The following is a 72089-nucleotide window of genomic DNA, read 5'->3' as shown; positions in this document are numbered from 1 at the left end:
ATGGAGTCTGCCCGTTGAACATACGGCTGCTTTACAACAATCTGATTGTGAGGATACGAACATTAGCTCACATTTCTTTAATGACAACGTGATGCTGCACCAGGAAATTTTCTTTTCCATCTCTTGTTGTGATTGTGGTTTCATGCGTTACTTATCTTATCAATGTCTTTTCTAGCGGATCAAATTATGCTTTGTCATATTGATGTTAGTTTTGCTATTGTCAAACAGGTTATTATTGATGGAATTGGCATCTTTTCTATGTGCCTTGGGGAAGATTTTTCTTCGTCCGGATTTCTTCATACATCTCTTTATATGTTGCTTCACAATCTTAGTTGCTCTCACTTCCAAATCAGAAGTGCATCTGATGCTGTATTACGCATTGTTGCTGCTATGCATGACTATCCAACAGTAAGCAGCAGCTATGGATTTCTTTCTTGTTGTGTCTTTGAAGGTTACTGGCACTAATTATAAAACTTCTTGCAGGTTGGACACTTGGTTATAGCAAATTCAGATTATATAATTGATTCAATATGCAGGCAGCTGCGCTCTCTAGAGCTTAACCCTGATGTACCAAATGTACTTGCTGCCATGCTTTCGTACATAGGAGTGGCACACAGTATATTTCCTCTGTTGGAGGAGCCAGTATGTCTCAACTTTGATATCCTGGAAATTGGAATCAACAAAAAACTTTTTTCTAACTTCTCGTTCTGTTTTGTTGTCTCCAAATGCAACTAGTTTGGAAATGAGGCATATGTTGTTGTAGGTCCTGTCGTCTGTTTTATTATGTCTGCCTCTATGGACATGACCGATAAATATGTATGTGTGTGTGTGTGTGTGTATATATATATATATATGTATATGTATATGTATGTATAGTTTTTAGTTTAAGTTGCAATATGTTCAGAATGAATTTGTGATTTCTGCAGATGCGTGCTGTTTCCATGGAGCTTGAAATTCTTGGCAGGCATCAAAACCCTGGCTTGACCATTCCCTTCTTGAAGGTGATTTCTGACATTTGCTTACTGTACTCTAATTTGAATGCACTTACTGATAGATATAGCTATAGAGGAGAACAATCAGTTCTCTTAGTCATATTCATTGTCTTAAAATTAGAAAGTGCATTTCTCTTTGACTGTTATGTCTTGCCTGGAAAGAAAGCTCACTTAATTCGTGTATCTCTGCATCAGACCTTTTGTTGTGATTTATTGAGCTATCATTAAATTTCTTTAGATTCTGACTATTGGATGCGGTGCTCTTCTCTATTCAGTTGCTTGGTTATAATCTTCCTCCACTCTTTAGGCAATGGCAGAAATAGTTAAGGCATCAAAGCATGAGGCTAGTGCTCTGGTGGATCAAGCAAAGTCATATTATGAGGATGTGGAATCTAGAAAGCTGAACCTGCAGAAGGGGACAGAAAAGATTTTTGATGATTCAGGTTCATATAATGATGACAAAGTTGGCAAGAAGTCGTCTGAATCTGGTATGTATCCATTAAATCATGCGACAATTGAATATATATTTATATTTATATTATATTAAAAGCACGAAGACCCTTAGCGAAATGTTGTTCGTCCTTTTTACCCTTTTATAATAGAGTTCACACTTAACAAAATAGTCATTTAATTAATCTTATAATATTTAGGAGTTTTAAATTAGCTAAAATTAATGTTATAAAATCTTTTCCTATTTGTTTTGTGTAGGAAGTCCTATTATTTAGGATTTTGAGATTCATTAAAACTTTACCTTATATAAATTTTTATTGATTCTACACATCATAACTACAATATCTTTTATGATAATTTTTTAAATATTTATATTATGTTAATTCTAACATAAATAAATAAATTGACCATAACGAAAACTCCTGAACCTTTTTTACCTTATATGCCTATTAATAAATTGACCATAACATAAAGTATACTGAAATAGGAGATAATAAAAGGTTAAAAGTTTGTTGCATCTAGAAAAATATTTTAGAATAATGCTTATTGGAAGGCTTAAACAGTTGCATATATCTGAATAAAATTTAGAGACCATTGTGATAAAGATGCTTTCACAAGTTCCATCTTGGGAGACACTCTTAAAGAGTCACTCATGAAAATACCAATTGCAAGCACTGGCAACATAATAATATTAGAAATTTGTGCTCAACTCCATGATGCTGACATGAAGTATGGTGATATCTTATTCTTGAGTATCAAATTTTCTTTTGGTGTTGAATCATATTTTGAGGAACACTCGTATATAATATTGAAACATCAGGGTCATTTGCCTTTTTTGGAGGTCATGTCTGAATTTACCTGATTGATTGCATTGGCCATCTGATGGTGGTATTCTTCTTTTAATAGGGATGCGGATCTACGCCAATGATGTTCATACGCAAATGGAGTGGGAGACTATGCTGTTCAAAATGAGTGACTTCAGAAGGTTTAGACGAACAGTTGGATCTATTGCAGGTTCATGTTTAACCGCTGCAACTCCATTACTTGCTTCAGCAAAACAAGCAGCATCCCTGGTAGCACTTGATATAGTTGATGTATGGTTTTGAGCTTTATTTTGTGGCAATTAAGTAATTTCACAATGAAATTTAAGTGTTTAAATGCTGAACCTTCTATGCTGATACATAATATATTATATGCATACACAGTTTCACGGGTCTTTGGAAATTCGTAACTTCATTTTGTTCCTGCTCAGTAAAAATAAGTTCATTCCTATTCATGATAGGATGACCTTACTGCCGCAGTCCCTCTTATACCACTTTCCTTTTCTCATGTAAAAACTTGTCTTAGTTGGCCAGTCTTGTTTTTGTAGATACTTTTATATTCTTCTGACAGAAGATCGAAGTTGAGGATTCCTTCTCAAAAAAAAAAAAAAAATCTAAGTCGAGGATCCATCATACACTTTTGTCTCATTTTGCTATGGTTGATCATTTATCCACCCTCATATTTATTAAATGCTGCATATATGCAAATTCCTTGGAAGGAACAAACTTATTTACTTACTGGAATATTGCACATGAAAGTTTCCTTTGATTCATTTATTTTCAAATGTCTTTAGGATGGATTTTTGACAGTTGCCAACGTGGAGGATGCCTACAAGCATGAGAAGGAAATCAAAGAGGCAATTGAACATGTGGCTGAAATGTGTTCATTCTATAGTCTTAAGGATGCTTTAGATGCTGATGCTGATGAATCTACTGAGAACAGACTGCTCCCTGCAGCCAATAAAGTATGGCCTTTTTTGGTTGCTTGTATTCGAAATAAGAGTCCATTGGTGAGTGGCTTTTTAACATTGTTTTTGGAAACCTACTAATCATTTCTGTGGATTGTTTCTTCTTATAAATCTTTTTAAATTTAAATAGATATTTGACTATTTTCAATTTTATGGCAACTGTAATTATGAGATGTGCTAGGGGGAAGCACGATTGGAAACTGATAGAATATAGAAGTTCCTAATTTATGGTTTGGATTCTAGGATGCTGCTAATAAGCAGTTACCGTGAAATAACTGAATCCATAGTGAGCGGGACGAGAACTTGTATGTCCGGTTTGAGCTATCATGCAATAGATTGGACACTGGAAGCAATAGACAAATCTGTGTCCAGTGGGCAGTGGCTAAGATTTCACGAATTTTGGGCCAAAAACATCCCTAAAGTATATTTTATGACTTAAATTACATCCTTGAAGTATCTTTATGAATAAAAAATATCCTTTTAAGTTTTCCAAAGTGAGCAAATTTCATCCTTCTGTTACCCATCGTTACAAAACTAACGGACCCCTACAAAACCACAGGTGACATGACATCTGCCCAAAACATTGCCTGCTTCTCCATGCCTGATCGTTAAGGCGCACTTTTTGTACTGAAGGAAATACTGTTGTATATATGAAATAGTGTTTAGAGTAATTTTCTCATTTCTGTGATATCTCAGATTTTCTTGTTTCTGGAGTTTCTGATTTCTCCATATTCTGGTCTTCTGGAGTTTCAGCATTTTCTGCATTTCTGGTTTCTAAAACTGCATGTTTTTTTTTTAGCATTTTATGCATTTCTAGTTCTGCACTTCTGCTGCACTTTTTCACTTCTGGTGTACCAATTGATTGTTTTTAGGATGGGATCTGGTGGAAGCTTGTTACAGAACTTCCAAAATTCTGTAGTGTTTCTGGTTTAACCGTGAATCTTTATTGGTGAACAATAATGGTGAGACGATGAATTGGGTTTTAACATTTTTTTCCCTTTGATGAGTGGTGAAAAGGATGAAAAAAGATGGAATCCTTTCCTGGTTATGCTACACTTATGCTTCATGTTCTACTTGTACATGTTTAGTGTGGAAAAGGATGATTGGATGGTTCTACAAAACAATTTGAAAAAATAATTCCTTGAAACCTCCTCTTGATCATGCTTCATCTTACAACTCATAACTAGTGATAAGCATCACCCAGAAGCATGTCTAAGTGGATCTACCAGTGTTATGAGTACCGACTTCAAACAACTCTGTTTGTACCATAACGTTTTGTTTTTTACTTCAGGGTTGGGCAAGGGGGTTGTAAAGCAGGGTGTTTGGAGTATATTACATGTGCTGCCCGTGATTTTGAGGGATTCTGTTAGTTCTGTAATCATGAATAACAGAAGAATGAAACCTGCTCATTTCGATAAACTTGAAGGATGTTTAAAATGTGTGCTGAGATATTTTAAGGATGTAGTTAAGTTACAGATATATTTATGTAATTGGCCAAAAACTCATGATTTCACTGTTATCTTTGTTTCATAAGTACTTTTACATTCTTTAATGATTACCATTAGAGTCCTTGAGATATCTGGAGGTGAAACTTGGTTATCATTCTGACAATGAAATCTTTAGTAGGACAAAGTAAAGAGAATTTTGTCTGATTGGGAGGGACTTGAGAAACATCCCTACTATTTCTTTTTCTTGGTTGTACCATTGTTTGGTTTTTGCTTCCCTTGCCCACCCCCACCCATGAAGGAAAAAGAACTTGTCGAGCAAAATTGAAATTGTAAGTTTGTTTCAAAGGTAGTAGTATCGTTGGTAAAGCAGCTTTCTGACTATTGGTTTTTCTGTTCAATAATAAGCAGGCTGTTCGAAGATGTGCGCATACAATTAGTAATATTGTGCAAATATGTGGAGGTGACTTCTTTACTCGGCGTTTCCATACAGATGGGAAACACTTCTGGAGCCTTTTAAGTACTTCACCATTTCAAAAGAGAGCTCCACATTTAGAGGAGGCTCACTTGAGGCTTCCATACCGAGGTGATTCTGCATCTTCAGGAGATCCGGTAGCTGAGATTTCTGATCTAAAAGTCCAGGCTGCAGTGCTCAGCATGCTTGCGGATCTGGCTCGGAATAAACATAGTGCTTCAGCACTGGAAGCAGTTCTGAAGAAGGTCAGCGGTCTCGTTGTTGGGATAGCATGTAGCGGTGTTGTAGGCCTTCGAGATGCATCTGTGAATGCCCTTGCTGGACTTGCTTCAGTCGATCCTGATCTTATTTGGCTCCTTCTAGCTGATGTTTATTACTCGAAGAAGAGAGAGACACCTATGCCTCCTACAACAGTAGAGTTTTTAGAGATACCTCAAATTTTACCTCCACCTTTGTCCTCCAAAGGTTACCTTTATTTGCAGTATGGAGGGAATAGTTATGGTTTTGACATTGATTTTACTTCTGTCGAGACTGTGTTTAGAACACTACATTCCCAGGTTTTCAGTTCACAAATGTACAGTTGAGTTCCAATATCTCTAGTGACTTCTTTCTTGTGGTTGGGGTTGAGGGTGCAAAGGAGCTTATTGAAAAAGAAAAAAACAGTAGTTGCTCTTAAATATGTTTGCTCAGTGCCTTTAATCTATTTGCTAATCATTCAATCCTAGGCAATCTGCACTCTCGAAAGATCCATCGTAACAGGAAGAAGAGTAGCAAAGGGGTGTTTTCAGTCAAGTCATGCTATAGATATCACGAAAAGAATTACACTTGAAGCCTTGGCCCTGGAAGCAGATCTGGAAAACAAAAGCTCCATAAAAAGTGGCATGCTTTTCTTGGATAGTAGCCAAAGAGGCTTGCCAGCTCATGATAATCTTCAGAAGAGAGGAATGAGGTAATGCAGTAGATTTAACCTTTGTGGATTACTGAGGCTCCCAACTACTTGTTTTTGCTCTGCTCTGTCACATCAAATGTGCCAATTGTTATTGAAGTTTGCTGGCACCAAATGGGCCATTCCTGGGACAAACATTGCCCGTTTGAGATGTTGGCAAGGAAAAATGAAGAACTAAGTGGTGGTACACAGCTCCTGCATGCATTCTGGTGGACTGTTTGATGTGAAAGAAATGCTAGATGCTTTGAAGATTAAGTTCAACTCTATCCAAAATATCAAGTTCAAGTGTACTTTGTCCTTTTAGTTTTTGGTGTAAAGAGGAACTTGTAGAAGAAACAGATTCAATACTTGGTTCCATCACTCCATGGTTAGAAGAGAGATATGACTTTGGATTTTGCTCACTCTGTACAGATTTGCAGCGCTTAACTTAGTGCTGCTTTTGTGAATAATATTTGTTACCTTTTCGAGAGCAAAAGAGAGTCATGATGCGTTTTACTTTTAATTTAGTGATACCACTAGTATCTTGCCCATGCCAAGTCAAGGTTCGATGCCCTTTGTTTTAATGAAATTTCATAATTAGCAGAAACGAGTTACTTGAAAGAGATTGAACATTGGAAAAAGATCATAAATAAACCCAACTTATGACTTCTCTTCCTAGCATCTATGTTACTTCTTACTTTAGAATTAGAATGTACAAAAAAATCTTCACTTCAATTTGATGTTAAATGCTTTACTAACTTTATAGAAAAGAAAAAGTCATGATTTAAAAAATTATTAGTTAGTGCAATTTTGCATTGAGATGAACGTAAAGAAAAGTATTTAAAAGATCAACCATTTGACTTGTTCTGTTATATTTCAATATCTATGCATTTGTAACGGATGTGCTAGACACTTTAAACGTTTATTCGGTTCGGAAGATATTACGAGTCAATACGGGTTGGATTGATTCTGTAAGTCAATTTACATAGATTAAGAAAACAACTTCATTTTGGTTAACAGGCACAAGATTCACTTGAATGTTAATTTTAAGGTCCAAACATATACCACGTCAAAAGTTAATTTGACGTAGTGTGCCAAATCAAATTAAAGATTAAACAAAACCCTTCTAAGTGTCCTGTTCACAATGTGAATGTTACTTTATTATGTTTCGGCCAGTGACGAAATCAGAAATTTCCTCAAGGGTGTTTAAACTTGAAAGAAGTGAAAAACAATTCTCGATAAAAAATGTTCAATATATGTTATATACTTCTAAAACTTAATATTTTACCTATATACATTATAATTTTTCGGCAAAGGGTGGTCAATGATAAGCTGTAGCTTCCCCCTGGTTTCGGCGGATGTACATGACAATTAGAGGGCCAATGGAAACATTCTAAATGTTCAAATATGTTCTGGCCAATTAGATACACTCTTTTAAATAATGAATGAAAGAAAGAAAAAATTTGATTGGTTTGGTGACTCCGATAAGCCAATCAAATGAAATAGAAGTAATAATATTAAATAGTGAATTTTTGATCCTACACAACCATTAATGTCATATATGTTGCTAAACAATCCTAGTAATTCACATAGATAAGGGTGGCAAGTGAGCCGGTCCAGGCCCGGGACCGGCCCAGGACCGTGGGCCAAACGGGCCAGACCGTTTGGGCCGGTTTTAGCGGGTCTGGACCGGTCTCGTGGGTCAGTCCTATGATTTGGGCCCGTCAGGCCCGGGACCGTTTAGCCCGTCAGGGTCCGGGACCGTTTAGCCCGGTCCCTTAGCGGGCCAAACGGTCCCAACGGCTATTTTTTTTAAAAAAAATAAAAAATAAAAAAACGGCTATTTTTAAAAAAAAATATAGCCATTGGGCTTGTCAAAAATAGCCGTTGGCTATTTATAAAATAGCCATTTAACCCTCCAACTTTGTTTTAATCCCAAACTTTTTATAATTACACTTTTTCCCTATTTTCAACTATAAATACCCCATCATTCTTTCATTTTTTCTTATAAAATCATCCTATCACAATCTCTCTCTAATTTTCTTCTATAATTGCTACTATTGCTTACTTTATTGTTACAATTTGTGAAACAATTGTGAAGTTGTTGAATTGAAGTCTTCAACGATAATCAATTTCCAACAAGTTATTCGTCAATTCGGTAAACTCGTTCCAACTCTTAAGTTTTAATATTATAATTTTATTTGTTTTATTTATTTTCTATTACTTTATTAATTAAGATGGCTTCCTTAAAAAAAAACTTTTTGGTAAAAATAAGGAAAAATCCAAGAGTGACGAATCTAGTGATCAATCTGTTCCTCCCCCACTGCCCCGGGCTCCCCGAACCAAACTCCATATACGTCCTACACCTGCTATTCTTGATAGCGATAATAGTTTATTACAATTTACTGAAAGTCAATTTTGCCATAATATTATATCTGGTGAACAATTAGACCATGAATTAATGAATGTTCTTTATTCTAATCCAACTATTGATGAAAATGATGACGAGGAAATAGATTTTGATGAAACTCAACCGGATGATGATACACCAACTAGTCCTGCTCCTGATGTTAACCCAACTAGTGGTAACCCTGCTAATCCAAATGATGCCCCATTTGATACTCCTGTTACTAACCCTACTTTTTCTAGACAACCTAGCAAACGGACGAAAACATCTCCCGTTTGATCATTTTTTACTCAACTAATTCCAGAAAATAAGGCTAAGTGTAAAACTTATGGCACGGAGTTAGTTTTTAAATATTTTGGATCGCGGGGGGAGGGGGGAGGGGGGGACGGCTAGTTTTTAATTATTTTGGATCTTCGTCTGAAAGCTTTGGCCGAGGAGAAAAGTCTACCTACTCCTAGTCAGGTTGATCCTAGTATCGGTTCAAATCAATTTCAACCGGGAAGGAACACTGTTATCGGTGGTATTTTATATTATGATCCAAAAAAAGATCGGGAAGAATTGGCAAAAATGGTAACTGTTATGTGTTTACCCTATAGTTTTCCTTTTGACCCTAACTTTGTGCATTATATTAGAAAAAATTTTAATCCTACTTATAAAGGTTTTCCTCGCACAACCATAAAGAGCGATATTTATAAATATAAACATGAATATGAACAATATTTGCGCTATTTATTTACTCATATAAATTGTCGTGTTGCTATTACAACTGATATTGGTAGAAGTGGTAACGACTGTGATTACCTTACTGTTACCAGTAATTGGATCGATAAGGATTGGATAATGCAAAAGCGCATTATTTCTTATAGAATAATTAATTTACGTCACACATGGCAATTTATTGCTAGCACAATTACAGATATTTGTAGATATTTTTGTATTAGTGATAAAATAATGTCAATTTCAATGGATAATGCTACTAGTAACACAAATGCTATAGCCTTGCTTACCACTACGCTAAATCCTACATTTAGTGATATTTTTCATGTTAGATGTATTTGTCATATTTACCATTTAATTGTGGGTGATGGTATGAGAATTTTAAATATTGAAATTGAAAAGGTTAAAATGGCTCTTAACTGGCTTTTATATTCAAACCGTAGAAGTAGACTTAGATAATATTTTAAAAGATGCGATGAATTTGGCCTAAGAGAAAGAAAAGTTCTTAAACCTTGTCCAACTAGATGGAATTACATGTATGAATGTTTGGTTGTTGCATATGAATATAGAAACCCCATAAACTCAACATTTAATGCACATGTAAGTGATGATGATGAGCACCTTACAAATGGGGATTGGGCTAATGTTAAAATACATGTAGAATTTTTAGAAAAATTTCATATTGCTACAAATGAATTTTCTGGGAAATATTATCCTACTATTTCTAACTGTTTAGTTTATATTGCAGAACTTGCAAATTTGTTTGCTCATTTTTCAGAGGATGGAAAAATTTATAAACTTGCTATTGATTATATGAGAAAAAAGTTTAAAAAATATTTTTTTCCTATTCCCCCTATTTATGGTGTTTCTGCTTTGTTAAATCCTTGTATGAAATTAGGAGGTCCTCATTTTTGGTATGAAACTGTTTATAATGGTTTAGCACTTAAAGATGAGGAATTGTCTCAACTTCCGGAAACAATAGCCTCAATTAGAATAAATGCTCAAACTATTTTTAATACTTATCAAGTTGCATTAAATCATGCTAGACCAAATGTTCCAACTCATTCTTCTTCTGATTCTCAATCATCTAAAAGAACTGCGGGAGTAAGAGCACTTAGTGCTTGGGCGGGGTTTAGGGGTTCTCAAGGTTCTAGTAGTAGTAATTTTTCACAACTAAATGAGCTTGAAATTTATTTGTCGCAGGGAATTGAGGAAGTGAATCCCGACGGTTCCTTTAATCTTTTGGAATGGTGGAAGGACAAAGAAAAACACTTTCCTGTTCTTTCAAGGATGACCCGAGATATTTTAACTATTCAAGCTTCAACAGTGGCATCAGAGAGCGCTTTTAGTCAAGCAAGACTTCAACTCGGTGATTATAGGGAGAGTTTGGAAAAATCAGTACTTTTCAGAGATTGGATCCGGTCAGAAAGAAGAAATTTTGGACTTGCTGAATCACAACCAGATGAAGACGAAGCTTACGAAGAAATGCTAACTGAACTTGCGGAGGATGTTGCTTCGCTCGGGAGTGGCGATGACCAAGCAACTTTTCTGCCACCACCAACGGAAATTCCTCCGGACCTCGATAGATTTATGAAGTTTGTAAGAGATACCATGTAACTTGTATGAACAAAAATTAGTATGTATTAGCTCTGATGGTAAGCACCATCCACTTCCAACCAAGAGGTTGTGAGTTCGAGTCACCCCAAGAGCAAGGTGGGGAGTTCTTGGAGGGAAGGATGTCGAGGGTCATTTGGAAACAGCCTCTCTACCCCAGGGTAGGGGTAAGGTCTGCATACACACTACCCTCCCCAGACCCCACTAGTGGGATTATATTGGGTTGTTGTTGTATATTTTGGCACATCTTGATTAGTTTCTTTTTCTTCTCAATAGTGGTATTAGCACCTTGTTGTGCTCATTCCATAGGGGGATGAAGACTAAGAAAGATATTGCCATATTTTTTAATGCTATAATAAAATTACAAAGGCATATCTCTTTACAATATTTTTGTCTTTAGACTTAGATATTATTTTTAACATCCTTTTGTCTTTAGACTAATATATATACTATACTATACTATACTATATATACATCTTATATATAGTATATAAGCTGTATATATAGCTTATCGAATATAACTTTTATATATATACTATACTATACTATATATACATCTTATATATAGTATATAAGATGTATATATAGCATATCGAATATAGCTTATATATAAATATACTATATATACATCTTATATCGATATATATATATATATATATATATATATATATATATATATATATATATATATACTATACTATACTATACTATATATACATATATAGTATATAAGATGTATATATAGCTTATCGAATATAACTTTTATATATATATATATTATACATTTAATATATATTCTATACTATACTATACTATACTATACTATATATACATCTTATATGTAGTATATAAGATGTATAATACATTTAATATATACTATACTATATATACATCTTATATATAGTATATAAGATGTATATATAGCTTATCGAATATAGCTTATATATATATATACTATATATACATTTAATATATATACTATACTATATATACATCTTATATATAGTATATAAGATGTATATATAGCTTATCGAATATAGATATAGCTTATATATATATATACATCTTATATCGATATACTATATATACATCTTATATACTATATATATTCGATATTAAATATTGAATATTAAAATTTAGGATGTTAAATAAAATTTAGGTCACAATTCTATAATAAAATTTACAAAGCATTGCCTTAGATAGTTTTTTAACATTCTTTTGTCTCTAATATCTATTTATTTTTATTTTTTTAAAAATATATGTTGGACCCACTTAGTCCGTTTAGCCCGCGGGCCGGGACCGTTTAGTCCGGGACCAAACGGTCTCAGTTCCGGACCAATCCATACAAAAGCCCGTTTGGCCTGCCCCCATTTAATTTGGAACTGGCCCGGGACCGTTGAACCGGCCCACTTGACCCGTTTAGGTCCGGAATCGGCCCACTTGCCAGCCCTACACATAGAAGATTAAGGAACCCATAGTCTTTCTCAAAATTCTTTAGCAAAGAAGAACGGATGAGGAAAAGTTATTCCTCCAGGTCAACTCAAAAGCTCAACTGCTCAAGTGCAATTTGACTCTTCTTGATGATAAAGTACATCAATAAAAAGGTCAACATCATGTTTTTTTAAAACATATACAGCCTCGTCCCTCGAATTAAAGTAAACAACTTAAGATAAGAATTAGAATATTTTAAGTAATATCATATTTCTTAGTAACAAAATATTTTGTACTTGTAGTTCCTTATTACCCCTTTGAATTTTCATGACCGAATATTTTGTACGCTAAGTTGGACCAATTATGTCCATCATATTTTCTCTCGTAAATTTAAACCATCAAATACTAAAATATTCTGTTGTAAAGGACTTAGCGAAGAAAGATGACATTCCGTATAAAAATGTTGTTGTTGTATTTATTGATCGCCTTTTTATGACTTGATGACTTGTAATATGCTTAAAACTGATGTAGTAGAGTTTCATCTCACGAAGACGCTTGAATCAAGTAAATCTCTACTAATGCTACAAGCTATGTTGTACAATATCACTTTTTATATGCGGCAAAATATTTTAAATGAGATCCAATTTTAATGTGTTTAAGAATTGGATTCTTCTATTCAGTTATGTATAACACTTTTATGACCAACACAATCAATCATGAGCATGCGACTTATGATGATTGCGCTAACTTTTGAGCCATTAATAAAATATGTAAAGGGCTAAAGCTCAAGTCATGAACAAATATGACTCTAGAGTCGACTTATAGCTTCACTTGCCTATTTGGCTTTAAATCGCAATCGTAGGCTCATTAATCACCTAACGATTTTAAACTCGTCAAGTTTATCTAGTTGTACATTATTTAAAAAAAAAACTTTAGTCTTAATAGTCGAAAAAAATTATTGTCAACATACACTGAATGTAATAATGAGTAGTAAATCATTTAATAATTATTTTTTAATCTTTACATATATTTATTGTTACAATACAATACGTTTGTTGTTTATGTCTTAGAAAATAAATAAATCAATTTTAAAGTCCTTGGCATCATCTATCATCACTTGTAAGAGCTGCAGCTGTTTGATCCTGCAATACGATCCCCTTACCAAACAAAAGTTCAGAAAAATCCCCAAAAAGCCGATCCCCTTCCTTTCTTTTTCACTTGGTAATATGTTGTGATATTCCTATGGCTTCAGCCGTTTTATCCAAGAGTCTCTTTGCCTACCGCTTTCTTAAATCCTCCTCCACTTCCTTACTCTGCCCAAAACCCCGATTTTCGCTCTCTGCCTTCACCGTGAGTTCTCCTTATATTCTTTCACTACTTGCTATTTTTTTGCTTCTAGTTGTATATGCAAATCTGGTTCATTTTGATGATGATGCATTTTCTTCAGTTGGTCATTGTTATCATCATAGTTGCTATTTACTAAACCGGCCTTTTGTGAAGATTATCCATTTGATAATCGCGTCTTGCAAATAAGATGTCAGTTAACTTTTTTGCTTCGGGTTCAATAGAATCCATTAGCTTTGTCTCACCCTGTATAGGTGTTAAAGATGTCAGTATTTTTTGTTAGAAGTTTTTTTCTGAAAAAGTACTTTTGGAGAATAGAGTTTGTGTTTGGCTAATCAATTTGAAAAACATTTTTGCTAATATTACAGCATCGATTTGTGATTGGCCAAGGTTCCAAAAGTTCCATTTTTGAAAAGCTGCTTCTGGCTCTGCCACTACACAAAAGCATTTATTTTTTATTAAAAGCTTGGCCAAATATCTCAACTCTCTAAAATAAGCATTTTGTTTTTCAAAAATAACCATTTTCGACTTCCCAGAAGCTTGGCCAAACAGGCTACAAGAGTTATTGGATAATTTTAGTTCTTGGGAAAAGTGTGGTTTCTTTCATGTCATGTGGAAATTTGTTAGCAGCACAACAACTTTCTGGCTCTTATATATTCTTGTATTTATTTGCCATAAAAAGTTGACAACAGTGTTTATCATTTGCTTAATCCTTGCAGAGGAAACCATTTCATTTGCAAGCAGCTCCAATCTACTACTCTAACAAGGTTATTGATTCTTTTACTCGTATGGCTTCCTCAACTGTTGGGGCACAACCATCATTCTCAACACTAGCAATGTCAACCAATGAATCGGTTGTTTCAGTTGACTGGCTCCATGCAAACCTCAGAGAGCCTGACTTAAAGGTGTGTGATTGATGTTTTTAATCTTACTGCAGCGCTTACCAGGCAAACGCTTGGTAAACAATAAAAATGGTGGGTGGAGCCAGGAATTTATACAAGGGGATTCAAAATTGTCACACTTGGGATCTGAACTTATGACCTAAAGCAATTTGTGAACTCTTTTCGCCACTTGTAGAACTTTCCCCTGTGTCAAGGGGATTCAACAACTTATCAATAGCTAGCTAACAAAACTAGTTTTGCCTATTTGCACAGTATAATGTTTCGATGAAGGGGCTTGATAAAAAAATGTTTCGACGAAGGAGATTCAATTGAACCCCCTTCCTTCAAGTATGGCTGTTATTACAACGGTCTAACTACATTTTCTGTTCTACATATTAAACCTAAAGTTATGATATTTTTGCACTCAGCCCAAGCCTTTCAAATGTACAATGATTTCCTTTTTCTTTTCAAATCTATTTAGCAATGCTTTTGCATGTGTTATCTTTCTCTTTCAATTAGTTGGGTGAGGAGTGTGGTGCAGGTTGTATTATGTAAGGCATCTGTCATACAGAACTGAAATGTTGTTTCTTTTTCCTTTTTCCTAAAGGTGTTAGATGCATCTTGGTACTTGCCAGACGAGCAGAGAAATCCACTTCAGGAGTATCAGGTGGTGGCTCCTAAGAAATTTTTGTTTGATGACACTGCTTTATCTTGATTCTTTGATTGCTTTGTAGTAAATATGTTCATAAACAAGCAATTTTCATTTTCTCATTAGTTTCTTTTATGGTAATTTGTTCAACAGTGCCCTTCTTTCTGTTTTTTCTGGTAGAATTTTTCTAACTTTGCTTTGAACAGGTCGCGCACATACCTGGAGCACTGTTCTTTGATGTGGATGGAATATCTGATCGAACTACAAATGTGAGACATCTTCCCTGCTAAATTTTTTTCTCCTCTTCAAAGAATGATTTTGCTCTATGTAAAGGCAAGTTACTAACCTTCTCTGGCTTCAGTATTGTACCATCTTTGTTTCATTTTAGTCCCATCTGTTTCTACACTTGTAGTAGATGCTTTAGCTAGTCATCCGACATGCTTTTGAGATGGATGTCATCACCTTTTATGGTATAAAAAGCTTCATTAATTGGTTGATTTATCAGTTGCCGCATATGTTGCCATCTGAAGAAGCATTTGCAGCTGCTGTATCTGCTCTTGGTATCAAAAACAAAGATGGTGTCGTCGTATACGATGGCAAGGGCATTTTCAGTGCGGCTCGTGTTTGGTGGTGAGTTATTCATTTGATGATAAAAGGCAGATAAGCCCATGTCATCCAAAAGTGACTAATCGATAGCAAAATCGGTAATCAGGATGTTTCGAGCCTTTGGACATGACAAAGTTTGGGTTTTGGATGGTGGCTTGCCAAGATGGCGTGCTTCAGAATATGATGTCGAATCAAGTGCATCTGGTGACGCGATTCTGAAAGCTAGCGCTGCCAGTGAGGCAATAGAGAAAGTATATCAAGGACAAATGGTAAGATAAATACTGTTTCCTATGAGCTTACTGTGCTTGAATATCCTTTAAAAAAACAAGATTTCCACAAAAAAGTTAATTTTTCTTTAACCATTCTAAAGCATAGCACCTTTTGATGCAATACTGTAATAGGACAATATTCTCTGAGATAGGCTGTATTCTTGGACTTTTGCTGCATCATACCAAATTTTGTTTAAGAATTGTCTTTCTTGGTGCTTCCTGAATATCCGGAGGGCTCAATGGACAAGAGGGTGTCTACTTCTGGGTTTCATGTTTAACCTTCGTTATGTAAGGGATGTCAACTTTTGCTTAAAAGTCAAGTCAGACTGTCTTTTTAGATTCTGTTCTCCTTTGCTTTGTGTACAAGAGGTGGACTTAAAAACTCCTACTCTATGCTTAAGGAGTCAATTAAATCCATCATGTTTCCTAGCTCCTTAACTCTATTCACTTTGTTTGAAAAATACAAATAGTGAAGATGACGATACTTTACAAAGGTTATACGTTCGTTTTCTCTTTTAACACCTATGATTCCCTTCTAACCATATAGTCCAGATTATACACAAAAGTATGGAGCACCAAATCTGTTTCTTATTCTTTCCAGTCTTTTGCTCTTGTCAACTGTTGAGAGATTGCTTGAAATCTCTTGGCATGTCCCAAATAAACCCAACTATAGTTACAATCTTTTTCCATATCTGCCAGAATTATCTGCAATGAAGAAAGAGATGATTGACTTATTCTAAGGAATCTTCACACTAAAAGCATCTACTGCACAATGGATATTCTCACTTATGCTATGTTGCACAGACTTTCCAAAATGATGCCGCACCCGTGTCGGATCCTCCAAAAATATACTATTTTTAGAGGATCCGACACTCAACCGGCAACATTTTCGGAGAGTCCGAGCAACATAGCTCTTATGTAATTGTTTTTTCACTACAACAACAACAACAACAACAACCCAGTATAATCCCACTAGTGGGGTCTGGGGAGGGTAGTGTGTACGCAGACCTTACCCCTACCCTGGGGTGGAGAGGCTGTTTCCGATAGACCCTCGGCTCCTTCCCTCCAAGAACTCCCCACCTTGCTCTAGGGGTGACTCGAACTCTTTTTCACTATCTTCTGTAAATTGTGTCGAGTCAAGCGAGCATCATGACTTACAATCCACCCAAAACATGCTACTTTTGTGGGGACTTTAACCTCCAAGGTCGACAAGAGGGGTTGCTCCGATGGTCAGCACTCCCCACCTACAATCCCAGGGTCGTGGGTTCGAGTCACCAAAGGAGCAATAGCTCCAACAAAGGGGGATTAAAAAAAAAAAAAACCTCCAATGTCACTGATTTTCCAGATCTGCCAGACTTGTCTGCAACGTAGAAAGAGATGATGCACTGATTCTAAGGGATCTTCACACGGAAAGCATCTACTGCATAATGGATACTCTCTCTTCTGTAAATGGTCTTGAGACTTCCTCTTCATATTTTGGAATCTTGTCGATACATCTCCAGTTTAGTACACATTGATAAACTTTGCCATGCTAAACATCTATTACATTCTCCCACAGCTATTTCTGCTGTCACGATGTCTCCAGTGCCATTTGAAGAGTAGGATTTTGTTATGATATTTCAAGTTCTTGACTCCTGCTCCACATTTTTTTTCCATGGATACGGTAGACCATATGACTAGATCTTTCTCGTCTTCTCAGAATTGCCTTCCTATAGAAAAATTGCTTCTTATGTTATTCAATTTCTTTCCAACACTGGAAAGTATAGGCAGTAAGGACATCAAGTAGGTAAGGATGTCATCCAAAACGCTATCGGCCAGTGTAAGTCTTTCCCCTAAAGATAAGTATTGCTTCTTACAGGGAGTTGGCTTCTTCTCACATCTATTAATGAAACTTCACCAAGCACCAAGGTCTTTAAATTTTGCTCCCAAATACTGGGGAAGGTAGACAATAGGGAATGTTTCCACTTCGTAACCTAAAATCACTGCCAAATAGTGTATCACCTGATCAGCATCACGGGAAAAATACATGCAAGTCCTGAAACAAGGTTGGAGACGAAATCATGGTCAAACTTAACCGACAACCAAAGCATTAAGAGTCGTGGTCATGTATCATAGCTTAATCGGAAGGTACTAGGAGCCACTGAAGATGGTCAATCTCATATTCGTGTACCCTCTATAAGGTCATCCATGGAATGGAATAGGAGATCTCCAGTTAGGTTAGGGATTTGAAGCCTGAGGGTTGTGAATTCCTTTACATAGTCTTTCGATGGTGTCAGTTTGCTTCGACTCCTTCAACTTCCGCCAAGCCTCATATATGACATTGACAGGATAGGACTGGTTTTTGAGCTCAGTCTTGAACTGGTCCCCAAGTGCCACTGTGACAAAGACCCTTCTCCATGTCAGCTTTCTTTCTGTGCCACGGGGTGACAGTGTTGGTCAGATATAGGATTGCGTTACGTACTTTCCCACATGTTCAATCGCGAAAGCAAACTGTCCAAGTGGTACAGTTAAAACAGCAGTCTTTGTGCTGAATCATTTATAAAATTTACCTTACCTTCCAAACGAAGGCAAACTGTCACAAGTGCTGCAAGCACGCTTAGTTTAAGACCTAGGCTGTGACAAGGTGGTATCAGAGAACCTTGTATTCCTACATTTGCTCTGACCAATAGATTGAGAGCATATATAGTGTTTCTGTAAGACTGTAACATAATGATATCCAACTTTTACGGATTAATTGAATTTTAAAACTCTTGCATTCTATCTCGACATGTAAGTTTAACATCAAGGATTATAAATTGGAGCTTTTGGTAATTTCTTCTGTTTACTGCAGTGCCAAAAGTTTCAACTAACTAATGTTGTTTTCCATAGCATGAAGCTTTTCGAAGTAAATGATATGATATTTGACAATTTTCTATTTTCTTTCAAGCTCTGTCTTCTTGGGGCATGAATATGATGAATCTTTGCAAGTACCTTTTTTCCCGTTGGAATATATGTAAATAGAGTTGAAACATCAGTTTTTCTTGCCTTATAAAAATTGTCGGTACATTTTCACTCTCCCTCTCTTTGTAGCTTCTGAAATTGTGCATTTAATGTATATTGTTTTAATATTTCTCTTAGAAATTTTTTTTGTGCAGGTTGGACCTACTACCTTCGAGACCAAGTTTCAGCCGCATCTTGTCTGGAATCTCGATCAGGTTGGTTTCCTTGTTGTGCTTTCTGCCTACAGCACTTGCTGGGAGCAGCATCTAGCCATGTGTCACCGAAGCTGGTGGTAATGGCAAGGAACTTTTCTGGATTATCAAGACCTAGGCTGTATACAGATTCAAACTACTTATAATTACATTATTTCTTGTTCCAGATACAATTTAGAGCTGATGGATGGTAGGTCTAGAGAAAAGGGACAACATGAACCGAACTAGTAACAGATTGTGATTAGTGGGTATTAAGCAGCTTGTTGATTCATATTTGTGACCCTTAGTGCAACTTTATTCTGCAAAATCCTGCTCCAGTTTCCTTGAGTGACTGTGAGAGCTCCACTGAGTTTCTGAAGAAAATCTAGGATTATGACCTTTATTGGTTGTTTTCTGCTTAGGTCTGTTTCATTGTCTGGAGAAACTGGTTATTGCCGCTCTTTGTGAATATCAACTGTTGGATGACTGTATGATAGTCCAATATGGGAAAAAATGCGAACACAATCTTTGTCCTTATTTTTACATATGTCAACAAGATTGATCTTTCAATATGCTATCCATATTTAACTATATTTGTGATTTTTTGTCATTAATTCTAGCTTAGTTATAGATTTGGAGATATAATTTGTTTATATTCTCAGGTTAAAAGGAACATTGAAGACAAAACATATCAGCATATAGATGCTCGATCCAAAGCTAGGTACTTCATTATGTCTGCAAACTAATTTCTTTATACGTGATAGACTAATATGCTAAGCTATTTGCTCAACAATACATGTACCAAGATGAGAAAGTTATTTATATATTTTATTTTTGTCAGTTAGTTCTTGAAGCAATTATAGCCTTTGTGACCATTAGATTTTACTTCTCCCTCCTAATTTATGTGACACATTAAGTTTCAAAATGTTTCACATGTGCTACGAATAGTAGTGATTTTTTATTGGACCATCCCATACCTCAAAGATTTCAACTTCATTAAAAGCACAAAGTTAACTAATGAGGTGATGCTCTCCTTTTCAACAATTAGTTCAATATGCTAGTCAAATAGTCTTTGTGCCTTGGCAAATATGTCGTATGATTAGAGATGCGGGAGTAATATCTTTTGGCATGTCTTGCTGGATGCTCTACTTTTGAATAATTTCTTCAATATGCTAGTCAAAGAGTCTTTTGCCGTATTATGTTTTATGATTAGAAAGGTCGGAGTAATATATTTTGGCATGTCTTGTCATCTAGATGGCCGTGATCGAATATATGAAAATTTTTCTTTCTTATGATACATTATGTTTAGGACATGAGGGCAGAACCCTACTACTCCTGATGTGACTGTCGGCATAGCCAAATTAAACATTTAGCAATGGCTCCAATTAATGTGCCTTAGCTAGTAGGAAAAATTAGATATTTCAGTGGTTACCCTAGGGAAATGGAATCCTGAAGATGTTGCAAATATATCCTTCTTTGATCTGCTCAAATTCACCATAGTTATAGAGTAAGGATTTATTAGTGTTTTAAGACATCTCACATATCTACTGGTTCATGAATGGACCACTCATTATGTAATGTCTTAAATAGGTAAGGGGTGCTTATATATGTTTTCTTTACAGATTTAGAATATTATAGCAACTTCTTTTTTTAACTGATGTGAAAGGAGCATTCTCACATTGTCCCCACGGGTTACTCACTTGGCAAAGGTTGAGGAAGTTGTGTCTAGGTCACAGGTTGGAGTCCTGTGCCGAGCAAACTAACTTTAGTTTTTAAGTGGAGAAGGGTAGAGGGGCGGACCCATTGTCCCCGAGTTCCGAAGGTTGCAGTTGGCCCAAAGCGTCGGGTCCAAACGTATTTCTCGGTCATAAATAAAGAGGGAGCATTCTCACATTATCTTCTACAGTAGGATTTCTTCCCTTATTGGCGCCATCACTTTGCTTAGAAATAAAAAAATATTGATTTCTGCTGTCTTTTAGGTACTGTATCATGATGGTCTAGGAAAAATCATCTTAAGAATAGTTTTTACAGGTTAGGTCATATCCACATTTCAAGTTGTTTTGGTGAAGTTGCTTTCTTAGTCATTTTTATTTTCAAGAATTATTGTTTCTGCATAGTCATATCATGGAAGCTAGGCGCAGTATTGCTTGTCCAAGAATGAGTAATTGTGCATATCTTCTCTTTTCATTTAGCTATAACACAGATGCTGCTCTCTTCTGTTTTGAGTTTAAAACAAAGCTACATCGATGTGGTACCCAAAGACGTACAAACATAAGATATGTTGGTGTGGAGTAACAGTTTATGTTTTTTTGGATAATTAAAGATAAATGTACCTGACATTAGATTAGGAAATAAGCTTTTATTAAAAGGAGATAATAGAGGCCATAAATTCAAAATCTACTACACTTGACTGAAGCAAGTGGAACTGTTTTAATGTGTAAAATTTTCCAGAATTCATTTTAAGCAAGCTTAATTTTTTCTAGAGTTAATCAATATTTGTTTATTTATCTAGAGTTCTGTTTTGCACCTTTTTAGGTTTGATGGTGTTGCACCAGAGCCTCGAAAAGGAATAAGAAGTGGACATGTACCTGGGAGCAAGTGTATTCCGTTTCCACAGGTGAGGATCTGTGTGTTGAAGAAAAATGGTCTTTTCAGTATTCTGAAGCAGTTATTCTATTTCATCTCTTGTATAAACCATTTCCTGCTTGAAATTGAGATATGGCGAAGTATTTCCACTTGAATAGGTAAATTATTTGTATGCTAGTTCCAAAATGTATTTGATGCTTTGATACCAAAATAATAACAAAGTAAGAAACAACTAATTAAGTTAAACTTAATTATAGACATGAAAATTTCCGTACAAATGGGCTGGCTTCAACATCCAGAGGATGGCTTACCAAGCCACACAAACAGTAAATTTGCTTATAGTCGCAAAAGTTTTTCTACCAATGGGCTGGCTTCAACATCTTGAGGATGGCTTGTCAAGCTACGCAACTCGGAAAACTTTTGTTTTACAACTAAATTTAGCTGTTATAACTTAGAAAATGTTCGTACTACAACTAGCTAACTTTCTTAGATTATTCTTAGTTCATTTTCATATAAGGATCAGCCTTTTCATCTATTTCGAAAGAAAGAACAAAAGAGAAATTTAGAAGGAACTCGTATATAATATATCACAAAAATTTACAATGGTTACTAGATGATCTTCTTAGTACTACATAGCCTCCTTTATATAGGGGATAAAAGGTTATTACAAGACAAACTTATCTACAAGTGGGTTCCCTTCGACATGTGAAAGACTTTAGCTAAAATAACTATTATACATGACAAAGCTTGTGAAAGTATGTGAAAAATGGGTAATATACATGACAAAGCATGTGAAAGCATGTGAAAGAAGGGTGATATATATGACACAGCATGTGGAAACATGTGGAAGCATGTGAAAGTGGGCCCCAGAGAGTATGTAAATATGAGAATTTTTTTGTTGATATGGATAGATGATTTTTAGGGTTTTTTGGCCGGTAATATGGGATTAAGATGAGAATAGCATGAGTTAAGGTTCAAATCCTCATTATCGGTTGGCGTCGATTCTGCACCGTATCTGGCCTTGTCTTCTGGGCTTCTTTTCAATTATCTTGTGTAGTACCGCTTGGTGCTTGATGATCTTGTTCCGCTGTGTTCCTTCTCCTCTGTTGGTAGAATTTGAGATGTAACATCAATTATGTAGTCTCAACCTGGCGACATCATGAGTGATTTTATATCGGATGCTTTCGTAAAGTGTCTGGTGTTCCTGTGCTGCTTCTCGGACCCGTTCCCAATGGGGATGAGTGCTGGTATAATTTCAATTTGCCCATTCCTTTGGCCATATTTCTCTTGGAATATACTTATTTTGCTGGAAAATAATACTTTGTGCTTTGATGTATTCTTCTTCCATGGATAAAATGGAGATGGAGAATTTCCACCAGAATGATATTTTTGCTTCTGCCTGAACCATTCTGTTAATAATCTTCACCAGTCTATGGAACATGAATATCTCCGCTTTGCAGGAATCTTTGAAATATTTCATCCAATACCTATGAGGCTTGAACCATAATAGAAACACTTTAAGAGCAGGTTCAATGTTGTTAAAGTCCTTGAACACATTGCACTTGAATTCCATGAAAATATAATACTGGTGACATAAGTATTAGAAAAATCATGAAAGTTCTTGGGAAATTCTCTGGCTTGTGCTATGAATACGTGACAAAATGGATATTCTGATTGACCCCAGATGGTTTAAGAATGGATCATCCGTGTTGCAGAAAAGTCTAGAGCTCGTAGTAAGTTCTTTCCATTATGATGGAGGGATCAAAGGGATTTATGAGGTTGAATAACTCTGGTGGGTGATATGTCGGTTTTAATAAACTGTTTTCTGAGACATTCGTAAACATAAAGATCTGGCTGGTGGGCTTTTATTTTGACCTCATCTTCTTTGGTGAAAATCTTTTTGAGATTTTCTATCTCGACTAGAAGAATTCTCAAAAAGATTTTCGCCAGAGAAGATGAAGTCAAAACAAAATCCAACCAGCCAGATCTTTATGTTTACAAATGTACCAGGAACCAGTTTATTAAAACCGATAGATCACCCATCAGAGTTATTCAACCTCATAAATCCCTTTGATCCATCCATCATAATGGAAGGAAATTACTACGAGCTCCGGGCTTTTCCGCAACACGGAGGATCCATTTTTAAACCATATGGGGTCAATCCAGAATATTCATTTTGTCACATATTCACAGCACAAGCTAGAGATTTTCCCCAAGAACTTTTATGGTTCTTCTGGTACTTATGTCACCAGTATTATATTTTCATGGAATTCAAGTGCAATTCGTTCAAGGACTTTGACAACATTGAACCTGCTCTTAAAGTGTTTCTATTGTGGTTCAAGCCTCGAAGGTATTGGATGAAATGTTTCAAAGATTCCTACAAAACGAAGATATTCATGTTCCATAGACCGGTGAAGATTATTAACGGAAAGGTCCAGGCACTAGTAGAAATATCATTCTGGTGGAAATATTTCGTCTCTATTTTATCCATGAAAGAAGAATACAAAAAAGCACAAAGAATTATCTTCCAACAAAATAAGTGTATCCAAGAGAGATATGGGCAAGTTGTACCACACTTATCCCCATTGGGAACGGATCCGAGAAGCAGCAAAGGAGTACTAGATGCTTTACGAAGTCATCCGATATAAAATCACCCATGACGTCGCCAGGTTGAGACTATATATTACACCTCACATTCCACCAAGAAAAGAGAAGGAACACGACATGATCGTCAAGCACCAAGTGGTACTACAAAAGATAATTGAAACGAAGCCTAGAAGATAAGGCCAGATACGAAGCAGAATCGACGTCAGCCGATAATGAGGATTTGAATCTTAACCCATGCTATTCTCACCTTAATCCCTGCCAAAAACCCTAAAAATCATCTTCCCATACCAAGACAAATTCTCATATTTTCATACTCCCCGGGCCCCACTTCCACACACTTTGCCATATATATCACCCAACTTTCACATGCTTTGTGATGTATATTACCCCTCTTTCACATGCTTTCACAAGTTGTCTTAGCCCGTTTGTACCTGGCGATAGATGTGCTGACGCGACACATTCAATGGGAAGTGCCATGGTGTATGTTATTTGCAGATGACGATGACGTAGTACTGATTGACGAGAGGCGAGGTAGGGTTAAAGCTATGCTGGAGGTTTGGAGACAGACCCTGGAGTCTAAAGATTTCAAGTTGAGCAGGATCAAAACAAAATACTTGGAGTGCAAGTTCTGTGAGGGGACTTACGAAGTAGATGTGAAGCTTAGTCAAGTCTATCCCCAAGAGAAATAGTTCCAAGTATCTTGAGTTTGTAACCAGGGTAACATGGAGATTGACGAGGATCTCACTTATCGTATTGGAGCCGGGTGGATGAAGTGGAGGTTCACATCTGGTTTTTTGGGGGATACAAATGTGCCATTAAGACTTAAAAAGGGTAACTTTACAGAGTGGTGGTTTGACCGACTATGTTGTATGGGGCTGAATGTTAGCTAGTCAAGAAATCCCATGTCTAGCAGATGGAAGTGGCAGAAATGAGGATGTTGAGATGGATGTGCGGGCATACCAGGAAAGATTAGATTAGGAAGGAAGTTATTCGGGATAAGGTCTGAGTGGCCCCTAAGGACGAAAAGATGTGGGAATCGAGGTTGAAGTGGTTTGGGCATGTGAAGAGGAAGAGGAGAGGCATAGTGGCCCTGTTTAGGAGGTGTGAGAGGTGGACCACGGCGGGTCTGAAAAAGGGTAGAGGTAGGCCCAAGAAGTACGGGAGATTGGTGATTAGGCAGGACATGACATTGTTTCAACTTATCGAGGACATGATACTCGATAGGAAGGTGTGGATGTCGAGAATTATGGTTGAAGGTTGACAGGTAGTCGAGAGTTTCTCCTAGTCTTACCAGTAGTATTACTATAATTTTTGTATTTTCTTATTCATAGATCTCTGTTTCTATCTGCTATATTGTTCGCTTTTGTTATCTTATTTCCTTGTTGTTATTGTTTGTTGCTTCCTTTTCACCGTCCCTTGAGCCAAAGGTCTAGCGAAAACAGTTTCTCTATCTTTACAAGGTAAGGGTAAGGTCTACATACATATTACTCTTCCCAGACCCCACTTATGGGATTACACTAAGTTTACTGCTGTTGTCATGTATAATAGTTTTTTACCTAAGGATCTTTCACATGTCTAACGGGACCCACTTGTAGATAAGTTTGTCTTGTAATAACCTCCTAGCCCCTCTATAAAGGAGGCTATGTAGTACTTGGAAGATCATCTAGTAATCATTGTAAATCTTTGTGGTATATTATATATGAGTTCCTTCTAAATTTCTCTTTTATTCTTTCTTTCGAAATGGATGGAAAGGCCGATGCTTATATGAAAATGGAATAAGAATACTCTAAGAAAGTTAGCTGGTTGTAGTACGAACGTTTTATGAGTTATAACAGCTAACTATGGTTGTAATGCAAAAGTTTTCTGAGTTGCGTAGCTTGGCAAGCCATCCTTTGGATGTTGAAGTCAGTCCATTGGTAGGAAAACTTTTGTGACTACAAGCAAATTTATTGTTTGCGTATCTTGGCAAGTTATCCTCTGGATGTTGAAGCCAGCCCATTTGTAGGAAAACTTTCTTATCTAAAATTAAGTTAACTTAGTTGTTTCTTACTTTGTTATTATTTTGACGGAGTATTGACTTTCAAGCATTGGTATCATCTGGACTATCGGATGCATGACATTGTAGGTTTCTCACATTGACAATAAGGAAAACCATGAGCTTCTTCTAAGTTTGATACATTTTGCTTAAAACCTTTTGAACGGAGTGTTAAAGAAGAAATTTCAATAGTTTGCCTCTCGTGTCAGCCATGAATCATTGTGGGCATATTGGGCTCTTGGATTCTACACTGATGCCCTTGTCTGTCTGCAAAGATTCTTGAAAGATGAGGCCTACCTGTCTCTTTGCCCTGCTAAGGGTGCACCTAGCATTGCACCTAATCCCTGGAAAAGACATTGTGTATAGCTACCTCTTCAATTTTCTTGCTTCTTTTCTTCGATGATTTATGCAAAGACCTATCTAGTTGAAGCTCTGAATCAACCTTGGATAGTCTCCAGCACTATGAGAGTTTGAACCAATGAAATGTGAGCTTCACACTGTTTTTGCTTGTAATTCCTTGTTTCCAAAAGCTTAATCCTAATTAATCCTAGACTAGATCAAGTTCTGTAGCTATATGATAAAATCTATCTGTTTGTGGTGATTCTTTTCAGATGCTGGATGGCTCGCAAACACTCTTATCCCATGAAGAGCTCAAGAAAAAATTTGATCAAGAAGGTAACAATTGGTCTCGTGTTCTTAGCTTAGAGTTTGAGCATGTTTCATTTATGTGGTTTTGCTTTCCTGCTATTTTTAGTCTTGTTGAATATTAGATCTCATAAAAACAGTGAGCCATATGTGAAAGAGTGCGTGCTTGTTTGAGGCGGGTTTAAGACCTGAAGCTACCATGAAGCTCAGGTTGGGTGCTTCAGTGCAAGCTCCTCATTGAAAAGGCTTGCCGCTCATTGCCTATAGGCAGTCCGGCACCTCCTTTAAGAGGGCAACACTACAATAAATATAGTCGGCAAAAATGGAACATTTATTGTTAACAACATTTTCCTTGGTTATTAGAAAAAAGATTTGCAAATTTAGTATATAAAACGTAATATTTACGAAAAGAACTTAACATTTACATGTAAATCAGAAAATATGAAATAGTATGTGAACTTAATTGACTTGACTTTTTCTTCATATATATCTCTTAATTATAGTTTTTTTTAAAAATAATCTGTTCTCCATATAACAACTGCGTGTATATTAGTTATTTTTTCTTGCATTAAATACATTTTTCTTTGTTTTTTAGCAATTTTTTCCCACTAAAACCATGCTTTAATTGCATTTTGTGCTTTAAGCCCCAATATATTTTGGCGCTTTTCTATGCTTTTTGCCTCTGTTAGTTTACATGCCTCTGTTAGTTTACAGCATGTATATAGTGTAGTATTGTTCCACATTGGTAGAAGAGTAGTATGTCCTTGTATAGTATAGCTATAAATAAGGACCTCTTGTATTGTATTGTTCATCCAATATCAATAACATATTTTTTCCCATGCCTTCTCACATGGTATCAGAGCAATTGTGAGAGACTTATCGCTGTGCATAAATTCCAGCGATTCCGGGAAAGAGAAATCGCTGTGCATAAATTCTAGCGATTCCGGGAAAGAGAAATCAGTACTTTTTTAAGGCTGTTTTCTATCTGCTTCATTTCTGTCAGTGTTGTGCAAAATCCAACACTACCACAAGAGTCGTCACTGTCCGGCGACCAAACCCCAGTGAAAAAATCCGGCAGCAGCCTCCTCACGCGCCTCCACGCGCCACCAGAAGCTCACGCGCGTGAGCTCACGCGCCGGCGCGTACGACCACTTCCGGCCATTTTTTGAAAATCTTCCTTCAGAACAGTTGGGTCGCCTGGTAATTCCGATCCTACCCCTACTGTTTTCATTTCATTCCAAAAACTTTGAGTTTTTTTCCGGCAGCTACAGTACTATTCCGACAGCTACAGTACTATTCCGACAGCTACAGTATTTCAGTATTTTGTTTCTGTGTTTCCGTATACTGTTTCAGTGGATTACAGTTGATTCTTTCTCCTATTTGGTAATAATTTGGAACAATGTCTTTGGGATTTGATGCTTTTGGGTCATGAGTTCTGGAAGCTCTAGTGCTATTATTACCTCAGAACCTTTAATGGGAGGTTCAAACTACTTAGCTTGGGCTTCATCTGTCGAGTTATGGTGTAGAGGTCAAGGTGTTCAAGATCATCTAATCAAACAGTTTAGCGATGGAGATGAAAAGGCAATAGCACTTTGGGCAAAAATCGATGCTCAGTTATGTAGCATCTTGTGGCGATCTATTGATTCCAAGTTGATGCCCTTGTTTCGTCCATTCCAGACATGTTATTTGGTTTGGGCAAAGGCACAGACCTTATACACTAATGACATATCTCGCTTCTATGATGTGATATCACGGATGACAAACTTAAAGAAGCAGGAATTGGATATGTCTACTTACTTGGGTCAAGTACAGGCAGTCATGGAGGAATTTGAGAAGTTGATGCCAGTTTCTGCTAGTGTGGAAAAACAACAAGAGCAGCGACAGAAGATGTTTCTCGTTCTTACCCTCGCTGGACTTCCTAATGATCTTGATTCAGTACGCGACCAGATTTTGGCTAGTCCGTCTGTCCCTACAGTTGATGAATTATTCTCTCGATTACTCCGCCTTGCTGCAACACCAAGTCCACCAGTGATCTCATCACAGATACTTGATTCCTCTGTTCTTGCAGCCCAGACAATGGATGTTCGGGCATCTCAAACTATGGAGCATAGACGAGGAGGAGGTCGTTTTGGAAGATCTAGACCCAAGTGTTCTTATTGTCACGAACTTGGACACATTCGTGAAATGTGCTATTCCTTACATGGTCGTCCACCCAAAAATGCTTACATTGCTCAGACCGAGACTCCAGGTAACCAAGGATTTTCTTTATCTAAAGAAGAATATAATGAGCTCCTTCAGTATCGAGCAAGTAAGCAGACATCTCCACAAGTAGCCTCAGTTGCTCAGACTGATACTTCTGTTACTGGTAATTCTTTTGCTTGTGTTTCCCAGTCTAGCACTCTTGGCCCATGGGTCATGGACTCCGGCGCTTCTGATCACATCTCTGGTAATATATTACTTTTGTCAAATATTGTATATTCACAGTCTCTTCCCACTGTTACTTTAGCCAATGGATGTCAAACTAAGGCAAAAGGAGTTGGACAAGCTAATCCCTTGTCTTCTATCACCCTAGATTCTGTTCTTTATGTCCCTGACTGTCCTTTTAGTCTTGCATCTGTTAGTCGTTTGACTCGTGCCCTCCATTGTGGTATATATTTTATTGACGATTCTTTTATTATGCAGGACCGCAGTACGGGACAGACAATTGGTACAAGACGTGAATCAGAAGGCCTTTACTACCTTAACTCACTCAGTCCTTCCACAACATGTCTAGTTACTGATCCTCCAGATCTAATCCACAGACGTTTAGGACAACCGAGTTTATCCAAACTTCAGAAGATGGTGCCTAGTTTATCTAGTTTGTCTACATTAGATTGTGAGTCGTGTCAACTTGGGAAACATACCCGAGCCTCCTTTTCGCGTAGTGTTGAGTGTCATGCAGAGTCTGTCTTCTCCTTAGTTCATTCTGATATATGGGGCCCTAGTAGAGTCGGTTCATCCTTGGGATTTCGTTATTTTGTCAGTTTCATTGATGATTATTCAAGATGTACTTGGCTTTTCTTAATGAAAGATCGTTCTGAGTTGTTTTCTATATTCCAGAGTTTCTGTGCTGAAATCAAAAACCAATTTGGTGTTTCTATTCGCATTTTTCGCAGTGATAATGCCTTAGAATATTTATCTTCTCAATTTCAACAGTTTATGACTTCTCAAGGAATTATTCATCAGATATCTTGTCCTTATACCCCTCAGCAAAATGGGGTTGCTGAGAGAAAGAATAGGCACCTTATTGAGACTGCTCGCACACTTCTAATTGAATCTCGTGTTCCGTTGCGTTTTTGGGGCGATGCAGTTCTCACAACTTGCTATTTGATTAATCGGATGCCTTCATCTCCCATCAAAAATCATATTCCGCATTCAGTATTGTTTCCCCAGTCACCCTTATACTCTCTTCCACCTCCTGTTTTTGGGAGCACATGTTTTGTTCATAACTTAGCCCCTGGGAAAGATAAGTTAGCTCCTCGTGCTCTCAAGTGTGCCTTCCTTGGTTATTCTCGTGTTCAGAAGGGATATCGTTGTTATTCTCCAGATCTTCGTAGGTACCTTATGTCAGCCGACGTCACATTTTTTGAGTCTAAATCTTTCTTTACCTCTGCCGACCACCATGATATATCTGAGGTCTTACCTATACCGACCTTTGAGGAGTTTACTATAGCTCCTCCTCTACCTTCGACCATAGAGGTTTCATCCATACCAACCGTTGAGGAGTCTAGTGTTGTTCCCCTAGTTCCCCAGCCACATGAACACCACTCTTGACTTATCATCGTCGTTTGCGTCTTCCATCAGGCCCAACTGGTTCTCGTCCTGCACCTGACCCTGCTCCTGCTGCGGACCCTGCTCCTAGTACACCGATTGCACTTCGGAAAGGTATACGGACCACACTTAACCCTAATCCTCATTATGTCGGTTTGAGCTATCATCGTCTGTCATCTCCCCATTATGCTTTTATATCTTCTTTGTCCTCGGTTTCCATCCGTAAGTCTACAGGTGAAGCGTTGTCTCATCCAGGATGGCGACAGGCTATGAGTGACGAGATGTCTGCTTTACATACAAGTGGTAATTGGGAGCTTGTTCCTCTTCCCTCAGGTAAATCTACTGTTGGTTGTCGTTGGGTTTATGCAGTCAAAGTTGGTCCCGATGGACAGATTGATCGACTTAAGGCCCGTCTTGTTGCCAAAGGATATACTCAGATATTTGGGCTCGATTACAGTGATACCTTCTCTCCCGTGGCTAAAGTGGCTTCAGTCCGCCTTTTTCTATCCATGGCTGCGGTTCGTCATTGGCCCCTCTATCAGCTGGACATTAAAAATGCCTTTCTTCACGGTGATCTTGCGGATGAGGTTTATGTGGAGCAACCACCTGGTTTTGTTGCTCAGGGGGAGTCTCGTGGCCTTGTATGTCGCTTGCGTCGGTCACTTTATGGTCTAAAGCAGTCTCCTCGAGCATGGTTTGGTAAGTTCAGCACGGTTATCCAGGAGTTTGGCATGATTCGTAGTGAAGCTGATCACTCTGTGTTTTATCGGCATTCTGCTTCAAGTCTCTGTATTTATCTGGTAGTCTATGTTGATGATATTGTTATTACTGGCAATGATCAGGATGGTATTACCTATCTGAAGCAGCATCTCTTCCAGCACTTCCAAACTAAGGATCTAGGCAGATTGAAGTACTTTCTAGGTATTGAGGTTGCCCAGTCTAGCTCAGGTATTGTTATTTCTCAAAGAAAATATGCTTTAGACATTCTTGAGGATACGAGGATGATAGGTTGCAGACCTGTTGACACTCCGATGGATTCGAATTCTAAACTTATGCCAGGACAGGGGGAGCCGCTTAGCGATCCTGCAAGCTATAGGCGGCTGGTTGGAAAATTAAATTATCTCACAGTGACTAGACCCGACATTTCTTATCCTGTGAGTGTTGTAAGTCAGTTTATGAATTCTCCCTGTGATAGTCATTGGGATGCAGTTGTCCGCATTATTCGATATATAAAATCGGCTCCAGGCAAAGGGTTACTCTTTGAGGATCGAGGTCATGAGCAGATCATTGGATACTCAGATGCTGATTGGGCAGGATCACCTTCTGATAGACGTTCTACGTCTGGATATTGTGTTTTAGTAGGAGGAAATTTGGTGTCCTGGAAGAGCAAGAAACAAAATGTAGTTGCTCGATCTAGTGCAGAAGCAGAATATCGAGCAATGGCTATGGCAACATGTGAGCTAGTCTGGACCAAACAATTGCTCAAGGAGTTGAAATTTGGTGAAATCAGTCGGATGGAACTTGTGTGCGATAATCAAGCTGCCCTTCATATTGCATCAAATCCGGTGTTCCATGAGAGAACTAAACACATTGAGATTGATTGTCACTTCGTCAGAGAAAGATACTTTCAAGAGAGATTGCTACAAAGTTTGTGAGGTCGAATGATCAACTTGCAGATATTTTCACCAAGTCTCTCACTGGTCCTCGTATTGGTTATATATGTAACAAGCTCGGTACATATGATTTGTATGCACCTGCTTGAGAGGGAGTGTTAGTTTACAGCATGTATATAGTGTAGTATTGTCCCACATTGGTAGAAGAGTAGTATGTCCTTGTATAGTATAGCTATAAATAAGGACCTTTTGTATTGTATTGTTCATCCAATATCAATAACATATTTTCTCCCATGCCTTCTCACAGCCTCCAACAGTCATGGCAAAAAACAAAGAAGCAAAAGAGCTAGGTTTTCATATTAGGTGTTCTTGAGTTTGTTCATGTTGTTTTCTTCTTCCACTTGTGTTGATGCATTATCTGGCATTGGAGGAGTAAAATGTTATTGCCTTTAATGCAATTATGGCACATTGAAAAGGTTCCCCTTTGAAATGAAGAGTTGGCACTTCTTCATTTGGTAATGTGATTTTTCTTTAATCATGAATTGTATATAATTTGGACGTGTCGTGCCCTTAAGGGCTAACAATACTTCGTTCTTTTGGCAGGTATCTCTTTGGACAAGCCTGTAGGCACTTCTTGTGGCACCGGTGTAACTGCTTGCATACTTGCCTTGGTTAGTTGAACTCCCCCCCCCCCCCCCCAATGTAGAGTCTTCATAATACAAAAGAGGGGTGACCTCAATGTTTGTTCATCTCTTTAGGGCCTCCACCGATTAGGGAAGACTGACGTTCCAGTCTATGATGGTTCGTGGACAGAATGGGGAGCGCATCCAGATACCCCCGTCTCCACATCTTAAGCATGAAGAAAATGCTCTCAAGAGAGGTGTTCGTAAGGTCTGCTTTGTTTTTATTGGTGAACATCGATGACTGTGAATCTTGCTCCCCATTTCTTAATTGTTGGTGTAACAAACAGACACTGTATTGTTGAATGATACTGGGATAAGGATAAGAAATATTCTTGATTATACGAACTACCTTAATTTTACATTGTGTTATATTTTGGAGCTAGTTGTCTCGTATTTGTCCCTGATCTTAATGGAGGTCAAACGTGGATTGGGGAGCTTTGAGCCCGATCAAACTCTTGACAACAGTGGGTTCCATCTTTTTTATTTTTATTTTTACAATAGTTTAAATTAGCCTTCCAGTTTTGTTTTTTAATCATTAAATCTTTTTGGAAAGTTTTGGAATTTTATCTACAAGTGTGAGACTCATGCATCATCTGGTATATGGCAAAGGAGACGACGAGCTTTTGTTCTTAATTTGAATGGTCCCCTATCTAGTTAGACGCTAATTAGTACTTGAGGGGGGAAAGGGATTTTGTCTTCTTCAAATTGAGTAGTCTTGATTTTTTTAATTAATGAATCTTAACTGTTAGGAGTACCATTTTCTATTATGGAGGTGTATATAAGAAACATTATATTGACAAAGAATGTTTCTTTTGAGTTAATGATTGAGTTGAGGAGAATGAGAAGATGATTTTTGGGAACCAATTCCTCAAGAGAGGAGAAGAAGCCAAGAAAAGTAGATGAGGCTGCATGTGATAAGACAGGAGATTCAGGAACTTGGCGATGCTGCCTTCTTGCTTCAAACATAAATGATCTCAAGAACGCTCGAGGACTACAGAGTACATGCCATATAGCTTCTGGCAGTGCAAGATGTTAGCAACCAGTCGGAAGAATATATTGTTATGGGACTTGACAGTGTTGGTTTGGAAGAATATATTGTTACCCACAAGCTAGTCAATATGCTTGATTATAATAAAGTTGATATTTCTATAATTTATTGCCCGACGAAATAATTAATAACAGTAAAGAGAATTTGGATAAACAAGAGTATGCAATTTCATGAATACTCATAAGAAATAATAAGTAAAATGAACACCTGATAATCTGCAGCTTTCCTCTGCATGCCAAAAATTATAAACTTATAAATGTACGTGTAAATTTGGAAAGCCAAGCGTGAAAAAATAAGAAGAAAAAAGTTAAATACATGACAACTAATTGAAAGGTTCCTCTAGAATACATGATACATGTATTGGAATTTCAAAAGTTAATTATAGAATTTGCGAAGAATATACGTCGCCAAGTCCTTTAGAACAACAACAACAACAACAACCCAGTAGAATCCCATTAATGGGGTCTGGGGAGGGTAGTGTGTACGCAGACCTTACCCCTACCCCGAAGGAGTAGAGAGGCTGTTTCCAAAAGACCCTCGGCTCAAAAAAATAAAAAATAAAAAAAAATACCAAAGACAAAAGGACAAAAGGGAGACAATATTAGTATCACAGCAACACTCATAGGATAAATAGCAACACCATGAAATCCAGAAGAAAGATGCAAAGCAAAGGGAGACAATATTAGTAAATATTAGTATCGCCACAACAATCATAAGAAAAATAGGAACACCGTGAAATCTAGAGGAAAGATGCAAAGCAAAAGCGATAGCTAGTAAATAGGACATACACTAAAAAGCGAAATAGTAAGCCACAACATTGCCACTAGCTATCTTAGATAAAACCCCTAAATGTCTAGTCCCACAATGGTACGAAGTAAGGCACGACTCAACTACCTCCTAACCTACAACCCTAATACTCGACCTCCACATCTTCCTATCAAGTGTCATGTCCTCAGAAATCTGGAGCCTCGCCATATCCTGCCTGATCACCTCTCCCCAATACTTCTTAGGCCGCCCTCTACCTCTTCTTGTGCCCTCCACTACCAGCTGCTCACACCTCCGTACCGGAGCATCTGGGCTTCTCCTCTGAACATGTCCGAACCATCTAAGCCTCGCTTCCCGCATCTTGTCATCAATGGGAGCCACATGCACCTTCTCCCGAATATCATCATTCCTAATCTTATCTATCCTAGTATGCCCGCACATCCACCGCAACATCCTCATTTCTGCTACTTTCATCTTCTGGATATGTGAGTTCTTAACGGGCCAACACTCAACCCCATATATCATGGCCGGTCTAACTACCGCTTTATAAAACTTACCTTTGATTATCGGTGGCACTCTCTTGTCACACAAGACTCCAGATGCTAACCTCCACTTCATCCATCCTACCCCAATACGGTGTGTGACATCCTCGTCGATCTCCCCTCCCCCCTGGATAACCGAACCAAGGTACTTGAAGCTGCCTCTACTCGGGATGACCTGCGAATCAAGCCTCACATCCACACCCACTTCCTCTGGCTCAACGCTAAACTTACACTCCAGGTACTCCGTCTTCGTCCTGCTCAACTTGAAACCCTTAGACTCAAGTGCTTGTCTCCAAACCTCCAGCCTCTCGTTAACACCGACTCGCGACTCATCAATCAGAACTATGTCATCGGCGAATAGCATGCACAAGATGTAGAAATGGGAAGATATTGGTTAATATGTACATGACAAATGATCAAGGTAAGAGTCAGCACATGACAAGTATTTCCTGATCAGCTCCAAGTTATCCGGCATCGCTAAGGTCGGAAACCGAAGATCAAGAAGCCTAGCTATCCCGGGATTGTCCGGTCAGAGCCATTTCGAATAGATATCCCTAGATAACATGTGAGAGAGATATTAGGGGAGTTACGATTAGCTTGTACTATGAATATTCCTCTTTCCCATGATTATACCCTATTCACATTCCATTTCTCATATTACTATTATATTGGAGTGATTTTGGCACTTTTCTCTCAATTTCTGGCCAATTATTTCATAATAAGAATTTTTTTACATCATTCTCGAGTTTATTTCGTTACTTTTGTTTATATTGCTAGCATTGCTCTCTTACTATGTACTACCAAAGATTCATCCTCATTGGTTTAATTCGATTGCTTCTAGCCTAACTATATAAATTAAATTGACTAATCTAATAAATAATCAAATTTTAGGTTAAACAGTTTAGCGCGCTCACTGTGGGCCTAAGAAAATCTGTGGCTAATCCAAAATGCTGCTAATCTTTTGTTGATCTTTGCTTTTTAGTATTTGTAAGGAATCATGGCAGAAAATACACCAATTGAAAGCCAAATTGGAAATGTTGGTTGCAGGCAGAATAGCCAACTCTACGCCAGTCTCTAGGGAATTGGCAAAACTCGAGGGAACCTTCACCTCAGAGAACTGCAAATGGAGAAGCTTCAAGAGTATAGCCAGATCAGACAAAATTCTAGCTCAATAGTAGGCTTGAAACCAGCAAATCAACACAATGATATTGTCCTTAGGAGAGAACGCAAATCCAAGATCACCGGCATCTCTGAGACTGAAAATGGCAGAAGTCACCCCAACTGCTGTGTGAAGAAGTTCTGGTGCCAAGGAACTCATGAGTGATAGTTCAGGTACCACTAGTGCTTCAAATATGCATAGTTTAGTTTTATCTTTGTAGGAAGTTTTGATGAAACAGATCAAGGAGTAAAATAAGCGGATTGACCGGATGCTTGGGGCGCTCTGCCCTTGCTCAAAGGAAAGATATTCTTAACAGCCTTGGAAGCCGGAGGTTGCTCCCATGCCTATTCCCAATAAGTTTGGGATGTCAGATCTTGCTAAATATGATGGAACTTTAAATCCTCGAGACTATGTCACGACCTACACTACCAGAACTAAAGGGAATGACCTGATAAAATAGGAGATCAAATCAATGTTGGCCAAAAAGTTTGAAAAAATGTTCACAAAGGGAGCATTAAACTGGTATTCACTTTTATCCGAAAACTCAATAGGTTCTTTTGGAGAATTCACAGATGCCTTCATTAAGGCGCATTACGAAGCTTAGAATGTTAGAAGGAGGATGGAAGATATCTTCAACATTCGACAGGGAGGCACTGAGTTACTCCAGGACTTCGTGGACCGATTTCAAAAGGAACATATACTTCTATTGGAGGTCCTAGATAATTGGGTTGCATTTTTTTTTTTCCTAGCAATCTGAACAAAAAGAGTTCGGAGACTACTAGGAGATTGAAGGACAACATCCGAGAATTTCCCAGGTAACTTGGGACGACATGTATAGCACCAAGCTCCGGGTAGAGGAAGATAAGCCATTAATGTTATTATTCTGTATTGCTATAATAAATAATTAAACTTTCTGAAAAAACAAAAACAGAAAGTTAGTAATAATTATTTAACGAAATAGATTCTGAAAAACAAAAAGAAACAATATAAGAATAAATCGAGCCCACCGAATACACAGTATGTCCTTAAGGAAATTATTCCCCTCAAATACCCGAGGTGCTGGAATATATCCTCCCAGGATAGAACGATTTAACTCACCAGTGTATTGATACCAAAACTCTGATGAACTGCGAACCACTCAATGGTCGTAAAACACACTGAAAAATATTGCGCAGAAGAAGAAGAAGAAGCAGCTCAGAAAATTTCGTAAGGAAAGATTCTGGGATTGAAACTCTATTTATACAGTTGCTCGCATTGTTTCTGAAAAGGTTTGCAACCTTTCAGAAACAGCCATGGCTGTTGGAAAAGGTGTGTTTGAAATATTGCGGGAAATTTAAAATAATCCGGGAAAGAAAACGGGCCTGACCGAACCGGGTCGCGGGTCATGGGTTATTCCGGATTGAATTTTTTTGTTAATTATTTAATTAATTAATTAAATAATTGAAAGAAATTTTGTCCAAAAAGATTAATCAATCAATCGATCTTTGACCAAATTCGAATCCGAAGCCGAAGCCGAAGCCGAGCCGAGCGAGCGACGACGACGACGGCGTGAAGCTTGCCTTTTTCTTAACTCTTTAAGAGCTAGAAGAAGAGCAATTATATATATACCCATCAAAAGCTTTTTCTTCCTCCGATATGGGACAATGTCCCTTTCCCAGGGAAAACTCAAATATTTCATTTTCCCTCCATTTCTCATTCACCTTCTTTAAGCTACACAAGCTTAAAATCCCAACAATCCCCCACATGAATGGGGAATGGCGATAAAATAAAGGAATGCACGGACGCGTGTGTGTTTTACATGCAAGGATTAATTGCATCTGGATAAGTAGGTTTTCCTTTGAACTTTCCGTAGTGAACTTATATCGGATATACTCGGTCAATCGGTAGATTTGATATCTTTGAACCGTCGAGCTTTGTTGTATACCTAGACAACATAAGTCACACAATCAATCCTTAACCATCTATGGTTCTCACGGTTGTGTTCGTTTCAACCATGAACACCGCCTGGTTTCATGAGTGCTTAGAGAATGTGCCTTTACTTTCATTCCCCTTGAAGCGGCTTACACTTCACACTCATATAGGTGATTTCTAAACGTGTAATCCTATAGACACACTATCTGGTCATATCCTGCCAGACTTAGCAAATCATTAAAAAAACCTTTAAGCTTTGTTGACTTATCAAAAAGCCTTAATGCTTTACCTTGATTTCTGAACATTGTCTTCATTACGAGAATGGGTTGAGTTATTTGACAATGTTGAACCGTCATTCATAACTTTGTTTGATCTCTTTGAACCTAGCTCGTGGGATCTCCAGTCTTCTAGGTAGAGTTACCGTCATGATGACTTGTCCTAGACCTTAACCCCATTCCCTTTGATGATCTTTCAACTGCCTCTCTAGATAGGCCTTTTGTAAGTGGATCCGACACGTTATCTCTTGACTTTATGTAGTCAATTGTGATAACACCACTAGAGAGTAGTTGTCTAACTGTATTGTTTCTCCGTCGTATATGACGATATTTTCCGTTATACATAACGCTCCCTGCCCTGCCTATTGCCGCTGGACTATCACAATGTATACAAATAGGTGCCAAAGGTTTGGGCCAAAATGGAATATCTTCCAAGAAATTCCGGAGCCATTCAGCTTCTTCACCGGCCTTATCTAAAGCTATGAATTCAGATTCCATTGTAGAACGGGCGATGCAAGTTTGTTTGGATGATTTCCAAGACACTGCTCCACCCCCAATTGTGAAAATATATCTACTCGTGGATTTAACTTCAGATGATCCAGTGATCCAATTTGCATCACTATATCCCTCGATCACGGAGGGATATTTGTTATAATGCAAAGCGTAATTTTGGGTATGTTTGAGATACCCCAAAATCCGTTTCATTGCCATCCAATGTATGTGATTGGGATTACTTGTAAACCGACTCAGTTTACTAATAGCACATGCTATATCTGGTCGTGTACAATTCATGATATACATCAAACTTCCCAATACTCTTGCATAATCCAATTGTGAGTCACTTTCACCTTCATTCTTTTGAAGTGCATAACTCACGTCAATTGGAGTCTTGGAAATTTTGAAATCCAAATACTTGAACTTGTCAAGTACCTTTTCAATGTAGTGAGACTGTGATAATGTTAGACCTTGTGGAGTCTTGTGAATTCTGATTCCTAAGATCACATCAGCAACTCCTAAGTCTTTCATATCGAATTTGCTAGCCAACATGCGCTTAGTAGCATTTATATCTGCCATGTTTTTGCTCATTATCAACATGTCATCAACATATAAACAAACAATGACTTCATGACCTGGAGTGTTTTTAATGTAAACACATTTGTCGCACTTGTTTGGGTGCTTGTTTAAGTCCATAAAGTGACTTAACAAGTTTGCACACTTTTTTTTCTTTACCAGTTACCATAAAACCCTAAGGTTGTTCCATGTAAATCTCTTCCTCTAATTCTCCATTTAAGAAAGCTGTTTTAACATCCATTTGATAGATTTCAAGACCATACACGACCGCTATTGCCAATAACACCCTAATAGATGTTATCCTCATTACTGGCGAGTAAGTGTCAAAGTAATCAAGGCCTTTCTTTTGTCTATAACCTTTGACGACAAGTCTTGCCTTATATTTGTCAATAGTGCCATCAGCTTTCACTTTCCGTTTAAAGATCCATTTCGAACCTAAAGGCTTATTTCCTGGAGGAAGATCTACCAATTCCCATGTATGGTTATCCAAAATTGATTGAATCTCACTATTGACTGCCTCTTTCCAAAACGTTGAATCAGAAGATGACATAGCTGCTTTAAAAGTTTGAGGCTTATTTTCAAGCAAGAATGTCACAAAATCTGGTCCAAAGGAAGTAGATGTTCTTTGACGTTTGCTACGCCTTGGATCTTCTATACTTGGAGTATTTTCCTTTGGTTCTTCCCGAGGTCGTTTAGGTCTTTCACTTAACAACTCACATTCAGTTTTATACGGATAGATGCTTTCAAAGAATTCAGCATTATCTGATTCCATTACCGTATTAATGTGAATTTCGGGATTATTAGATTTATGAACCAAAAACCGACATGCTTTACTGTTTGTAGCATATCCAATGAAAACGCAATCAATAGTTTTTGGTCCGATTTTAACCCTTTTAGGTAAAGGAACTTGTACCTTTGCTAGACACCCCCACACTTTGAAATATTTCAAGTTGGGTTTTCTTCCTTTCTATTTTTCATATGGAATAGATTGCGTTTTGCTGTGGGGTACTCTGTTGAGTATTCGGTTAGCTGTAAGAATAGCTTCGCCCCACAAATTCTGCGGTAATCCGGAACTTATTAATAAAGAATTCATCATTTCCTTTAATGTCCGATTTTTCCTTTCCGCAATTCCATTGGATTGAGGTGTGTAAGGTGCAGTAGTTTGATGGATAATTCCATATTCCGAACATATTTCTGCAAATGGAAATTTATATTCTTCACCCCTATCACTTCTAATCATTTTGATCTTTTTATTCAATTGATTCTCCACTTCATTCTTGTATTGCTTAAATGCTTCAATTGCTTCATCCTTACTATTAAGCAAATAAACATAACAATATCGAGTGCAGTCGTCAATAAAAGTAATAAAATACTTTTTCCCACCTCGAGATGGTGTCGACTTCATATCACAAATGTCAGTATGAATTAAGTCTAAAGGATTTGAATTCATTTCAATAGACTTATAAGGATGTTTTACAAACTTAGACTCAACACATATTTGACATTTTGATTTATTACACTCGAATTTAGGCAACACTTCTAAATTAATTAACTTCCGCAAGGTTTTGTAATTGACATGTCCTAAACGAATATGCCATAAATCATTTGACTCCAATAAATAAGAAGAAGCTGCAATTTTATTCATACTGTCAACAACCATTACATTTAGTTTGAAGAGGCCCTCTGTGAGGTAGCCCTTTCCAACATACATTTCATTCTTGCTTACAACAACTTTATCAGAAACAAATACACATTTGAATCCGTTCTTAACAAGCAAAGAAGTAGAAACTAAATTCTTCCTAATAGTAGGAACATGAAGAACGTTGTTGAGCGTTAACACCTTGCCGGAAGTCATCTTCAGGAATATCTTCCCATAACCTTCAATCTTGGCTGTTGCAGTATTTCCCATGGAAAGCTCTTCTTCGGGACCAGCAGTAGAGTAAGTCACAAATGCTTCCTTGACAGCACAAACATGTCGAGTGGCTCCAGAGTCAATCCACCACTCCTTCGAATTTCCAACTAGGTTGCATTCCGAAAGCATTGCACATAGATCATCAATGTCATAATTCTTCTCCACTATGTTGGCTTGTCCCTTCTTCTTATACTTTTTCGGGAGACGACAATCAGGGGCTTTGTGACCGGTTTTTCCACAATTGTAGCAGCTGCCCTTGAATTTCTTTTTGTTCTGCTCCTTAGTCTGTCCAGAAGACCTCTTTCTCTTCTTACTTTTTGGAGCAGTCTCCTCAACGATATTAGCTCCCATGATCGTTGAATTTCCACGAGACTTCTTCTCGGCTGTTTTGTTGTCTTCCTCAATCTTGAGACGAATCACAAGATCTTCCAACTTCATTTCTTTGCGCTTGTGCTTAAGATAGTTCTTGAAATCTCTCCATGAAGGAGGCAATTTTTCAATCATTGCAGCCACTTGAAATGCTTCATTCACGACCATACCTTAAGCAATAAGGTCATGAAAAATAAGTTGAAGCTCCTGAACTTGGGTTCCAACAGTTTTACTGTCTATCATTTTATAGTCTAGAAACTTGGCAACCACGAACTTCTTCAAGCATGCATCTTCAGTCTTATACTTCTTCTCAAGTGCGTCCCATAATTCTTTCGAAGTATTCATCGCACTGTATACATTGTACAAGTCATCCTCTAAAGCGCTTAAGATATAGCCTTTGCAAAGAAAATCTGCCTGCTTCCATGCCTCAACAATCATGAATTTCTCGTTGTCCGGCATGTCCGCAGCAGGCGCTGGAGGTTCTTCACTAGTGAATTTCTGCATACCAAGTGTGGTAAGCCAGAAGAACACCCTTTGCTGCCATCCTTTGAAGTTGGCTCCGAAAAATTTCCCCGGTTTCTCTGCCGGTGGAACAGCAGTCCGGCTTGACGAGGCTATCGTCGTTGCCGCAATAGTCGCAGAAGAATTTCTGTTATCAATTACCATTTTTCACTGTAAACAACAGAAGAGTTCAATTAATGGAAAAATCAGAATATTACACAATACTGTTATTAACAAAAAAAAAAGCAGTATGTATAATAAATAAAACCGAAGTTTTTATATACTGTTTTACAGAAAAACGATGAAGTTTTTATGTTCTTCAAATCGTCTTACAAATTTCAATACTCTGATGAAGTTTTTATATCTTCAAATCAGAATAGTAAAATTCAGAAGTAGTAGAAAACCACACAGGTTTTAATCTCCACAAACAAAATACAGAATAAAAAAAAATAATTTCCTTAAGATTGTTATTATTCTGTATTGCTATAATAAACAATTAAACTTTCTGAAAAAACAAAAACAGAAAGTTAGTAATAATTGTTTAACGAAATAGATTCTGATAAACAAAAAGAAACAGTGTAGGAATAAATCGAGCCCACTGAATACACAGTGTGTCCTTAAGGAAATTATTCCCCTCAAGTACCCGAGGTGCTGGAATATATCCTCCCAGGATAGAATAATTTAACTCACCAGTGTATTGGTACCAAAACTCTGATGAACTGCGAACCACTCAATGGTCGTAAAACACACTGGAAAATATTATGCAGAAGAAGAAGAAGAAGAAGCTCAGAAAATTTCGTAAGGAAAGATTCTGGGATTCAAACTCTATTTATAGAGTTGCCGGCATTGTTTCTGAAAAGGTTTGCAACCTTTCAGAAACAGCCATGGCTGTTGGAAAAGGTGTGTTTAAAATATTGCGAGAAATTTAAAATAATCCGGGAAAGAAAACGGGCCTGACCGAACCGGGTCGCGGGTCATGGGCTATTCCGGATTGAATTTTTTGTTAATTATTTAATTAAATAATTAAATAATTGAAAGAAATTTTGTCCAAAAAGATTAATCAATAAATCGATCTTTGACCAAATCCGAATCCGAAGCCGAAGCCGAAGCCGTAGCCGTAGCCGAAGCCGAAGCCAAAGCCGAGCCGAGCCGAGCGAGCGACGACGATGACGGCGCGAGGCTTGCCTTTTTCTTAACTCTTTAAGAGCTAGAAGAAGAGCAATTATATATATACCCATCAAAAGCCTTTTCTTCCTCCGATATGGGACAATGTCCCTTTCCCAAGGGAAACTCAAATATTTCATTTTCCCTCCATTTCTCATTCACCTTCTTTAAGCTACACAAGCTTAAAATCCCAACAATCCCCCACATGAATGGGGAATGGCGATAAAATAAAGGAATGCACGGACGCGTGTGTGTTTTACATGCAAGAATTAATTGCATCTGGATAAGTAGGTTTCCCTTTGAACTTTCCGTAGTGAACTTATATCGGATATACTCGGTCAATCGGTAGATTTGATATCTTTGAACCGTCGAGCTTTGTTGTATACCTAGACAACATAAGTCACACAATCAATCCTTAACCATCTATGGTTCTCACGGTTGTGTTCGTTTCAGCCATGAACACCGCCTGGTTTCATGAGTGCTTAGAGAATGTGCCTTTACTTTCATTCCCCTTGAAGCGGCTTACACTTCACACTCATATAGGTGATTTCTAAACGTGTAATCCTATAGACACACTATCTGGTCATATCCTGCCAGACTTAGCAAATCATTAAAAAATCTTTAAGCTTTGTTGACTCATCAAAAAGCCTTAATGCTTTACCTTGATTTCTGAACATTGTCTTCATCACGAGAATGGGTTGAGTTATTTGACAATGTTGAACCGTCATTCATAACTTTGTTTGATCTCTTTGAACCTAGCTCGTGGGATCTCCAGTCTGCTAGGTAGAGTTACCGTCTTGATGACTTGTCCTAGACCTTAACCCCATTCCCTTTGATGATCTTTCAACTGCCTCTCTAGATAGGCCTTTTGTAAGTGGATCCGACACGTTATCTCTTGACTTTATGTAGTCAATTGTGATAACACCACTAGAGAGTAGTTGTCTAACGGTATTGTGTCTCCGTCGTATATGACGAGATTTTCCGTTATACATAACGCTCCCTGCCCTGCCTATTGCCGCTGGACTATCACAATGTATACAAATATGTGCCAAAGGTTTGGGCCAAAATGGAATATCTTCCAAGAAATTTCGGAGCCATTCAGCTTCTTCACCTGCCTTATCTAAAGCTATGAATTCAGATTCCATTGTAGAACGGGCGATGCACATTTGTTTGGATGATTTCCAAGACACTGCTCCACCCCCAATTGTGAAAACATATCCACTCGTGGATTTAACTTCAGATGATCCAGTGATCCAATTTGCATCACTATATCCCTCGATCACGGAGGGATATTTGTTATAATGCAAAGCGTAATTTTGGGTATGTTTGAGATACCCCAAAACCCGTTTCATTGCCATCCAATGTATGTGATTGGGATTACTTGTAAACCGACTCAGTTTACTAATAGCACATGCTATATCTGGTCGTGTACAATTCATGATATACATCAAACTTCCCAATACTCTTGCATAATCCAATTGTGAGTCACTTTCACCTTCATTCTTTTGAAGTGCATAACTCACGTCAATTGGAGTCTTGGCAATTTTGAAATCCAAATACTTGAACTTGTCAAGTACCTTTTCAATGTAGTGAGACTGTGATAATGCTAGACCTTGTGGAGTCTTGTGAATTCTGATTCCTAAGATCACATCAGCAACTCCTAAGTCTTTCATATCGAATTTGCTAGCCAACATGCGCTTAGTAGCATTTATATCTGCCATGTTTTTACTCATTATCAACATGTCATCAACATATAAACAAACAATGACTTCATGACCTGGGATTGATTGTGTGACTTGTGCAGAAGAAGAAGAAGAAGAAGCTCAGAAAATTTCGTAAGGAAAGATTCTGTGATTCAAACTCTATTTATAGAGTTGCTGGCATTGTTTCTGAAAAGGTTTGCAACCTTTCAGAAACAGCCATGGCTGTTGGAAAAGGTGTGTTTGAAATATTGCGGGAAATTTAAAATAATCCGGAAAAGAAAACGGGCCTGACCGAACCGGGTCGCGGGTCATAGGTTATTCCGAATTGAATTTTTTGTTAATTAATTAATTAATTAATTAATTAATTGGAAGAAATTTTGTCCCAAAAGATTAATCAATCAATCTTTGACCAAATCCGAAGCCGAAGCCGAAGCCGAGCCGAGCGAGCGACGACGGCGGCGGCGCGAGGCTTGCCTTTTTCTTAACTCTTTAAGAGCTAGAAGAAGAGCAATTATATATATACCCATCAAAAGCCTTTTCTTCCTCCGATATGGGACAGTGTCCCTTTCCCAAGGGAAACTCAAATATTTTATTTTTCCTCCATTTCTCATTCACCTTCTTTAAGCTACACAAGCTTAAAATCCCAATAATTAACACATATTGTGGCTGATACATAGACATATAGAGTTTAGCCATAAAAATTCAAGACGTCGGTATGAACCTTACACCGGCAAGGACCCTACAGGAGTTCAGAAACAAACTGAGACAATAGGGGTGCAAACTTAACTAACTATAGTTTCGATGTCAGTAACTCGGACTTAATAGTTGTGATGAAAGACATGGGATATAAAGTAAGATGCCCTGGGGAAGTGAGAATGGATCCTAGTAAAAGGAGTCAAGAATCTTGGTGTGAATATCACAATGTTCAATGGCATAAGGTAAAAGATTGTAAATCCTTGCAGCATGAGGTGACGTACCTCCTCAAGAAGCATATTACGGGGAGTTTCTCAGCGACAAAGGAAAACAAATATACTTAAAGAACCAGACAATGAAGAGCTACCCTGAACTCCATCACCAAACACACGGCTAATGTCATCTCTGGATGAGAAGAAGTTAATGACATCACGTACACAGCTGCAAAGAAGTACGCCAAGGTGTTAGTCACGCATGAAAGATGACAATATTACCTTCGACGATGAGGACAGCGATAGACTGATGTTCCCACATCATGATGCACTAGTAATCACTTTACGAGTTTTAGTCACTGATGTTAAATGTGTTCTGATTGACCCAGGTAGCTCAGTTAATATCATACACTTGTGGGTTATAAAAGAAATACAGATGATGTACATGATCATTCCAAAGGCATGAACACGTTTCGGGTCCAACAGTTGTAGTAAAACAACACGGCAAAATTATCCTACCCATTTTTGCACAAGATATAATTAAATATACCCCATTCCAAGTGATAACTGCAGATATGACATACAACATCATCTCGGAAGACCATGAATTCATGACATGTATGTCGCGCTGTCTACATTACATCAGGTAATAAATTTTCCAACTAAGTGGGGAATTAGAGAAATTACAGGAGATCAAAGAGCAGCATGAGAAAGAAATTCAGTGGTTCTAGTAAACAACCTTGCCAAAAATTAGAAGCATCTAATAGAAATTTAAGCTACAGGGGTCGTCAAGCAACTCGAACCCCTCAATTGAAGAAAGACAGTATACAACTTAGCAGATGAACCAGATGCTATCAAGTCGACAACTGAAGAGCTAGAAGAGTCATCCTCTTCGTTTACTTCTCAGATAGAAAGGTTTATGTGGGTTCCGGACTTCACCCCAAACTTAGAGGTAAATTAATTAAATTTTTGTGAGCTAGCGTAAATTACTTTGCCTGGTCCTATGTTGATATAATAGGCATACCATCCGAGTTAGTGACCCATAAGCTCAATGCAGACTAGTATCATCCACCGTTAAATTAAGGACTCCAAGCTACTGAAGATTATATTGATCCGAGACCGAGAGGCCAAGTAACCAACCAAACTGGTTGGCTAATGTGGTGGGTGGTTCTAAAGAAGAATAGTAAGTGGAGAGTGTGCATTTATTATGCACATTTGAACAAATCATGCCCTAAAGACTCTTTCCCTTTACCATATATTAATCAATTCATAAACACAAAAACTGGACATGTGTTGTTAAACTTTCTAGATGCATATTCCGGGTACAACTAAATTAAAATAGACCCTAAGGACTAGGAGAAGACTTCTTCATCATGTACCAGAGGACTTAATATTACAACGTAATGCCATACGGTCTTAAGAATGTCGGAGCCACATATCAGCGACTGATAAATTAGATGTTCAAGTAATGCATCGGGAAAACAAAAGAAGCTTTTATTGATGATATGCTAGTAAAGTCAGTCCAATCAGAGAATCATTTGAACCATTTGAGGAAGACATTTGCTACTCGCAGATGGTATAATATCAAGTTACACCCGGAGAAATGTGAATTTAAGGTAGCTTCCGGTAAGTTCATAGATTTTCTCATTTCCAATAGAGTAATTAAGGTCAACCTAGATCAAATCAAAGACATCGAAGGAATACCGGATATGCTAACAAGCAAGAAAGAAGTGCAAGGTTGACATGTCGAATAGCAATATTAGGAAGGTTTATATCTAGATCGTCGGCGAGATGCCATATGTTCTTCTAGTACTAAAGAAACAAAAATACTTCGGATGAACTGTGGAACGTCAGTAAGCTTCGAAAGATCTAAAAAGTTACTTGGCTAATCCTACATTGATTTTAAAGCCCCGGGATGGAGAGATGCTATTGTTTTACTTAGTTTTAGAAGTGTCAGTAAGCGTTGTTCTAGTCTGAGAAAATGAAGGTACACAATATCCTATCTATTATGTTAGCAAGATAATTTTAGACACAAAAACTAGATATCCATATCTAGAAAAATTAGCTCTTGCACGAATAATAGCTGTTCAGAAGCTTAAGCCTTATTTTCAATGTCATCCAAATTCTGTAGCAAATACATTTCCCTTATAGTTCATCCTTCATAAACAGGAGCTTTAGGGATGACCTTGCCAAATCGACGGTCAAACTTAGTGAATATGAGTAGCTGACTTTAGTACGGGTATACTCCCTAAGGCTAAAAAGAAATAACAATCGCTTCTGGAGCAGTCCTTGGAGTCTGGACCCTCAACACAAATGGATCATCCAATGTTAAAGGGTTCGGCCTCAGAATTGTTCTTACTGCATCTTCCAGAGAAATAATTCAACAATTGACAAAATTTTGTTATAAAACTAACAATGAAGTCGAGTATGAGCTGTAGTTGCTGGACTTGAATTAGCTAGGGGACTCGATGCAGGACACATCAAGCTAAAAAGTGATTCCCAACTCGTGATTAGTTAAATGGGATTCCAGCTTCGATAATCGTATCCTTCCGGACGTATGCGGCCCAAGAAAACCAGATGCAACAATACTTAGAAAATGTAATGAACCTCTTAGCTCAATTCTGAGAATAGAAGGTCATGAAAATACATCGAGAATACAATGCCGAAGCATATGCTATAGTAAACCTATGATCCATAGTAGATATTACCGAGTCTGGGAGCAATGCGGTAGTAGTTCATATATTCAATTCCGCTATTGACCACAATAGAAATGAGGTAAATTCAACTTATTTAACTTGTGATTAGCATAACTAATTTATCAATTACTTGTAGAATGAAATCTTTCCCGAAGATAAAAAAGTATCTCTACAACTTAGGGTTCGAGCAACTCAATATTATCTCATCGAAGGAGAGCTCTACCGAAGAATGATCAATGGTCCCTTAGCTAAATATCTCGGACGCGGACAAATAGAGTATGTAATAAGAGAAGTTGATGAAGGAAACTGCGGTGAGTGACATAGATTTAACTCGGAAACTCATCAGAGTTGGATACTATTAGCCTTGAATAGAGGAAGATACGAAGGTATACCTTAAAAAGTGTGATTGTATACGGTCAAAATATATTTCGGCTTTCCTACGTTCGATTGAGTTCGAGTGTTAAAAAGTCGGAATGAGATTTTAGGAGTGAGCTCCGAAGTCGGTACTAACGAGCCTCGAGCCTGAAGGTCGCTCGAGGAATCGGCTCGATAATCCTATCGAGCCAGTGATCGAATCGATCCGTGAGGCACTACTTCGAGGTTGGAAAGGCGCGACGCCCATCTCGAAGGCCGAACTCGAGCCAAGACCGAAGGGCCCGACCCAGTAACGAGTTCGAGCCAGTATCGAGCTCACAGATAAGAGCCGTTGCGACCGCACCAAGAGAGAAAATCTTAGCAGGAATCAAGGAAAAGACAAGTCATCATGGGCCTTCCACTATTTACTTTATTTTATTGTTTTTTGTAATGACCATCTTCTATAAAAGGGGGAATCCTTGTAAGCTAAGAACAGAGACAAAAAATCACTAAACACATTGAAAGATATCCCCTTGTGCTTGTTTTACTCACTCTTTTTGCTCACTATTTTTATTCTCATAGTCAAGAATACACATATCTCTATTTCTCTATACGATTTATACCGAATTGTATTGCATATCCTTAGAATCATAAAAAATCTAACGTTATCCGATTTTTTCGGTAAACAGTTTGGCGCCCACCGTGGGGCTAAGGGTAGCAGTGATCGTTTGATATAAATCCAAAGTGCACGCCAGTTTGCAACTTCAAATCAGCAATGGCTTTACCTATCGACCATGAAGCCGGCCTTCAAGGTGAAACCAACAACTTGGCACCCGGAGCCGGAAGGCCAATTAACGATGGCACCAAGGCTCGAATCGAAATACCCGAAACCCGAGCCTAAATACCATTGGATATAAATTCACAAATAGCTTTGGAGGCGAATCAGCGTTCCAAACCGGAAAGAAGCATTCAGGGCGGTACTCCATCCGTAGCTCGAGACACCCAAAATGTGGGGGAAATCGGGGCCAGCCTACGTATGATCTTCGAGATGCTACAAGCCCAACAAGTAGTGATAGCTCAGTTACAGAGCTAAACTCGCGCACAAAGCAGGCCAGATTCCAATCCACTTCGAGAAATCACCCCCAGAACAGAGCCCGCCATAGTGAAATCAAACGAACAAGAATCGGGGACTACTCCCGGAATTACTAAATTGCTCGAAAAACTCACAAAACGAGTCGAAGCCAATGACAAGAGAGTGGAAACATACAATGCCAAGGTCGATCAAATCCTGGGGGCCCCACCAATGATAAAGGGGCTTGATTCGAAAACATTCATACAAAAGCCTTTTCCCTCGAGTGCGGCACCGAAACCAATCCCCAAAAAATTCCGTATGCCCGAAATTCCCAAATATAACGGTATGACCGATCCTAACGAACATGTCACCTCTTACACATGTGCCATCAAAGGTAACGATTTGGAGGACGATGAGATCGAATGCGTGTTGTTAAAAAAGTTTGGAGAGACCCTCTCGAAGGGAGCGATATTCTGGTATCACAATTTACCACCAAATTCTATCGATTCTTTTGCCATGTTAGCTGATTCATTCGTAAAGGCACATGCTGGAGCAATAAAGGTTGCAACAAGAAAATCAGACCTCTTCAAAGTAAAGCAAATGGGGAACGAAATGCTGAGGGAATTCGTATCCCGATTTCAAATGGAACGCATAAAATTACCACCGGTCACAGACGATTGGGCGGTACAAGCTTTCACCCAAGGGTTGAACGAGCTAAGTTTGACAGCATCACATCGGCTGAAATAAAATTTAATCGAGTATCCAGCGATAACTTGGGCAGATATACACAGCCGATACCAATCGAAAATTAGGGTCGAGGATGATCAGTTGGGAGCTCCGTATGGACCCGTGCATCAGAACAAGACAGCTACTAAAAACCAAAAGGAGATCGATAGAGAACAAAGGTCAGACAGAGACCGATATCGACCGTACATCGCAGATCGGGTGAACAACGGTTCAGCACACAATACAGTTTGGAACAATCGAAGGATCGATCGAGGGCAAAACTCTCGGGGACTTATGAGCAAGAGCGGCTTCGATAAATATGTCGATCCTATAGAAGCACCTCGATTATCAGAATATAACTTCTGCGTTGGTGCATCCGCTATCGTGTCGGCCATCGGACGCATCAAAGACACTAAATGGCCTCGACCCATGCAGACCGATCCTGTCCAAAGATATCCCAATCAAACGTGCGAATAGCATGGTACCCATGGCCACAGAACGGAAGATTGCAGGCAACTAAGAGAGGAAATAGCCCGCTTATTTAACAAAGGGAACCTTCGGGAATTTCTGAGTGATAGGGGGAAGAACCATTTCAAAAACAGGGATTTCAGCAAGCACAACGAGCAAGAAGAACCGCAACACGTCATTCACATGATCATCGGCGGCATCGATACCCCTCAGGGACCAGTGCTTAAACGTACTAAAACATCGATTGTGAGGGAAAAGCGATCTCGGACTCAAGATTACGCACCCAGGGGGACTTTGTCCTTCGATGATGAAGATGCAGAAGGGGTCATCCAACCTCATAACGATGCACTGGTAATATCCGTACTCATGTATAAAACTAAAATTAAGCGTGTGTTAATCGATCTAGGTAGCTCGGCCAACATCATCCGACTGAAGGTAGTAGAACAACTCGGCCTACAGGATCAGATCGTATCCGCAACTCTGGTTCTAAACGGGTTCAATATGACATGTGAAACCACCAAAGGCGAGATAATCCTACCAATAAACATGGTCGGAACCATCCAGGAAACAAAGTTTCACGTGATCGAAGGCGATATGAGATACAACGCCCTCCTCGGGAGGCCATGGATCCACAACATGAGAGCTGTACCTTCGACCCTACATCAGGCCCTCAAATTCCCTACACCGAGAGGTGTCGAAATGGTGTACGGAGAACAACCAGCCGCAAAGGAAATGTTCGCCGTCGAGGAAGCTAAACCAACATCCTCACTTTCGTCGATAGAAGGATCGGGCTCAGAAGGAGAACGGGACACCAAATAGCAATCACAGACATCGGCTTCGACCCATCCAGATAACCAGAAGATCGAAAAGGATGATGATCAAAGGGTCCCTCGATCTTTCATGATTCTCGATGACTGCGACGCCACCAAATCAAAAATCGAGGAACTAGATCAAGTCACATTAATCGAGCACTGGCCCGAGCGAAAGGTATACTTAGAAACGGGGTTGAGCCCCGAACTCAGGAAGAAACTCGTTCAATTTCTTATCAATAACATCGATTGTTTTGCCTGGTCCTATTTAGATATAACAGGGATCCCTCCGGACATAACGACGCATCAGCTAAGTTTGGACCCCAGGTTCAGATCGGTGAAGCAAAAGAGAAGACCCCAGTCCGAGGGAAAGCACGCATTCATAAAGGATGAGGTAACCAAGCTTCTCAAAATAGGGTCCATTCGGGAGGTGAAATATCCCGAATGGTTAGCCAACGTAGTTGTAGTGCCTAAAAAAGGGAACAAACTTAGAATGTGTGTGGACTATAAGGATTTGAACAAAGCATGCCCCAAAGATTCCTTTCCACTGCCCAACATCGATCGCATGATCGATGCCACGACCGGCCACGAGATCCTCACTTTTCTCGATGCCTATTCCGGGTATAATCAAATCCAGATGAACCTGGAGGACCAGGAAAAGACTTCATTTGTCACCAAATATGGAACGTATTGTTATAATGTGATGCCCTTCGGGCTAAAGAATGCAGGGGCTACTTACCAGCGCCTAGTAAATAAAATGTTCGAAGAACAAATAGGAAAATCAATGAAAGTTTATATTGATGACATGCTAGTTAAATCCCTGCGCGCAGAGGACCATTTGACCCATTTGCAGGAAACGTTCGATATTTTGAGGAAATACAACATGAAGCTCAACCCCGAAAAATGTGCTTTCGGGGTCGATTCGGGCAAGTTCCTCGGCTTCATGGTGTCACATCGGGGAATAGAGATTAACCCCAATAAAATCAAGGCCATAGAAGACATCATCGTTGTGGGCAGTGTGAAAGCCGTACAAAGGCTAACCGGTCGGATTGCAGCCTTAGGCCGGTTCATTTCAAGATCATCTGATCGAAGTCTCAAATTTTTATCTCTACTCAAAAAGAAGAACGATTTTTCCTAGATCCCGGAGTGCCAACAAGCATTACAGGAACTAAAACGATATCTATCAAGCCCACCACTACTTCACACTCCAAAAACAGACGAAAAGCTTTGTTTGTACTTGGCAGTATCGGAAATCGCCGTAAGAGGTATCCTTGTTCGAGAAGAGAAAGGTACGCAATTTCCCGTTTATTATATGAGTCAAACCTTAGGAGAGGCGAAAACTAGGTATCCGCAACTAGAAAAATTGGCACTTGCACTGATAAATGCCTCTAGAAAGTTAAGACCGTACTTTCAATGTCACCCCATATGCGTATTAACCACCTACCCACTTCGTAATATTTTGCACACGCCCGAACTATTAGGTCGATTGGCCAAATGGGCCGTCGAACTCAGTGGGTACGATATCGAATATCAACCCCGTACGGCCATCAAGTCTCAAATTTTAGCAGACTTCGTGGCCAATTTCACGCCAACCCTCGTACCCGAAGTCGAAAAAGAACTGTTGAAATATCAGGTGCATCATCGGGTGTACGGATCCTTTTTACGGACGAGTCTTCGAACGTGAAAGGGTCCGGGCTGGGCATAGTTTTGAAACCCCCCATGGGTAACACTATTAGGCAATCTATTAAAACTATCAGGTTGACTAACAACGAGGCCAAGTATGAAGCCATGATTGCACGTCTCGAGCTAGCTAGAAACTTGGGAGTAGAAGTCATTGAAGCCAATTGTGACTCTTTGCTGGTGGTGAGTCAAGTAAACAAAACCTTCAAAGTTTGAGAAGGTAGAATGCAATGGTATTTAGATAAACTGCTTGTTACTTTGCACCATTTCCAACAATGGACTTTATAGGATGTTCCACGAGAACAGAATAATGAGGCCGATGCGCTTTCAAATTTGGGATCGTCGGTCGAGGTAGATGACTTGGGCTCGGGGAATGTTGTTCAACTTTTGAGATTGGTAATCGAAGAAGGTCACGCCGAGAAAAATTCTACAAGCTTAACCTGGGATTGGAGAAACACGTATATTGAATACTTAAAGAGCGGAAAGCTCCCATCGGACCCTAAAGATTCTAGGACCCTATGGACTAAAGATGCTCGATTCACATTGGCTTCAGACGGAACGCTATATCGAAGGACATTGGATGGACCGTTGGCAGTATGCTTGGGTCCGGGAGATATCGATTACATCCTACGGGAAGTGCACGAGGGCACTTGTGGGAATCACTCCGGTTCTGATACATTAGTTCGAAAAATAATCAGAGCAGGGTATTATTGGATCGATATGGGCAAAGATGCGAAAGAATTTGTTCGTAAATGTGACAAATGTCAAAGGTTTGCGCCAATGATCCATCAACCTAGAGAGCAACTTCACTCAGTCCTATCCCCATGGCCGTTCATGAAATGGGGAATGGATATCGTCGGCCCTCTGCCATCAACCCCAGGTAAAGCCAAATTCATTTTATTTATGACTGACTATTTTTCTAAATGGGTTGAAGCACAGGCGTTCGAGAAAATAAGAGAGAAATAAGTTATAGACTTTATTTGGGATCATATCATATGCCGATTCGGGATACCCGCCGAAATAGTATGTGACAATGGAAAGCAATTCGTTGGCAGCAAAGTAACAAGATTCCAAGACCACAAAATAAGAAGGATACTATCGATGCCATACCACCCCAGTGGGAATGGACAGGCCGAATCAACGAACAAAACTGTCATTCAAAACCTAAAGAAGAGGTTGAACAACGCTAAAGGAAAATGGAGAGAAATCCTACCCGAAGTCCTTTGGGCATATCGGACGACGTCAAAATCCAGTACGGGGGCAACCCCATTCTCCTTAGTATATGGGTCCGAAGCATTGATACCTAGTGCCAGATTTCGATTCGCGATGGAAGAATCAAATAACGAGGCTATGAATACTAGCCTCGAACTATCGAACGAAAGACGAGAAGCTTCTCTCGTCCAATTGGCCGCCCAAAATCAGCGAATCGAAAGATATTATAATTGAAGAACCAAGCTCCGCCATTTCAAGCCCGGGGACTTAGTGTTAAGAAAAGTTACCATCAATACCCAAAATCCGAACGAAGGAAAACTAGGACCGAATTGGGAAGGACCATATCAGGTGCTCGAGAACATCGGAAAGGGATTGTACATGCTCGACATTATAAACGGCAAACAACTATCAAGCAGCTGGAATGTATCATATTTAAAACGCTACTACTGCTAAGGTATGATCTTTCCATACTCACTTACATTTCAAAACTGACCCCTGCAGAAGTCCGAACGAGGGCTAAGTTGGATCTTTCGCTTGAAAGCACGCGTTGCACTCTTTTTCCCTTAGACCGATTTTATCCCGAATGGGTTTTTCAGCAAGGTTTTTAATGAGTCAACCATTGATCGTGCTGCACTTACAACAATATCCGAGGCCTCTTTACAATAGACCTCGAATAATGAGGGGGTATTAGGCCCTCAAATACATTGAGTTCAGATGCAAGAGAGTTATTTCACAACAACAGGGTTCCAATAGGAAAAATTGTAAGAGCCAAATGGTCGAAACAAACCATGCTCATGTAGATTGGCCTGAACCCAGGCACGAAACATGAACACATGTGTAATAACATGCGAAAAAAGTTCTATTCTTTATCGGGATCTTGTATCCAAGGAAACTTCCTCTATTTGGAGATTTATTATGCAAACATAATCAAATTAAATTCGACCAATTAAGCCTACGGGCTACTTCGACCATTATGCCTACGGGCTACATTGCATCGAGTTCGAATCATTCACTCGACTGCTAAGCCTACGGGCTACATTGCATCGAGTTTGAATCATTCATTGCATCGAGTTTGAATCATTCACTCAACTGCTAAGCCTACGGGCTACTTCGACCATTATGCCTACGGGCTACATTGCATCGAGTTTGAATTATTCACTCGACTGCTAAGCCTATGGGCTACTTCGGCTATTACGCCTACGGGCTACATTACATCAAGTTCGAGCAAGCACTCACTCGACCACTAAGCCTACGGGATACTTCGACCATTACGCCTACGGGATACATTGCATCGAGTTCGAGTCATTCACTCGACTGCTAAGCCTACGAGCTACTTCGACCATTACGCCTACGGGCTACATTGCATCGAGTTCGAATCATTCACTCGACTGCTAAGCCTATGGGCTACTTCGACCATTACGCCTACGGGCTACATTGCATCGATTTCGAATCATTCACTCGACTGCTAAGCCTACGGGCTACTTCGACCATTACGCCTACGGGCTACATTGCATCGAGTTCAAATCATTCACTGGATGACTAAAGCCTACGGGCTACTTTCACTTTGAGTTCGAGCAAGCACTCACTCGACCATTACGCCCGCGGGCTACATTACTTCGAGTTCGAATCATTCACTCGACGATTAAAGCCTACGGGCTACTTTCACTCCGAATTCAAGCAAAGCACTTACTCGATTATTATGCCTACGGATTATATTTCTTCAAAGTTCGGATCATTAACTCAACTAGTAAGCCCAAGGGCTACGTCACTTCGAACAAATCAATAATAGAGACTACAAAGTCCAAACTTGATTGAATTGTTAAGATCCTTGTGAAAACATTTGTAAGGCACGCATAAAATCTGTACAAATCGGCCAAAGTTGTCTATATACAAAAATTTCTACATGATTAATTACAAATATGAACTAAGCTTCTTGATCATCCTCAGGGGCGTTTGCTTCTCTGTCAGGATCTCTCCCATACTCGGATCCGCTCTTGCTATCATCATCATCATGATCATCGCCATCAGAAGCCAAGGCTTCAGCTTCAGCTTCGAGCTCTTTAGCCCTTTTTATTTCTTCAGTAAGGTCGAAAGTTCGAACATGTATCTCCTCGACTGTCTCACTCTGAGACCTACATTTAGAAAGTTTGGCAATCCAATGTGCTCGGGTGTCGACAGTATGCGCCGTCTCTCGCGCCTCCATCTGAGCAGCGTCGGCATCAGCCCGATATACGGCAATGGACTTATCCGCCAAGATTTTTGAGGACTCAACCTCGGTCTTGGCCTCAGTAAGATGGGCTTCAAGCTCCTCGATCCTCTTAGCTTGAGCCGAACCCTTTTGTTTAACGTTTCGAAGCTAAACATCGCCCGATAATAAGTTGGTCAAAATGGTCTCCTTTTTCGTAGCCAGGCGATCGATAGTCTCTTTCCACCGATTACATTCGGCTTTGATTTGATCGAATTCTTCCCGAAGTGACCCGATCATTTCAACCTTTTGCTTCAGCTGAGACAACGAAGGGTTAACTTCCACAGTCGAGTCAAACCCGTACTTTAACAGAATGAGGCTCACCTGCTTGTCAAGTTCAGCCTCTTCTTCACGATCCTTAGCCAAATCCGCTTGGAGGTCCTTTATAGCCTCGTCCTTTTGGCTGCAAAGAAGCCGCAAGGCGTCTCTCTCCCCCGAGACTTTCTGAAGCTCGACCTCACACTAGCTAAGGTCGACCTGAAATCTACTAATGGCCTGCACAGTAGGGAAGGAACACGAGTCAAATTCGAAAAGGAACAAAGAAACCAAGTATAATAAAATCATTACCTGAGTAATGAAACATTGGGCCTCTTCCAGTAGAAGAGAAGCATCCCCGATATCGGAAGCATCACCAACTCTGATAAAGCAATCCTAAAAGGGATCCCCTGTACTAGAGCCTTCGCCCATATCGAGGGTCTTCAATTCTCGAGCTTCCTTTAACGCCTCCTCAGAAAAGGTGGGAAGAGAAGGCGAATAACCCACTGTCGTAGTCCCAAGTGAATCACTCGGGGCGTTCCAATCAAGACTCGGGATCCCGGTGTCAACCCCGACTGGTACAGCTGCCATCGGTTCAGGAGCTTCGGTAACCTCGATAGCTCTGGCAGATCGGGACACCAAAGTCGAGGCACCTACTTCTTCCTCTTCTTCTTCTTCTTCTTCGTCTTCTTCTTCGTCTTCTTCTTCTTTTTCTCTCAGTCGTTGGACCGAGTCAATCGAAAGGGCAATTGCCTTCCTCCTCACCCTTCGAGTTTTGGGCTTGGGGCCCTCTAATCGAGAGGCAGCTTTGCGCTTCTTGTCTTTCCCCGATTTTGGGACCAGGGACTTGGTTCCTTCTTCACCGCTCGAAGGCCTCAAAGCGGCGTCCTTGGTTACGCCTGCATGAAAGGAAATCGGTAACGAATGGAGCACAAAGAGCGCTTCGAAGGAAATGAGAAGTAAAACCTTACCATGCTTCTTGGCTTCCCATCTGCCTTTAGACAAATCACGCCAAGCACGTTCGGTGTAAGAGGAAGTCGAGGCTAACTTCTGAACCCAATCCTCGAGGTCGGGCACCGGTTGTGGCATCCAAGGGGCAGCTGTATATTGGAAATTTTTTTTCAAGAAAGGATACAAAAGGCGACGCTTATGAGAACAACTTACGATCGAAATTCCATTCCTCGGGGAACAGCATCTTCTCTTCCGGAATGAGGTCATGGGTCCACACCCGAATGTAATACCCCATCCAACCCCGATCCTTGTCTTCGTCGATACTCGACATCAAAGCCTTCGATGCCCGACGATGAAGTCTGATTAATCCTCAAAAGATTTGAGGCCGATACAACCGTATGAGGTGATTTAGGGAAAAATCCAGCCCCCCGACTTTGGTGAAAAAGAAGCGAAGTAGGATTACTATACGCCACAGAGAGGGATGAATCTGACCAAGGGTGACCTGATATCTCTTGCAAAAATGGATGACCACCAGGTCGACCGGACTCAATGTGAAGGGATAAGTGTAAATAGTTAAAACCCCCTCCACATGGGTGACGACGCTCTCTTCGGGGGATGGAATTTGCAACACAACTTCGGAACCCCAGTTGCAGTCTTTTCTGACGGCCTCGAGATGACCCTCCATTATAGAGCACATATACATCGAGACGTGCTCGCATTGACCCGGGACGGATGAAGGATTCTCAATCTTATAATTGATCTTTAGAGTACATGGGCCGGGAATGTAGTCATAGGTGGACGGCTCCACCGGTGCCTTGTCGCCGGACGGCCGTGAAGAAGAAGCTTTCTCCTTCTGAGGCACAGTTTTAGAAATCTTGGCCATTGATATGGGAGGAAGAAATACAAAGGAAAGTGAAAAATTGACAACACCAAAACTCTGGTAGCAACAAGAAAGGAAGAAAAGATGAGAAAATTTGGGGGAGTGAATGCGTGAAAGAAGTAAATGATAGATGGAAGAGCTATTTATAGGCTCGCATCGTGACGGTTCAATATCACAGGTGGCCGATCGCCATCTGACAAGCATTAAATACCTTGAAAGGCTGAATCGATAGGACAGCTATCACATACGTCATAATCGATCCCTGTGAAAATGTCGGCTTATGACCCGATCGAACCACTAAAAATCACATCGATTCTCACCGCATCCTTTGTGAGAAATGAGGGGACTATCTCTATACGGTCGAAATAGATTTCGGCCTTCCTACATTCGATCGAGTTCGAGTGTTAAAAAGTCGGAATGAGATTTTGGGAGTGAGCTCCGAAGTCGGTACTAACGAGCCTCGAGCCCGAAGGTCGCTCGAGGAGTCGGCTCGATAACCCTGTAGAGCCCGTGATCGAATCGATCCGCGAGGCAATGCTTTGAGGTTGGAAAGGCACGACACCCATCTCGAAGGTCGAACTCAAACCAAGACCGAAGGGCCCGACCCAGTAACGAGTTTGAGCCAGTATCGAGCTTACAGACAAGAGCCATTGCGACCGCACCAAGAGAGAGAATCTTAGCAGGAATCAAGGAAAAGACAAGTCATCATGGGCCTTCCACTATTTGCTTTATTTTATTGTTTTTTGTAATGACCCTCTTCTATAAAAGGGGAAATCCTTGTAAGCTAAGAATAGAGACAAAAAATCACTAAACACATTGAAAGATATCCCCTTGTGCTTGTTATACTCACTCTTTTTGCTCACTATTTTTATTCTCATAGTCAAGAATACACATATCTCTATTTCTCTATACGATTTATACCGAATTGTATTGCATATCCTTAGAACTATACAAAATCTAACGTTATCCGATTTTTTCGGTAAACAGTGATAAATGTCAATATTTTGGTCATCAGTTACACCAACCTGCAGAATCACTCCACTCTATTCTTAACCCATGGGCTTTCATGAAATGAGAAATGAATATAGATACACCACTTCCAAAAACACCAGTACATGTACGATTGTTTTTAGTTTTAACTAATTACTTTACTAAGTGGGTGGAAGCAGGTGCACCTGCTAGGATTCGAGAAAACGAACTGGTAGGTTTCATTTTGGAGAAATATGATTTGTCGCTTCAGAGTACCTAAAGAAATAGCTTATGATAATGGATCACAATTCATTGGGGGCAAAAATGACTGAGTTTCCCGAATAATGACGTAACGACCCGACCGATCATTTTGAGCTTTAGCGTTCCATTCGGTAGTTTGAGACTTTGATTAGCTTCATATTATGTATTATGACTTGTGTGTATGGTTGGTTTCGATTTTCAAGCAGTTCGGGATTGATTTGGAAGAATGATTCTCGTTTTAGAAGTTTTAAGTTGGAAGAGTTGACCAAGGTTTGACTTTTGGGTAAACGGACTCAGAATCAAGTTTTAATTATTCCAATAAGTTTGTATAATGATTTTGGACATGTCTACAAAGTTTGGTTAAATTCGATAAGTTTTGGATAAGTTTGGGTTGTATGGTGGTTGTTTACAGTTTCGACGTCGATTTGAACATAAAAGTTACCATATTGAGCAAACAAACTTTGATTCGTGTTTCGACTAAACCATTATATCCGTATCATAATTTTGGAACCATAGCTACTAAAATCATCAAGTTTAGACATTGTATGAGGAATTTATGATCAATTTACTAAGAATTGGGTTGCTAGATTTTTTCAGATTAATTACAAAATTACCACTGAATTCGTATTTAAAAATCTGCACTATTTTCAAATATTGAAACCAACATATATACATCATTATAAGGTCAAATGGAGTGATTAAAAAGTATAACTTGACTGGAAGTTTACGAGAAATCCATTGGAGGCATCAAAAGCGAGTTTCGGGATTGTTTGGCACAAGAAACGAGACAAAACAACTGGGCATTTTTGGCTATTAATGTTGTTGGAGTTTTTCTCATCTTGAAAGTTTGAGATTGGGAGAATTCATGGATATTCTTCAAGTTTCTTCCATGAGGTAAGGTCTAAACCATAACCTAAGTATTTCTCTTTGATTCATTCCCTTGGTTTAAGATTTAATCCATGATTTTAATTGAAAACCCATTTTATTCTTTGAATCAAGACCTAGGGTTATATCCTAAATTTTAAAAATTGAAATTGAGTTAGAGGCATTTATTTTCCGATTCATTTTGGGGTCTTATTCTCATATATTAGGAGAACAACATACTCGAATTTGGCGAGTTTCGGAGGAGTATTTTGGGAGATATGGGACCCAGTTAGTGTGAGTTGGACTCTTGGGTTATGAACACCCAAGAGCGATATTTTGGCGAATTAGTTGAACTATCAGACTCCGATTGAGTCAATTTTTGTTCGTGTGAGCTTGTATTGGTTCGAACTTCGCTCGGGTAAGCGTGGATTCAGAATCCAAGGTGGGTCCGGCATTGACTTTTGGGAAAAGTATAAAGATCATAGCTTTATTTAATGTAATTGATTTCTCTTGCATTGTTTGTTAATATTAAGTAGTTTTTGGTTAGATTTGAACCGAGCGGAGGTTAATTTTAAAAGGACAACTATTTTGGGTGATGAATCGGCCTAATTGGGGTAAGTATCTTGCCTAACTTGTGTGTGAGAAATTACCCCTCGGTTTTGGGTGATGGTACTATTTGAATTATATGAAAAACGTGTACACGGGGTGAAGCGTGTGTACACGAGCATATATTTGGTATTTGACCAGTGTAGACTTCTAGACTTCTTCCATGCATTTAATTGTATTTGTCACAACATGTTATATCTTTCATTGTTGAATTTGCTCGTACGTGCCTATTTGAAGTTGTTAGTACATGTTCTATCTTTTATTATCAAGTTCACTCTTATATGTCTTATTTGTTAATTGTAACTACTTGTTGAATTCATGCATTATCTGTTATATGACTTAATTGTTAATTGATTCTTGGTAACCGTGTCTTTATTTATAAATTGTCATTACTTGCTATTTGATTTTTGGGAGTTATCGTGTAACTTTGTCACATGTTTGTGACTTCTTGTGTAGCTTCGTTATGGTGTTTGGTTTTGTGATACACTGTGTAATGCCTATTGTTTGGGGATCGGGTTGCACGCCGCAACAATATTGAAATGATATGAAAAGATGTGATATGGAGCGATAAGGACGAACGATATGATATAGGTGAGATCAGGTTGCACGCTGCAACAGATATTGTTATTATTGTGTGGGATCAGGTTGCACGCTGCAACAAATAGTGTTATTATTGTGTGAGATCGGGTTATACGCCGCAACAGATATTGATATTATTGTGTGGGATCGGGTTGCACGCCGCAACGAATATTGTTATTATTGTGTGAGATCGGGTTGCACGCCGCAACAAATAATGTTATTAATGTGTGGGATTGGATTATACGCCGCAACAGATATTGTTATTATTGTGTGGGATCGGGTTGCACGCCGCAACGGATATTGTTGTGTTGCTTTAACATGCCAATTTATGTCTCCGTTATTTCTTGATAAATTGATTGTCAAGATGAATTTATGTGCATGGGGTCATTATCTCATATTCGATTAAGTTGTTGGTAATTTAGCGGTTTTAAAATGAAAGAATTCTTAAGGTGTTCCCCTTGTGTGTCTTTTAAAATAAAACTCATATTTCACTTGGCGTTTTACTAATTTAAATGGTTATCACATTTTTACTTTAATTGGATTCTAAAATTTTACTCATCACCTTATTGTTGTGTACTTTACTTAAAAAATGTTATCACGTTTTATTTTTAACAAATTCTATATATAACTTGTTAAGTTTAACTAATGTTTTACTTTGTTTAAATACGATATTTTCACTTCATCTCATAAATTTCTAAACTAAGCTCATCTAATACTCTATTTGCACAACCTCTCCTTTATTTTAGTTTATTTGAATCCTAAATTAAGCTTCATATCTCATTTGGTGCTTTACTTTATTCAAGTTTGAAATTGTGTTTCATTGTGTTTAAATTTATCCATCGATCATCTTTGTTGATATTGATACGAATACGATGTACATGGTAGCACGAGGACTTTTCCGAGTGAGGGTGATTGCTAATGTGGGCACGAGGTGTCATACGTGTAAGATTTGGAAGTTGTAACTCAAGATTTGTGATTACGAGTGGTACCTCGGGTAATTCTTGTTGTAATTCGTGCATTAGGAACTATTTGATTGATTGAGTTTTCATCGGTTCTCCTTACTTGAATTCATTCATATTTCATATGTATTCTAACTATGTTGTTGCTTTATTACCTGGTTATTTCTTATTTCCATTCGTGTTTCTATTATTTTCACTGTTGATTGTAAATTTGTGATCCTTCTGCTGTTGGTCTTACATTGATGTTCTTTCCATTGTTAGCTTTATGATATATCCTGCACAGGTTTACATGTCTGGTAGGTATCTTGACCTGGCCTCGTCACTACTCTAACGAGGTTAGGCTTAATACTTACTGGGTACTGGTGTGGTATACTCATGCTACGCTTTTGCATATTTTTATTCAAATCTAGGTACTTCTGATCGAGTTGGTTAGAGACTTATGTCTAGGTATACCTGCTCGACGTTCGCAGGCCCCGAAGTCACCCTTTGTTGTTTTTTATTTCCACCATTTTTATAATTTCGGGACAGTGATGTACTTGTAATTCCTAGTTACTCCTAGAAAAGCATATGACTTGTACTACCGATTTTGGGATATTGTATCATATTGGGATTGTTGGCTTTATATAGAAATATACGATTTATTTTAAATAGTTGTATTGGTTAAATTCTGTCATTTAATTCATTAACTATTAGGCTCACCTAGTCTTAGAGACTAGGTGCTATCACAACATCCTACAGAGAGAAATTGGGATCGTGACAAATGAAAAACTAAAAAGATTACTTCATCCCGTATCAACCCAATGCGAATGGCCAAGTTGAATTATATAAAAACAATTGATGGACAACTTGAAAAAGAGATTAGAAGCAGCTAAGGAAAGGTGGTCGGAAGAATTACCTGGTGTCTTATGGGCATATCGAACAAAAACAAAGACAAGTGCAAGAGAAACTCCATTTTCACTTGTCCACGGATCGGAAGAATTAACCCCGATTGAGATAGGAGAACCATGCCTATGATCCGGTCATGCAACTGAGGAATCTAATGATAAAGCATTGATAACGATATTAAAGTTAGTGTAAGGGCACCGAGAGATGGCATTAATTCGGATTGTTGCACAGAAGCAATGACTTGAGAAATATTACAAAACGAGGGCCAACCTTCGGTATTTCAAAGTGGGGGACAATGTCCTGCAGAAAGTATTCTCCGAATGCAACAACCCAGTCGATCATTTTATGTTTTAGGATCATTTTTACCTATTTGAGACTTCCCATATATTCATTTGGTATTTTATGACTTGCGGGTATGAATTATTCGGGTCGCGAGAGGCTCAGGAGTGATTTGAAATATTTTTCTAACACAAACACAACTAAGCTAGTTATTTAATATCTACTTTTATTAATAACACTAACGCAAATGAGGGGCACACTCTTGAAGAGATTGAGAGTATCCGAAATGACATGGTGGGACGTACACAGACCGAGATGGAACTAAGGCAAACCATCACTGCCTTAGAGTGCAAACTCATGGAGGCTTTGAGTACTATCGATGCTATGAAGGCAAAGATAGAGTCACTTGAGGAGCATGTTAGTGCTTGCATGACCGATGCAGCCAACAATATTGTGGTGGTGAGGGAGGCCAAGATCGAGGCTCCCATACCCCCGGTGTTCAAAGGTGTTCGTGATGCACAAGAAGTGGAAAACTTCCTTTGGCACTTGGAGAACTACTTCAAGCACGGCAAAGTGAGGGACGACGAGGCCATGATCAACACTGCAGTGTTATACCTCTTAGAGACTGCCATGCTATGGTGGAGAAGGAAGATGGCCGACGTGGATAAATGTCTATGTACTATTAGCACGTGGGATCAGTTCAAAGCCGAGTTTAAGAGACAATTCTTTCCAAACAATGTATTGTACGAGGCAAGGCGCAAGCTTAGGGAGTTGAAGCAAACAGGGAGCATGCGTGTCTATGTCAAGGAGTTCACTACCCTTATGCTTCAAATCCCCAACTTGACCAATGATGACTTGTTGTTTCACTTCATGGACGGGTTACAAAATTGGGCTAAGCAGGAGCTGCAATGCCGGCAAGTCGCAGATATAGACCAAGCCATAGTAGAGGCCGAATTATTGATGGATTTTATTCATGACAAGCACGACAAAGGCAAAGGAAAAGAAACAAAGTTTAACAATGTCAAAAGTGGGGGAGACCGTGGCAAAGGCAAGGAGATACAACAAATATACTACAAGACTCAAGATTCCAAAAAGTCGAGTGGCCGTCAGGGCTACTCTGAGAAGAATGCACATTACCAGAAGAAGGGATGTTACATATGCAGAGGGCCGCACAGCTTTAGGAATTGTCCCGACCTAAAGAGCCTCAACGCCATGGTCCGTGAACGGAAGGAGTAGCCGCAAGCATAGAGTTCGAGAACCGTACACTTGGGTATGAACGGATTATGTGGTGCCGGCACGAAGCAAGCTATCCAACCTACCGAGAATGGAAATCAGTACGTGCATCTCATCATCAACAACAAACCTGCTAGTGCAATGGTGGATACTGGAGCAACTCATAATTTTTTGACTGAGGCTGCCGCAAAGAGTCTAGAATTGAAGCTTGCTCCAACCAACTCTCGTGTCAAGGCTGTGAATGTCGAGGTATAGAATGCTCGTGGGGTAGCTAATGGAGTTGGTGTCAAATTGGGAACTTGGAAAGGTATGACAAACTTTACCATAACCGCTATGGATATCTTTGACATCATATTGGGGCAAGAGTTCTTTAGACATTGTCATACTTTGATCGACCCCTACCTCCAACATCTCTTGGTTATGGAGCGAGAAGGAGCTTGCATGGTACCTACAATGACTATGCCACATGGATATATCCAAGCACAACTCTCAGCTATGCAGGTTGTCAAGGGGATCAAGAAGGGGACCCGACGTTCGTGGCAACCATCACAAGTCTGGAGGAAGATAAGAGTTTTCAAGAGACACTGCCGCCTTGCATAGAGAAGTTGCTTGAGGAAAAGAAAGACGTCATGCCCGAGGAGTTGCCTAAGCATTTGCCGCCTAGGCGAGAGGTGTATCACAAGATTGAGTTGGAGCCAGGGGCTAAGCCACTTGCATTTGCCCTATATCGTATGGCACCGCCCGAGCTAGAGGAGCTCAGGAAACAATTGAAAGAGCTGCTAGATGCTGGTCACATTCGCCTATCAAATGCACCTTTCGGTGCACCAGTATTGTTCCAAAAGAAGAAGGATGGATCACTACGCTTGTGCATAGACTACCAAGTACTTAATAAGGTCACAGTGAAGAATAAATACCCGATCCCGCTCATTGTTGACTTGTTCGATAGACTTGGGCAAGCCAAGTATTTTACCAAGGTGGATCTTCGTAAGGGCTACTACCAGGTTTGCATTGCAGAAGGGGATGAGCCAGACACAACATGTGTGACGAGATATGGAGCCTTTGAGTGGTTGGTGATGCCCTTCAGCTTAACCAATGCACCGACCACATTTTGCACCCTTATGAACAAGATTTTGCATCCCAACCTTAATCAGTTCGTGGTAGTCTACCTAGACGACATAGTCATCTACAACAATACCTTGGAGGAGCACATGGAGCACTTAAGAAAGGTTTTCCAAGTCTTGCGGGAGAATGAGCTATACATCAAGAGGGAGAAATGCGAGTTTGCACAATCAAAGGTGCACTTCTTAGGCCATGTTATTAGCAATGGCGAGCTACACATGGACGAGGCTAAGGTACGTGCTATCCAGGAGTGGGAGGCACCTATAAAGGTAACTGAATTGAGATCCTTCCTTGGCCTTATTAACTACTATCGTCGGTTCATCAGTGGCTACTCAGCAAAGGCCGCACCATTGACTGAGTTGCTAAAGAAGAACAAGCCATGGGTTTGGACGGAGCATTGTCAAAGGGCGTTTGAGGACCTCAAGGCAGCTGTAATAGAGGAGCCATTCTTGGCATTATCTAAGTTTGCCAAGACATTTGAGGTGCATACAGATGCCTCATATTTTGCCATTGGGGGTGTCTTGATGCAGGATAATCATCCCATAGCATTTGAGAGCCGCAAGTTAAATGAGACGGAGCGGTGTTACACAGTGCAAGAGAAGGAGATAACTGCTATTGTGCATTGCCTTCGTACATGGCGATATTATTTTCTTGGGTCGAGATTCGTGGTCAAGACCGACAATGCAGCTACTAGCTACTTTCAGACGCATAAGAAGCTCACCCTAAAATAGGCTCGGTGGCAGAATTTCTTGGCCGAATTTGATTATGTGCTGGAGTATAAGCCTGGCAAAGGTAACATTGTAGCCGATGCCTTGAGCCAGAAAGATGAGCTTGCTGTAATTACTTCAACAAGATGGAACATTCGTGAGGCTATAAAAAAGGCATGCAACATGATCCAGTAGCCAAACAACTTATCGAGTTAGCCAACAAGGGCAATACGAGATGTTTTTGGGTCAAAGACAGCCTACTACTTACCACAGGTCGGCGGGTCTACGTGTCTAAGTTTGGAGACATTAGACGGTGGATCATAAGGGAGAGTCATGACACAATGTGGGCTGGTCATCCAGGCCAACGTCGCACTAGGGCCTTGGTTGAGTCAATCTACTATTGGCCACGCATGCGAGATGATATAGAGTGTTATGTGCAGACTTGTCTAGTCTGTCAACAAGACAAGGTTGAGCAACAAAAACCAAGAGGACTTTTGGAGCCACTACCAGTTGTAGAACGTCCATGGGAGAGCGTGACTATGGATTTTATCACTTGCCTACCAAAGTACGACAGTTATGGTACCATTATGGTGGTGGTGGAATGTTTTCAAATATGCCACCTTCATGCTCGCCTCACCAGGTTGCCCTACCAAGGAAGCCACCAAACTATTCTTTAAGAACGTGGTGAAGTATTGAGGCTTACCAAGGCATATTATCAGTGATCGTGCCCCCATTTTACTGGACACTTTTGGAGAGAGTTATTCGACATACTTGGCACGTAACTACACTTTTCCACTAGTTTCCACCCACAGACCGATCGACAAACAGAATGGGTCAATTCCTTACTAGAATCCTACTTGAGGAATTATGTAAGCGCACGTCAGAAAGATTGGGCAAGGCTCCTAGACATCGCCCAATTCTCTTATAACTTGTAGCGGAGTGAGTCCACGGGGCGGACACCATTTGAGCTAGCCACAGGCCAACAACCACAAACTCCACATTCATTACCAGCCGCGTTCAAGGAAAAGAGTTTGGGGGCTTATCATATGGCCAAAGGATGGGGGGGAGCAACTTGACACTGCTAAGTCCTACTTGGAAAAGGCAGCTAAGAAGATGAAGAAGTTTGCGGACCGTAAGCGGCATCCCACAGACTACAGAGCTGGGGACATAGTCATGGTGAAGTTTAACCCAAGACAGTTCAAGGCACTATAGGGCATGCATCAGAATTTGATTCGCAAGTATGAGGGGCCATTTAAGATCGTCGCCAAGGTAGGCAAGATCTCATACAAGCTTGACATGCCATCATATCTTAAGATCTACCCTGTCTTCCATGCCATCATGCTTAAGCCATATCATGAATACAAGGATGATCTAAGTAGGGGCCAATCAAGTCGAGCGCCTATTACTATCACCGCCTCGCATGACCGGGAGATTGAGGCTATTATTAATTACCAGGACAGGCGAAAACAAGGGAAGAAAGCCACCGCAATATTCCTCGTCCATTGGAAGAGGCAACCTCCCAAGGAGGCCACGTGGGAATGATATGAAGATTTATGGCAATTAAAAAGATAAGATCCGAGAGTTTATGCAGCAGCATTGCGCCACGGTCGTTGCAACATTAAGTAGGGGAGAGTGTGATGACCCGCCACATCATCATGCCATATAGGAACTATTTGGCATATATTAATACCATGTGGAAGCTTACATAGGAGGAAGCTTACATATGAGGAAAGCTATATAATCTTGAGTGACTCTATCTTTGCCTTCGTAGCATCAATAGTACTCAAAGCCTCTATGAGTCTGCACTCTAAGGCAGTGATGGTTTGCCTTAGTTCCATCTAGGTTTGTGTACGTCCCTCCATGTCATTTTGGTTACTCTAGATCTCTTCAAGAGTGTGCCCCTCATGAACGCTAAGGGTGCCTTCTACCTTCCCTAAGCGTTGGCCAAAAATCTCCACGACGTCCATCCTCACGTTCATCTTCATCACCCACTCTTTACCGAGAGAGACGTCCTCGGGAAGGACCTCCACTTCATCCTCGTTCGCCTCGGTGGTAGATGGTTTTTGGGATGTAAGCCCTTCATTTGACACAACCTCGGATGGCAACTCCTGGCTCTTGTTGGTGGCACCTCCTGGCTCTTGTTGGTGGCATTCCTCTTTTTGTTACTACCGCTCTTGCCAGCAGCATCCTGGATGACGTTGGCTTGGGTGTTGGCAGCGTTAATTTCTCCGTCATTCGCCATTCCCTTAGTTGCAACCTGGCTCTGATACCACGTTGTCACGTCCTTAGTAGTTAACTAAGTACACGTGTGGCACTTGACAACTCGCTAACGATCTTGCATAACTTACTCACGTTCTTGCTATGCCAATTCAACCTTACTACACTCAAGATCGCTAAGAGAATGGTAGAAAGAACATAAGAGTATTGTTAAAGGAAGCTTTATTTTAGAGAGAACTTGAATTGTTTGCTTCATGTGCTCCTCCAAGGTGTTGTTGTAGATGACTATGTCGCTAGGTAGACTATCGCGAACTGATCAACGTAGGGATGAAAAATATTGCTCATAAGGGTACAAAATGTGGCCGGTGCATTGGTTAAGCCGAAGGGCATCACCAACCACTCAAAGGCTCCATATCTCGTCACACATGTTGTCTTTGGCTTATCTCCTTCTGCAATGCGAACCTGGTAGTAGCCCTTGCAAAGATCCACCTTGGTAAAACACTTGGCTTGCCCAAGTCTATCGAACAAGTTAGCAATGAGCGGGATCAGGTACTTATTATTCACTGCGACCTTATTAAGTTCTCGGTAGTCTATGCACAAGCGTAGTGATATATCCTTCTTCTTCTGGAACAATACCGGTGATCCGAAAGGTACCTTTGATCGGCGAATATGACCAGCATCTAGCAGCTCTTTCAATTGTTTCCTGAGCTCCTCTAGCTCGGGCGGTGCCATACGATATGGGGTAAATGTGGGTGGCTTAGCCCCTGTCTCCAACTCAATCTTGTGATCCACCTCTCGCCTAGGCGGCAAATGCTTAGGCAACTCCTCGAGCATGACGCCTTTGTTTTCTTCAAGCAACTTCTCTATGCAAGGCAGCAATGTCTCTTGAAAATGCTTGTCTTCCTCCAGACTTGTGATGGTTGCCACGAACGTCGGCCCCCCCCTTCTTGATCCCCTTGACAACCTACATAGTCACTATAGGTACCATACAAGCTCCTTCTCGCTCCATAACCAAGAGATGTTGGAGGTAGGGGTCGATCAAAGTATGGCAATGTCTAAAGAACTCTTGCCCCAATATGATGTCAAAGATATCCATAGCGGTTACGATAAAGGTTGTCATACCTTTCCAAGTTCCCAATTTGACACCAACTCCATTAGCTACCCCACAAGCATTCTGTACCTCGGCATTCATAGTCTTGACGCGAGAGTTGGTTGTAGCAAGCTTCAATTCTAGTCTCTTTGTGGCAGCCTCAGTCACGAAATTATGAGTTGCTCCAGTATCCACCATTGCACGAGCATGCTTGTTGTTGATGATGAGATCCGCGTACTGATTGCCATTCTCGGTGGGTTGGATAGCTTGCTTCGTAACGGCACCACATAATTCGATCATACTCAACTGTATAGTTCCCGAACTCTCTGCTTGCGGCTGCTCCTTTCGTTCACGGACCATGGCGCTGAGGCTCTTTAGGTCGGGACAATTCCTAAAGCTGTGCGGCCCTCCGCATATGTAACATCCCTTCTTTTCGGCCTGTGCCTTCTTCTTGGTGTAGCCCTGACGGCCACTCAACTTTTTGGAATCTTGAGTCTTGTAGTAT

At 39.5% G+C, this 72089-nt stretch overlaps 2 protein-coding genes across 5 annotated transcripts in view; both read left to right on the top strand.

The window, feature by feature from the left end:
- Positions 1-6572, top strand: part of LOC107760182 (uncharacterized) — a 20921-nt gene extending 14349 nt beyond the window's left edge. The window contains exons 10-17 of the mRNA XM_075241665.1: positions 1-104; positions 230-408; positions 484-642; positions 927-1001; positions 1300-1480; positions 2349-2536; positions 3058-3273; positions 5088-6572. The exon at positions 1-104 is cut by the window's left edge and continues 415 nt beyond it. Of these exons, the coding sequence (XP_075097766.1) occupies positions 1-104; positions 230-408; positions 484-642; positions 927-1001; positions 1300-1480; positions 2349-2536; positions 3058-3273; positions 5088-5735 (1750 nt within the window). The 3' untranslated portion in view covers positions 5736-6572. The remainder of the gene's footprint in view (positions 105-229; positions 409-483; positions 643-926; positions 1002-1299; positions 1481-2348; positions 2537-3057; positions 3274-5087) is intronic.
- A 6770-nt stretch (positions 6573-13342) lies between these two features.
- LOC107811870 (thiosulfate/3-mercaptopyruvate sulfurtransferase 1, mitochondrial) lies at positions 13343-64502 on the top strand. Of its 4 annotated transcripts, none has more exons than XM_075241598.1 (12): positions 13343-13595; positions 14309-14498; positions 15085-15137; positions 15326-15388; positions 15625-15749; positions 15832-15994; positions 19129-19188; positions 19827-19885; positions 21700-21781; positions 27004-27067; positions 33064-33131; positions 33219-33510. In XM_075241598.1, exons 1-12 carry the CDS (start codon positions 13488-13490, stop codon positions 33312-33314), a joined length of 1131 nt encoding a protein of 376 aa, XP_075097699.1. In that variant the 5' UTR covers positions 13343-13487; the 3' UTR covers positions 33315-33510. The 4 variants fall into 4 exon arrangements, with proteins under 4 accessions (XP_075097699.1, XP_075097701.1, XP_075097700.1 ...); XM_075241597.1 differs by having other exon boundaries at positions 13345-13595; positions 14309-14494; positions 15078-15137; XM_075241600.1 differs by lacking the exons at positions 33064-33131; positions 33219-33510 and adding an exon at positions 64465-64502 and having other exon boundaries at positions 14309-14494; positions 15078-15137.
- Positions 64503-72089: the final 7587 nt, after the last annotated feature.

Source organism: Nicotiana tabacum, chromosome 21 (assembly GCF_000715075.1).
Source record: "Nicotiana tabacum cultivar K326 chromosome 21, ASM71507v2, whole genome shotgun sequence".
Taxonomy (NCBI): Eukaryota; Viridiplantae; Streptophyta; class Magnoliopsida; order Solanales; family Solanaceae; genus Nicotiana; species Nicotiana tabacum.
This window is presented reverse-complemented; position numbering and strand designations above follow the sequence as displayed.

Bases quoted from the DNA above. Each gene is read 5' to 3' on its own strand.
- LOC107811870 (XM_075241597.1), top strand. From the start codon at position 13,488: ATGGCTTCAGCCGTTTTATCCAAGAGTCTCTTTGCCTACCGCTTTCTT. The intron at 15,389-15,624 runs GTGAGACATCTT...TTGATTTATCAG, and splicing joins TATCTGATCGAACTACAAAT to TTGCCGCATATGTTGCCATC. The intron at 21,782-27,003 runs GTGAGGATCTGT...GATTCTTTTCAG, and splicing joins AGTGTATTCCGTTTCCACAG to ATGCTGGATGGCTCGCAAAC.